We start from the raw sequence: 72,089 nt of genomic DNA on the forward strand, positions 1-72,089 counted from the left end.
TTCAATTAGCTTGTGATATCTTTTTGGGAATTAATAAAATGAAATGTTATCAACACTACAATATTTCAACGAGGGCACTCCTCATTATATTAAAAGTACGGTATGACCTGCACCATGCACCATAGGATGATCCAAACCGTTCATTAGTTGGGCTACAACCTAAATAAGTTGTGCCCCAAAAATTATTTCCATAGGTTGATCCTAACTCTCTGATCTGAATATTAGAGGGTTGATCTGACCCTCTATAGATTGGAGGGTTAGTATCAACCTATGGAAATTGGTTTTGGGGCACAACCTATTTAGGCTGTGGCCCATCTAATGGACGGTTTGGATCATTCTATGGCGCAAGCTATACCGTACTTTCAATAAAGTGAGAGTGCCCTCATCAAAATACAGTAGTGCTAATAACATTTCCCTTAATAAACTTTGACATTTGGTTAATAGAAAAGCTAGGGCTGCAACTCGAGCCGGGTTTTACCCGACCCGAAAATAACCTGGGTCGGGTTCAGGTTTCATGGGTTTCGGGTCGAGCCAGGTTGAGCACTCAAAAGCCCGCATGAATCTCGGGTCGAGCCGGGTTTGAAGGGGCCCGACCCGACCAGACCCGAGTTACATGAGTTATAGTATGTACATTTTTTTCTATTGTTAGTTACAAGTTAAAAGTGAAAACCCACGCACCCATTGTTATTGTATGTGAGTGTAATTGCTGCTTCTATAAGTTGAGTTGATTCAAGCGTTTGATTCAGCATTGTTTGATTGTAATTACAACATTGTTTGATTACGGCATTGTTTGATTCAAGTGTAACGTGAGTGTAATTACATCATTGTTTGATTCAAGTGTAATGTGAGTGTAATTTCTACTTCTATGAGTTGAGTTGCCTTGCCAAACAAGAATTTTTCTTAAAAAATTGCGTCAACGTGAAAAAACCCGACCCGACCCGACCCGACCCGACCCGAGATATTTCTCGGGTAAGGTTGGGTTCTCCAAAACCCGACCCGCCCTACCCGAGTTGCAGCCCTAAGAAAAGCCAAGATGAATTAGTGAAATTATAAAATCATGGTAGTGCCAATATCAGTCTCCTGTCAGAAATGCAGAGAGAGAGAGAGAGAGAGAGAGGGGGGGGGGGAATGTGTAACGCGGTAACGCCAACCCCGTGACAGAGAGAAGCTCATGACGTGAACACTGCGTAAGAAGTGTGAATATTTAGAATTACGAGCCAACGTACTGTAGCTACCTAGATGGTTGACACTTGTACGGTTGAAAATTGATATCATTCCCGCGGCGGGGTGTAATAATTAGGCGTGTGTGACGTGGGTCCCACCCGTACCTAAAAAAGATTCCCTCCGCGATTTTTTTTTACAGCGAGAAAGCGGTGGGGTCAGAGAGACAAAACACCGCCGTTAATGAGCTGAAGTCATCATCAGTTTTTTTTTACTTTTCCTTTTTTTAGTTTTCTCCCCAAAACTCTCTCTCAACTCGGCTCGGCTCGGCTCGGCTTCACGAACTCCTTGCTTTATTCTGTTTTAATTTTTACCTTTTTACCTTTCTAGATTTTATAGGATCTGTGCGCATGAAGTCCAGTATTTTCCAAAAAGTACGGTCGTTGTCGGTGTCTGAGGATGATCCAGATCGTTAATTTGATGGAGCACAACCTTGCTGTATTGAGTCCTGTAATTTTTCAAAAAGTACTGTACGGACCACACTATAGGATGATCCAAACCGTTCATGTGATGGGCCACAATGTAAATAGGTTGTGCCCCAAAAAATTAATTCTCTATAATGATCCCAACCCTCTGATCTATAGAAGAACGGCATATTATGGAAACCTCTATAGATCAGAGATCTCTTATCATCCTGTGGAAATGATTTTTGGGGCACAACCTATTTATGTTGTGGTCCATCACATGGACGGTTTCGATCATCCTATGATGGGTTCCGTACAGTACTTTTTGAAAAATACGGTACTATAAGGGCTTACACAGTATAAAATCTCGGTTGTACACTAAAAAATCGTCTCCATAGGATGATCCTAACCCTCCGATCTGCCGGGAGGTTGATATTGTACATTCCCCTACAAATTTGAGGGTTAAGATCATCCAATAGAGATATTTCATGGGTCCAGAACATTTAGGTTGTGAATGATCAAATGAACGGTTTGGATCAACTTAACAAGGAAAAATTATACAATGAATGGGCGTGTAAACACGTACTCAGCAACCAACAGTAGATGGGATGATGAGTACGCGTCTACACGCCCATTCATCGTATAAAACACTTCCTTAGGAAGTGGGTCCACTGTACTTTCTAAAAATACAGATCTTCACGCGCACTCGAAAAATAAGTACTTATGGACCCTTGCTGAAATAAAGAAACATCGTAACCGTACGCTTGGCATTAATCGAACGGCTGCAGAAGATTGTGGGTCCTACTTTTGGTAGAAGATATTTTCCTAACTGACCACAAAAAAACAATATCATATTCCTAGATTTCCCCTTTCTGCACTCTATCTCTTTTTCCATCTCAGTCAGTTGATTGTTGCCAACATAAATAGGCTGTACCCTGTAGATGATCCAAACCGTTCATTTTGTTGGGCCACAGCATAATAGGCTGTACCCTGTAGATCATCTCCATAGGATGATCCTAACCCTCCGATCTGTACTGGCTACTATAATGTACAGTCCACTACAGATTGGAGGGCTAGGATCATACTATGGAAATGATCTATGGAGTACGGCCTACTTTGGTTGCAGCCCAATAAATGAACGGTTTGGATCATCTTATAAAGTAGGCCCAATGTACTTTTCAAATAATACTGGACTTCACGAGCTGTATAAGATCTCATTTAATCAACTTAAGACGAATTCAAGTGGTAGAGAGTATAATGACGCACTCCAATAATACTCACCCTTGCTTGATCTTCATTGATCTGAACCGTACATTGGGTGGGCCTTGCTATGGATCCCATATAGCACAAAAATCATGCCATCATGTACTCTTAAAATTTAAAATGTATACACCGCACAATTGAATTTGAAAACAATATCAAGAATCAAAGGTAAATGTAAAGAGATGACTTATATCGAATCTGAATCCACTGTCTTAAGGCAAATGTCCCAACACATAAGAAGAATCGACGGTGCATATAGGGTTTTCCGAAAGTATGCCTCCGTGATACAACAACTCTGCTGTAAGTGTGTGCACTCACATAGCCTAATTGGATGCCTTGCGCCCTCCGAGTACTGGTGAAAGTATATTCTTAGGGTTTATCGTAAGATTGTTAGTTTGTTGGTCGAAAAATAAGTTCAAACATCATATATCACTGGCAAAAAACAAGATTTTTTGTTTGAAAACTAACCAATTTCAAAGCATATGTAGTATGCAACAATGGAGCAAGGTAAAATAGGAATCAGAAACATGTAGATCTCTACCACAAACAAGTAGATCTAAAGATTATGAATTAGACTCAAAGTTTGTAAAGAATAAGAGTGTAAGAAAAGGGGTTTTCTTAATGCACAAACAAGGAGTGGTCTCCTTCATATGTGGCTTCTTTGGGAAAGCCATAACGGGATTTTCTTAATGCACAGACAAGAAAGCTTGGTCTTTCATATGTGGTTTCTTTGGGAAAGCCATGAAAGATAACTCTCTCTTGTTTTTGTATCAAGAAAAACCCTTTTCCTCACACTACTTTCCTTGCTTAAGACCAAGCTCATTCTTTACATAGTTCCTAAGTTTTATTATTTAAATGAGCTTTCATTCTTAGGGAAACTAATCATTGTCACCCATATTTTGCCAAGTCCATGCCCGTTTGTGCACGCCATCAAAGATGTTGATTGTTAGTGGTGGTTGTATTATGGATTAATAAAAACGCATCATAAAAAAAAAAAACACTAGCAACATGCTTCTACCACATGGATATATTTGCCTCATTTTCTTCCCCGGGCATAGTTGTAAAAAGATTAGTCATAAATTAAGGGTGCAACTCGGGTTTGTTTTTTTAAATTCGGGTTGAGCTTTTACAAATAAAATCGGATGGGGTTTGGGTTGATTCCAATTCTTCTTCTTCTTTTTTTAAAGTTCAACCCGACCCAAGTTGCGCCCCTAAATATTGTTGGGTTCCACGCAGAAGCAAATAGTCCCACATTGGTTGAGTGAGATGGATGGGGATGGGTTAATTATAAGGGAATGGGAATCCTCCCTCTAACGGCTAGCTTTTAGGGGTGAGTGATTAAAATTCCCTAAAAAATGTATCAGAGCTCAGCAGGGGCGATGCCACATGAGAGGAAAGGGGGACAATTGCCCCCCTTAATTTTTTGGAAAAAAAAAATATTCCTTTATTTTTTAATATTTTTTTATACTTACCCCCTTTTTTAAAAATTGCGCCCCCCTTTCCAATAGTCCCTAAGATAGAAAATAAGTTTAAAATTTAAATTTTACCATTTTTATCTCCCTTTTTTGTGCAAAATTTACTATAATTTTTGCCCCCTTATGCAAGATAAAAAAAATTTCTATCTTAATTTTAAGATAGATAAAAAATTACTATAATTTTGCTCCCCTTGTGCAAAATTTCTGGCATCGCCCCTGGAGCTCAGGGTGTGGTAACCCTGGTTTGCATCCTGTTTCGAAAACCCCAGTACAGTATCTCCTGGTTCCCACGTTGCCACCGCGTAAAGAGGCGAGATTGTCCACATTGCTTCTGCGTGGAGGGGGAGACTGTTGGGATTCCACGCAAAAGCAAATAGTACCACATCGGATAAGTGAGATTGATGGGGATGAGTTATAAGGGAATGGGCACTCTCCCTCTAATGGCTAGCTTTTAGGGGTGAATTCCCTACCAATATCACATATGGGGTGGCCTGACAAAGAAATAGGTGAATATATATATGTCACTTCCTCTATTTTGTACCTCATATATTGATAGGGCCGACCCACCGTCCCTGCCCAAACCCATGCATAGGGTGCGTCCACACCACTTGAAGCCTCATGTTTTGATGGATGGCCCACCATAGTGGAGATTATCTTGTGAGTCCAGTATAATTTGGCTGTAGAGTGAAGTTTTTTGTCTGGCACAAGAAACAAAGTAATATTTGAAAGAGGAATGTTGAAAAGGGGTCTCTTTGTTTATTTGAAAGAGTTTTCCTTGGAAGAATGAGTAGAGAAAGTCAAAAAGTTGGTTTAACGAATTCTGGGCCATTCCATGTGAGATTCCCATCGGCATTTGTGCTCTCTCTTCCCTTGGGAATGCTGCCTGCCTTGACTTTCAACACCATATTGATTTGTTTTTTAATCTGAGAAACTCGTGTTTACTGCTTCTCCGTGAAGGACTGAAGCGGATCATAATCAGGCCACTTTTGTTCTGATTTGATAAGAATAGATTCTATATGATGTTGTGCTCGTGAAACATGAGGCCCACTTCATAGGATGAGAATTTATATGGTGTATACTCGTGAATCCGATTTTATTCAAAAAGTGCTGTGAGGCCCACTTCATAGGATGATCCAAACCGTTCATTTATAGGGCCACAATGCTATTCCCAAAAATCATTTCTATAGGATGATCAAAGTCTCTGATCTGTAAAGGGATTGCACATGTTAGGATCATCCTACAGAGATGATTTACGGGGTACATCTTATTTTAGATGACCCAACTCTCTAATCTGTGAGGGTACTGCATCGGAGAGTAAGGGGATATTTGTGAAGAAGAGAATCCAGAACTTGAGAAATCAAATGAATCATGACAGAAAGTTCACAAGAAAAATTAGCCAAGATGCTCACAAAGAGCTTAGCATACCACTACCAAATTAGCTCATTATGTAATTCACTAGTGTTGAACATATAGGCTTAGTGTTTGTCACTCATGTGTGCTAAACCTTCGTTTTCCCTCTCTCGTGTGTTGGTTTTGTGCCTATTATTGTTCCATCTTTCTCTTTATCAAAAAAGCCAGTAGGGGTCCCTGCCAAACCCAACTTACCCAACCAAAAAAAAAAAGTTAGTGCCATTATGATAAAATTGAGAATAAGCAAACAAACCCTCCCCTTTATGGTTTCTTATGATTCCTTCTTCACCTTGATAAGCCAGGATTACCTTTAGAGGCACCATCCATATTCAATTTGAACTCATATTTCTTGGGCTTAATCTATTTCACTTGAGCCACCCTCGAAATTTTCACGTGGTTAGACATCATATCAATAGACCCCAAGGGCACAAACTTCAATCGGCGACCAATTTAAAGAAGGTTTAAAAGATCTAGCAACAGTTTTTACACATACCTTCACCTTCTCAATAATAATATGGGATTTACTAGGGACCATCGCAGAAGGCATTTTGCGGACCAGTTGTTGCATGAGAGAGCAGCCACCTTGGAGAATAAGACAAAATCTGTTGAAAAGTTAGCCTATGTGGCTGCTCTCTTATGCAACGGACGGTCCGTGAAATGCCTTCTGCGATGGTCCCCAGCAAATCCCTAATAATATTTATAGGTTTGGCCTTATCTTTCATGTGCGTAGAGCGTCTTTCATTCCAAAGAAGCCCATCCGTACCTAGTGAAGTGATGAACCAGGTAACATAGTAGTAGATCATGAAAAGTTCTTTGTAATTCCAAGTACCGCCCCATGTTCCAATATAAACTCCGGGTGTTAGAACTTTCTATGTTTAAAATTAATAACCTTGTGAATGGCCTTGCATTACCTTTGGTTTTGGTAACTATTCACACTTGTTTGGAAAGGTTCTTGGGCTCTAAGTTAGCACTAATTAAAAGACTTACTAATATCGAGCCAAAGGTGCCAAACGAATTTGCTATGTTAGGAAAGCTTTATGGGAGCTTTCTTGGCCTATGACTAAAGCTCTTGGTCCCTCTTCCTCTCACCATCTAATTCCAACTCTTCCTAAAGAGAGCTCACGTCTAAGGAAAGCTAGGTTTCCCATAAACCGTGCGGTGAGGAGAAGGAAGAGAAGAACAAGGAGCGTTTCTGAGTCGACTCCGTGGTCAGAAAAGCGAAGAATGTCGTCAGATTACAAGCTTCAAAGGATCAGTTATGGTGCAAGGTATTTCTAACCTATCTTATAAGAAACTGAATTTTTATTTGATTTGAATGCCCAAGATCCAAAGGGATCGTTTTGTTAATCTTATTACAACACCGGATTGAAAAAATGAATAGTTCCTTGCAATGGAATACCCATGCGTCTATCATGTTTGGTAAATGAATATATATATGCTAAATCCGCTCTTATCCTAAATAAAAGAAACACAAAATAGAAAAAAGAGGAATGATAGATGCAAGGGAGCCCTTGCATAAAGAGCTAAAAAAGGGCCCTTGATTGGTTCCACGTCATTGAGTGTAACCATTTAAAATCAGTTGAAAACGTAAATTCGGTTACACTCAATGTCGTGGAACCAATCACGGGCCCTTTTACGGCTCTTTATGCAAGGGCTCCCTTGCATCTATCATTGCTCTAGAAAAAAAATATAATTATACAGCTTAATTACCCATAGATCCGATCTTAAATGTAGACTGCAAAATGGTTTAAATAAATTTCTAGAGAAATTAGTGTAATGGGTTGGTTGAATGAGCCAAAACCAGTTGTGAATTGAGTGAGGTTGGTCATGTGCATGATTGTCTTTCCATTTTAGTACTTATAATAAGATATCATTTTCCTCCACAACTTGTTTTGTAGATAACGTTATTAACAGCCTCTAGAATGTATTTGTCATAGCGACTAAAACCACTCATTCTATAACTCTTATCTCAACATATATTTTACGTAGAAACTTGTCTTCTCACCTCCCTCCCTACAATATTTTTCTTTATCACCATGTCTCCTTCAATCCAACCTAATCCTCTCTCTCTCTCTCTCTCTCTCTCTCTCTCTCTCTCTCTCTCTCAATTACATGTATTTTATATTTAGTATCTACTAGTTGCTTTATGGGTAGATTATTATTTAAAGGTGAATTATTGCCCACCAATACATGGCAGCATGGTAGGAAGGTCATCATGAGAAGATAAGGCCAAAAATACATCAATAATATTTTTTAAAATCAATGAGCCACTCAAAAGCAATTATGATATAATGGGTTGCACTGGTATTGCATAGGCGGGGCCCATCTTCTGATGAATTAAAACTATTTACATAGTGGGGCCTCAGTACCCTAAACAGCCAAAGAAACATGCATGAAGGTCAGAGTGAGGGCTGGAGGAGCCTTGGATAAGATTAGTGTGGAGGGTGACTCCCTTAGTGTAATCAGGTGGCTAGATAGGACGCACACACCCTCGTGGAGATTCGATCTTAGAGATGTTAGTGTGGAGGGTCCCTCGGTTCGGTTTCAGCATACTAGAATGGCGGCAAATATAGTAGATGTCCTTAACATGCGGCTAATTCAACATAGTTGATGTCTCCCTAACATATGATTCAACAGCCAGAAATGCGTTTAATCGAATTGATAGGATAGGGCCCACTAAATGGATGGTCCTGATTCATCATGATGCAGATAGTTCAACATGGTTGCATGATTCAATGGCCAAATATGAATTTGAAAGAATTGATACGATAGCCTAAAGTCTAGAAGATTTTGATAGGGCCCACTAAATGGATGGTCCTAATTCATCAAGATGTACCATAATTATGCAATAAACCCTCATATTTCATCATATTTTTTTGCTTTTTTCATGAACCCAGTCGAGATTATCCCAAGAACATTCTACGGCCTATTTTTCTAAGATGAAGATGATTCCATGCTTCTTCAGTGGGTCATACTCTCTTTCTTTTATGTTGTTTACTAAAAGTAAGCCTCGTTTTAAGTAAGTCCATCCCCTTCAATTCAACGACCCCCATGATCTTATCAACAAAAGTTCTTCTATCAACATCATTTGAATAGATCGTGAATGCCTTTTACCTTAAAAAAATCTGAGAGGAACAGAAAAAATGTGACTGAAAGTTTAAGTAGATATGACTAATGACACCCACCTTGTCAAATAGGAGTCAATACAGTAGCATCAGTGCATCACTATAGTTAAGAAATCCCTTTGAAAAGAGAAAAGTACGGAATGTGGGCCGATGTTTAGAGGAATTACGGATTGGGGGCACCTTTTAAAACAATAACAAAATACGCAGGCCAATCTTCAAAATCGGGTGGTCAAAAGACCCTGATACCCTTCTGACATGGACAGAGTCAACCTTTTTCATTACTGCTATTAAATTGGCGTGCTTCACGAGGCTTCTTTTGATTCGTTTGAATGCGTATTTGAACCGAAAAAACCTTTGGTTCATTTCTATTTTGGCCGTCGGAAATAACTAGAGAAGGATGGATGCTTGACATGTGTTGAAATTTTTTTTGGAACGTTGACAACCCAAAGTCAATCATAATCTTTTCTCACTTCTCTTTTGGCTTAAAATGGTAACGTTATTGAATACGTCTCTTTTGGCTTTAGGTTCGTTTCTATCTTTTCACTTCTCTTTTGGCTTATAACGGTAACGTTATTGAGTACGCCTCTTTTGGCTTAGAACGACGACTTTATTGAATATTTTATTATTTCTCACATCTCTTTTGGTTGAGTACACCTTCGGAATATTAAGGGGTGCGCCGCCGAAAATAGGGTGTAAGCGGAAATAGAGTGTACGCCAGCGGAATTCGTGGGTACGCAGGCAGAAATAAAGAGATACGTCAACGGAAAGCGTAAATAATAAGGTAAGCCGGCGTAAATAATGATGATCGACCAAAAGAGTAGGGAAAATATTCTAAGCCAAAAGATAAATAGGGTGTACGCCAGCGCAAATAATGGGTACGTCGGCGGAAAGCGGAAATAATGAGGACCAAAAGAGAAGGGAAAAGATTCTAAGCCAAAAGAGAAATAGGGTGTACGTCAGCGGAAATAATGGGTACACCGGCGGAAATAATGGGGTATGCCGGAGAAAAGCGTAAATAAGTAAGCCGGCGTAAATAATGAGGACTAAAAGAGAAGAGAAAATATTCTAAGCCAAAAGAGAAATAGGGTGTACGCCGGCGGAAATAATTGGTACGCCAATGAAAATAAAGGGGTACGCTGGCGGAAAGCGTAACTAATGGGGTAAGCATGCATAAATAATGATGATCAAAAGAGAAGGGAAAAGATTATAAGCCAAAAGAGAAATATAGTGTACGCTGGAAGAAATAATGGGGTACACCAGCGGAAAAAGTAAATAATGGGATAAGCCGGCGTAAATAATGATGACCAAAAGAGAAGAGAAAAGATTCTAAGCCATAAGAGAAATAATGGGTACACCGGCAGAAATATGATGTAAGCGGAAATAGGTTGTACGCCGGCGGAAATACGGTGTACGCCGGCAGAAATAATGGGTACACCAGCATAATTAATAGGTAAGCCGGCTTAAATAATGAGGACCAAAAGATAAGGGAAAGATTCTAAGCCAAAAGAGACGTATTCAATAACATTACTGTTCTAAGACAAAAGATAAGTGAGAAAAGACGACACTGCTCACTAAAGTACTTAATTACGTTAGCGTTCCAAAAAGTTTAAGTTTTCCAACACGTTTCAAACATCCATCCGTCTCTAGTTATTTCCGACGATTAAGATAGAAACGAACCAAAAGTTCTTTCGATTCAAATACTCATTCAAACGAACCAAAAGAATCCTCGTGAAGCGTGCCACTTTAATAGGCAGTAATGAAAAAGGAGGACTATGTCGATTTCAGAAGGGTACGAGGGTCTTTTGACCACCCGATTTTGAAGATTTGCCCGTGTTTCGTTCTTGTTTTAAAAGGTGCCTGTATTCCTTAATTTTCCCAAACATCAGCTCTCATTCGGTACTTTACTCCTTTGAAAAAGTGGTTTTGACAAACGACCATGAATATCAATATGGGGATATTTCCATAATGACAGAGGCACTCCCTTCTTTTGAATAATGGCACCCCATCACAGGCTTTTATATGAATGAATCCAATTATGATAAATGAAATGACAAGGCAACATTGGATAGGAAGAAAGGGACGCGCAATAATGAGAGGTCATGGTCTTAAATGTTGGAAAATGATTTCGCTCCTTTTTCTTCCTGGGCCACCCATCCAGGGTCAAAAAAGCATCATAAATACAGTAATGGGTAACCCATAAAAAAAAAATACAGTACTGGGTGATCCCTGAAATCACTTCCATTTACTTTTCCGTTGATGGCTGAGATTAAAAATGTAAGAATATGTGAGATGTCACTGTTGGATCAAATTAGTGGTAGATTGGACTAGTGTGTTGAAATATAAGTTTTTCTATCTATCTTGATTTCTTGGTTGAATTACAAAGAGCCTTAGGTAGACCTGGCAAACGGGTGGGTCGGGCCGGGTCAACCCGCGGGTGATGCGGGTGCAGGTCCACGGGTGGGGTGAGAAAATGACCCGCATTTTGGCGGGTCAAAATTTACGTGACCCGCGCGGCCCGCGGGTGGGCGGGGTCAACCCGCGGGTCACCCGCAAATATGCCGCAAATATGGGATTGTAATAATTATTTTGATTTGACAGACAATTTTTCCAGTAATTGTCATAACTTCCGATATGTGATTTGGTATTTTTTTCGTAATTTTAAAATTTTATAACCCTTTCTAGGTAATTTTTCATTCAAAACTTTATAATTTAGCTAATTTACTTTTTGTGGTGTAATGATTACTTTTTTACATTTTCTAGGAACATTTTAGCAACATTTGGATGCGCGCATCTTTGCATACACAAAGCCACTTGCCGAGAAATTGCCAAAGGAGAAGCTTGATAGCAAATTCTAATAAAATAAACACCACATTTAAATGTTATCAACACTACTAGGCACTCTCACTTTATGTATGGCCCACACCATAGGATGATCCAAACCGTCCATTAGTTGGGCCATAGCCTAAATAGGTTATGCTCCAAAAATCATTTCCATAGGATGATCATATCCCTCCAATCTGAATGTTAGAGGGTTGATCCTAACCCTCTATAGATCGGAGGGTTAGAATCAACCGATGGAAATAATTTTGGGGCATAACCTATTTAGGGTATGGCCCATCTAATGGACGGTTTGGAACTTTGGATAATCCTACGGTGCAGGACATACCGTACTTTTTATAAAGTGAGGAGTTACTCATAAAAAACAAACAGCAGTGATGATAACATTCTCAAAAAGATAAAAAAATACTGTAAAAATGCGGGTGCCCGCGGGTTGACCCGACCCGACCCATGTTTTTGCGGGTTGGGTCACCCGCGGGTTGGTTTTTGACGGGTCACGGAAACTTAGACCCGTGCCAGCAAATTTGCGGGTGGGCCGGGTCGACCCGCGGGCACGGGTCACTTTTGCCAGGTCTAGCCTTAGGGGCCGTTTGGATATGCGGATTTTGGAATTTTGGATTTCCTCAAAGTTGCAGATGCTAGGCGAGAGAAGAAAGAGACCAGACGCTGTTTTCTGATTTCTCGCCCTTCTTTCCTACAGCAAGAGAGGCGATCGTCCCATGTTTCTAGGTTTTAGAAATCTCAGGATGCATGAGAGATTTCTAAAACCTGGATTTCTTACTTAAAATTCAAGAAACATCGTCAGGACAGCATACCAGCAGCTTGATCATGACTCTTTTTTACACTATTTTCAAACTAAAACCTGAATTCTAAAATCCGCGTATCCAAACAGACCCTTAATGTGTGTTTATATAAAAATCGTTACTCAGAGAGTTAATATAGAAAGATGTTATGAAAAACATGGAAAAATATACGAATATAATACTCTAATATAATATAATTAGTAGCTACCTAATCTAAGCTAGGTTATCTCATTTAACCCATTTGCCATATACGACAAAGATCATCTAACGGTTTATTTCAACTCAATCCAACGGTGAGATCTCACATACTCAAACAAACAAAAAACCTCATTCCTTCCCCAAAGGCAGCATTTTTCAGCCTTTCTTGTCTGCTGTCTGTTAGTAAAAAATGGTTTCATTTTCACATCCTTTTTGTTAATCTTTTTCTTTATTTTTAGGAAAAAAGACAAATGAAAACGATGGAAATTATCATAAAGGGGTGGAAATATCGTTTTCTTCTAATTAAGGCAGGAAATGGGGGGAAATTGCACTAGTGTTTTCATGTAGTGGTTGAAATAAGACCCAAATAGATAAAGCACAAATCCAAAACAAAAGGTGTCTAGTAAAAACTGTAAAACCCACATCACAAAAGTGAGAGCACAGAACCACTCACCTTTCATTATAATGGGAATTGATATATCCACCCATTTTCCCGCTTGGACAGCCCCTTGTCTTACGAAAGAGTAGTTAGGGATGCAACTGGGGTTGGGTTGAGGCCAACCTGACCCAACCCGAGGAACCCTTTTTCCCAACCTGAACTCGACCAGACCCGATATCCAACCCAACTCACCCGAGTTTTTAAGCTTACAAAAAAAAATTATAAAAAATGTCCGGTTTCATTAGGGTTGGGTTACCCAGACCCTCAGCCCGAGTTGGGAAAACTCAACCCAAAGCCGAACCTGACCAGACCCGACTTTTTACCCGACCCGAGTTGCACCCCTAGTTATAAGGGACTGTCCAAAGTAAGAAAAGGGGGCGAATATTCCCTTCAATAATTTATCATGTAGGTGTTGATTTTTAGAAGGGCACTGAGGTGAGTGACAAGTCATGGTGGACCTTGGTATGTAGAACTTAGAAGGTACACGATGGTTTGGTCAATATGGTGGGACCTTTGATGCTTGAGTGGAGGGGGTGTGGAAATCAAAAAGGGGGGTTAGTTTTATTTCTTTTTCCTCAAATATAACGCCCCTTGCTCCTTATGGCGTTGATAATTAAAGCGGAGACACTTGGTGAGACCGTCCACATGCAGTTTCTGATGAGAATACCATAACAGAGATAGGTGGGGCCCACCTTGTCGTTATTGTGTCTTGGATCCTTGTGTGGATTGTTCATTACCAAATATGCCCTTGCCTTTTGTTCAAATTCTAAGACTAAGTAATAAGTATAATGTGAAAGATCAATGGGCCCGCCTGTTTAGATGGTCTAAACCATTCATTTGGTGGTCCCCGAATTAGATGGGTCTTACCCCAAAAATCTTCACCATAGGATGATCCTAACCCTTCGATTCGTAGAGGTTTTTAAATCATCAATCTTTTTCATCTTTCTAATCCATCCATTTTACACCAAATATTGAGGATTATGATCATCCTATGACGGAGAGGATCGATAAATGAACGGCTTAGATCACCTAGATAGGAGGTACCCATTTTACTTTTTTGGTGGTGGGTGTATTTTAACTGACCTACATGCCATGTATCATATAAAATCTCAAGAAAGGAGATTAAAATGGATTTGTGTACATTGTACATGTAAGTATTTTAAATAAAATACAGTGGGGCCCATATTATTTCACGATCCAAACCATTCATTTGTTGTGCTCCAACTTAAGTAGGCTGTGCCCCGATATCATATTTATAGTTTTCTTGAGAAAGGAAAAGAAAAGGTTTCTCGGGAATCTGACGTGGCATTAGGAAAAGAAATCCAGGAAAACTGTGTACGAAAAGGTTTCCCGTGCCTGTTCAAGTGTGCAGGAATAGGCTTGCCGAGAAACTAATTGCCCCCCTTTTTTCACTAGTTTTTCCGGGAAAGCAAATCCGACCAAAATAGTGGGATTTAGTTTCCCACACTTGTGAGAAAAGAGACATTTCCACATCATTTTTGGCAATTTTCATATCATTATTTGACATTTTCCACCTAGGCTTGTTACTTTCTCAAGAAAGCAAGTGAACACCAGAATTCTGTTTTGTCAAGGAAAAACAGAGGCTGTTTTCGGAATTTGCTTTCCTGGGAACACAAGTGAACAGAGCCTAAGAAGATAATTTTTTGGGCACGGCCTATTTAACTAATGGTTTGGGTTTAGATTATTGAGTAATATGGGCCCCACTATATTTGTTTTAAAAATACTTGCGTAAACAAGAGGATACCTTTTTGAGGACAAGATGGGGGTGGAAATATCATTTGTCCTGGTATGATGGAGTGAATGACACACTTCTTAGTTAGTCCATTGAAGGTGAATTGATGGGTATTTTTGTTTTAATGATTAGTTTGAAAGTCATGGATCACAGGATCAGACATTTCATTGTAGACCATCCATGTGGGACCCAGTAGATGAACGGTTCCTATTCAATAAAGACAAGCCACATGTAGCACAGGCATTTGGTGAACCATCAAATCAACCAAATAGGCCTTCAACTAAATTAAGAAAAGTGAAAGCATGTAAAAGATACATATTACATAGATGGGCAGAAGGGTATTCTTATAAATGAATAAAATTTCAGATGGCTGAGTAAAAAAGGGATGGATTTACCAAGTATGTTTAAGGGAAGAGGTATATTTGAACCCTTTTCTTACTTGGGACAGCTCCCTCTAGTGTATTTATGACTACTCTTTTACAGTAGAGGGGATTGTCCCAAGAAGAAAAAGACTCGAATATATCATTTCCCTATGTTTTAACATGAGTTAAATCCGGCCAAATAAGTGAGGAAAAGAGAATGAAAAAGTGAGGAGGTTGCATAGCTCATTGCCATGATTTCAAGCCACCTCTCTCTCTCTTCCATTCTAAATTAAAGAGCACTTTTTCTGCAATTCCCAGGATTTCCTCCTCAATATCAGCTTTGAATTATACAAAAGCATTCTCTTTTTGTAGCAAAAGAATAATGAAGTGAGAGCACTTATGTGGGTTTGAGCCCAAGACCCCAAAAAAACAAAGAGAGAGAGAGAGAGAGAGAGATCATTTCCAAGCAAAGCCCATGTGATTCCTCACCTGCTCGAGAAGGTCACACGTGGGGTCGCCTGAAATAGACACGTGTGGATGTGCATGTGCTTTTGTTTGGTTCTCATACGAGTTTTCAACTTTCGGAAATAGTGAAGTAACCAGTAGTCCAGTACAAATGGGAATTATAGATGTGAGAGAGCCTGCTACGTATAATAATAGGTATGCCTTAGGCTTAACACGTATATCAAACATGTGTGCGAATATCAATTGCCTAAATGGTGATATGCAGCAAATGGGAGTGCCCCTTAAGCTCATTTTTGAAAGGGTGCCCTTGAGCTTAGCATACCTCAATATGTAAAAGTGAAAGAACAAGGGAAGTGATATATTCTTCCCCTTTTCTTACTTGAGACAGCCCCATCTAGTGTATTTATATCTAGTGTATTTATGAGTTATGACTTATGACTACTGTCATACAACAAGGGGGCAGTTAAGAGAAATGCGAAAAGACAAGTTGTCTTAATAACAGAACATGGTGTCACAATATCAGTACCCTTTAGCAAAATCCATCTGAGATAGAAATGGCAATCTACTCTTTAGTTTATACTTACTTAATTCCTTATTTTTTTATAAAGAGGGTTAGATATACTTTTCCCATTAACGAGAGAGAGAGAGAGAAGGTTCCCATGTTTTGATAATTGCACTAAGTCAATTCGTCTTTTGATATTTAAACAGTTGTAAATGGTTATTACAGTTCCTAAAAAGCTCTGAGAAGCAAATTAAAAAGAAATGACGAGCTCAGTTTGTGCAAATATTAAAACATGGTTGTACCAATATCAGTACCCTTTAGAAAGGGTAATTAATAATCTACACAAATTTCTTTACATTTTCCAACCCAAAATTTTTTTTTAGAGCAAACATTTGTTCCCTTTCTCAAGTAAGGATATTTAAAAATTATGTAAAAAAGCAATGGCTTAAATTCAATTTCTACATTGAAGAGAATCCCATTACAATAATCAGGCCCACAAGAACTTCTAAAACAGTTTTTATTTATTCACTAACAGTTTGATTAAGGTCCCACCAAAGAAAGCTTACCCACCAAAAGAAAATTGAACTGAAATCATCCCTTGTCTTGATGTTGCCAACTGTTACTCATTTAATCATTTTGGATGCTTTAATTAGATGTTGACAGCTTGTCTGGAATTGTTAGAGCCAACAGTTTAAATATTAACAATGGAGTGTGAATATCAATTTATCATGTACTAACCATCTACTTTCCATGTTACTTTAGGCTTTGTTCACTTGTTTTCCCGGGAAAGGAAAAGAAATCCAGGGAAACTGCGTAGGAAAAGGTTTCCCGCGCCTGTTCATGTGCGCAGGAACTGTATAGGAAAAGGTTTCCCGAGAAACTGCTTGCCCCACCTTTTTTCACTAGTTTTCCCGGGAAAGCAAATCCGACCAAAATAGTGGGATTTGATTTTCCACACTTATGAGAAAAGAGAAATTTTCACATCATTTTTGGCAATTTCCATGTCATTATTTGACATTTTCTACCTAGGCTTGTTACTTTCTCAGAATTCTATCTTGTCAAGGTACCAAGAAAAAATAGACTGTTTTCCAGGGATTTACTTTCCCGGGAACGCAAGTGAACAGAGCCTTAGAGAACTAGTTTTTCAACAAACAGAGCCCCTTTAAATCTCAAAGCCCCATGGCTGTATCAACACATGTTATCATCCCAACAAAAGAGCTTAGCCTCATTTAAAATCCTCATTGCAAACACGATACAATGGAAAAGCCAAAAATTCCTTAGTTACTTCCCAAAACAAGATATTAATCAAATGTACCAAATAAAGGCAACAATGAAGAACAGAGCACTTGCAGTTGAAGTAGGCTTGCTGCCATTTCATTATTTTCCAACTTATAAACACATATTGACACATCTCATAACAGAACTAGAGAAAGCATCTAGCCTCATTACATTTTTCACTTCTTATAAAGAGTCACCATAACCCACCCTAATCTTTAACATCATATAATATTAAATATAATATCTATACTATATATTATGGCCTAAATATATAAATATGCCTAACTTCAACTTAGGGAAAATTAAAAAGTAGAAGCTAAATAACTCCTTTTTTTTCCATGTATAGACTGCCCTTTTTCCTTGAATTTCAACATTAGAACCAAACAAGAAGGGGATCTGACCCACACACCCAAACCCAACAAACCAAAACAAAACCACCGGAATCTGACCCACTCGCCGGAATATTCTCAATTCCCAATTATCAGATCACATCACTGAGCAGCTGTTAGTGTTCTCATCACTGAAGTAAGTGTACTGCTCCGGCACGTACTGCGGGGGCGGGTAGTACGCCACAGCCGGAGGCGGCCGGGCGTACACCATCGGCTGAAACCCGGCAGGCGGAATATTCCCATTTTGCCCATTTTGCCTTTGTTGCATCATCATAGCAGCTAGATACTGCTGTTGGTAAGGATTTCCGGCCATAATTTCCGGCCCGGCACCTTGGAAGTATCCACCGCCATTCATCGCCGGCAACCCTTGTACCGCCGGTATATTCCCCATCTGACCCGCCGTAATATTCCGCATCTGACCCGCCGGAATATTCCCCATCTGACCCGCATTCACAACACCACGGCTAAGATCCATCTCATGGAACCCAGGGCCCACATCATTCTTGCCTCCCCCACCTCCTTTCTTACCCACTGGAACATTATTGTTATTTCCACCCCCACCACTATTACCAACATTATTGCCTGCCATTTTGTTATTCCCACCCCCACCCCCATTGGCCCCATTCTTGTTATCTTGAAACCCACCATTTTTAGCTCCATTCTTAGCACCCCCAGCACCACCACCTTGATTTTGATTCCCCCCATTTTGGTTTCCTCCACCCTTCTTTCCACCATTGCCATTTTTACCATCATTATTTCCACCCATACCCTTATTATTTTGCATATTCACATCTCCACCACCTTTCTTACCACCATTTCCATTACCCTTTTTGTCATTCATGATTTGGGCATTCATGAGTGGATGATGACCATTACCCATGGGCATGCCTTGAACATTCATGGGTTTCATCTTAAGATCCTTGAAAGAATGACCCTTCAAGGCCGCCTCATGTTCATCATCATATTCATCATCAAACTCATCAAAATCATCATCATCATCATCAAACTCATCATCAAACCCATCATCACTAAAATCATCATCATCTTCAGGCAAGTTAAACTTGACTGATTTTTGGTCTTTGAAGGGTAACTTTAGGTCCTTGAATTGGGGTAGCTTTAGATCCTTGAACCCTTTCATTTGCTGCAGTTGTTTGAGTTGCTCTTGTTGTAATTGTTGTTGCTGTTGTTGTTGTTGTTGTTGACCCCCTCCTTTTTGGTCTTTTCCACCCTTTTGAGATTTCCCATCTTTCTGACCTTTACCATTCTCAATTTGCATTTTTTGAAACTGGTTGTTGAGCTGATTGTTACCACCCTTTGAACCCCATAACTCTGCATGTTTGCCTGATTTTGCCAACTTTTTTATAAGGGTGGATGGATCAACATCCCCTGAAACAGTCACCTTCCCCTGTTCTGCATCTACAGTGGTGGTATACACTCCTAAAAACACCCATAAAAAATGCATCAAAAACTAGTGAAAAGTAGACAGATAGGCCCCAAAAAATCCCAACTCAGAGAAATAACATGTAGACTATAGAATACACAAAATACTCATCTATTAAAAAAACCATTTTTAAAAAAATGAGTACATTGAAACTGAATGAGGAAAAAGAAATACCATCTATCTTTTGAAGCAGCTTCTTCACCTTTTGCTTGCATCCATCACAGTGTATGTTCACTTTAAGAACACAAGTCTGCAAATGCAAGCAAACCCAAGAAAAGAAAACAAAAGAAACAAAAGAAAACCAAAGGGGAAAAAAAGAATCAAACTTGTCATGGGAGGGTTCATACAAATAAAACTACAAACAAAATAAACAATGTAATGAGAAAGATCTTGAGGTTTGAAAAAAAAAAAAAAAAGAGACCCAAAAAAACACAAAAGAGTACCTGGATCTTCAAGAACTTGATCTCTCCTTCTTTACTCATTCTTAACACCAAAGAGCAGAAACAAAGATAAATGAGAGGAAACCCAGAAAGAAAAATAGATAAAACAAGTGGGGTTTGGTTTATCTTTGAGAAGAACAAGTGGGTTTGGTTTTTCTTTGAGAAAAACAAGTGGGTTTGGTTTATTGGGCTGAGAATTAGGAAGAAAAGTAGCTATAGAGGTGGTAGCTACACATGAAAATGTTCTTATCACTGTTTCTCTGCCATTTTTAGGTTGGGTTTTGGTGAAGAAAGAGAGAGTGAGGAGGAGAGTTCACAAAACAGAATCCACAGACAGACACAGCTCTAAAACTCCTATCTTTTGCCCTTTATTTATTCACTCTCTGTCTTGTTTTTAGCTTTGTTACTGTTCTTATTTTTAGGGTTTTAGCTTTTTCACTGTTGTAAATAATTTTGTTTTGTTGATGGCTTGGCTTGGGTATGGCTTAGCTCGGGTTGGAGCTGAAGCTCAGGTAAAAAAGATGAATCTGCTCAGGTAAGAAAGTGAGGTATGTTTAAATGAGATGACGAGGTGAAACTGAGACTTACTGACAAAAACCCCACCAAAAGAGACCCTAATAATAATTAATAAATGCCATTAATGTCCCTTTTGTGGTACATGGTTTTAAATTTCAACCGAAATCCGAAATTTCAGATACAGGTGAGGACCGAAACCGAAATTCCTAAAATTTACCATATTCTGAAAATGACGTCAAAATTTGTAATAAAATAATAATTTTTTATCCCATTAAAGAATTTCGTCCCAAAAAACCAACGTTTCGTCTGCTCGTAACAAATTTCGTCTGAAATTTCGGTTCCGGATTAGTCCGAAATTTTATCCGAAACTGAAATTTAAAACCATGGTGGGTAGACTGTATGAATGCCCCTCTCTTTCGGCCTATTTAGGAATCAGGCTTCTTCAATTTCTTCTCTCTTGAATGCGCCCTATTTATGAATCAGGCTTCCTCAATTACCTCTCTCTAGAACACTAGAACAGTGTTTCTAAACGAAGATGTATGTCAAAATGCGGCATCCTAGTTGACTCGGCATGACTCGGTTGAGTACTCGGCTGACACGGCTGAGTACTAGGTTGATGCAGTCATAACTTGGAAGAGTCAAACAAGCACAAGAACACAGCACAAGATAAAGAGGGAGTCAATGTGAGGGAGTCGACGATGACACAAGGGAGTTTTGAAACTATGCTCTAGAACTAAACCTCCACAAGGCCCGTTTTAGCTTTCCGGTCCAGGAAAAATCGGCAAGAGTTTCAACTATGCGGTTTGGTCCAAGCCAAGGATTGAAATTTCAATTTTGGTTTCGGTTTAGGCCTCACCGAAAATGAAATTTCGGTGGAAATTCCAGTGGCGATTTCAGTTTCGGCCGAAATTTTTAAATTTCAGTTTTGTTTTTAAATTTCGGTCCTGGTCAAAATTTTAGTACTTCGGCCGAAATTTAAAACCACAGTCCAGACTAGGCAAAAACAAAAAAAAACGAGTTTCGTACGTTAGCCGTTTAATACCAGGTTTAAAACTTTTACAGCAGAATAAGTTGCATTTTAAACCTATTAAATGCATGTTTTGACCAACTTTCTAACTTTACCCTTCTATATTTTGTACATGACAAAATTTAAAACTTAGTAAATGTGTTTTTGTTTTGTGTTTCCGTGTATTTGGCTATTTTTTACTATATAATAAGCCTAAATCTTGTTTTTTATTTTTGACTGAATCACGTTTTGCTAACTATGGTTTGAGTCGCTCGGGCGATTCTCTAATAAACCTACCTGTTTAACTCGTGTAGTGAGGTTTTTTTTTTGTTTCCATTTTATGAGATTATATGGACATAGTTTTTAGTCATCCAAAGAGGGCCAAAGTCTAGATTCATTATGATAGAGAGAAGGGATGGATTGGTAGTCAGTAGCATAGTTACCAGGGTGGGAAACAAATTCGAAAAACGAAACGTGAAACAGAAACGGGAAACATATAAAAAAAATATAGGGGAAACGAGAAACATACGAGAAACATCTTAGGAAATGAGGAGTTTTTTCCAAAATGATTTTCGTAAGTTCCACACATGTTTCCTAAACGTTTCAAATGCGTTTTCGACGAGTGTTGCATGCGTTTACACATTATTACATAAGTTTTCCATATGTTTTCCATGTGTTTTAAAAATATTTCTCCAATTTTGTATCATATTTTGGAAACGTTTCCGAAACGTGTTTCCCTCATTTTAGGGGAAACGAGTTTCCCAACCGCGAGAAACGTATTTTAGGGGAAACAGATTTCCCACCCGCCCAAGGAGTTTTCGGCAACTAGACTCAGTAGTGAGTGCTATTATCAATATACGGTAGTGTGCCCAAATAAACATCCAACTAGAAAAGTGTAAAACAAAGTGAGTTGTGCCATTATCAAAACGTGATAGTGCATATATCAGTACTGAATTGAGAGAGAGTATTTTTAAACAAAATTGAGGGGGAGTATTTTTATTATTCTATAGTATACAGGGATGGTTTACATAATCAGATAAACAGGAATGAAACTAAAGATGATCATAGCTTAATTTATTTACAATGGCATTGCAGAGAAACAGGAATGAAACGAGAGATGATCATAGCTTAATTTATTTACAATGGCATTGCAGAGAAAAGCATGAATCTTTCTTGACAAGAAAAGCCAACCCTGAGCCCGTTCTTTGCCAACTCAACTCAACAAAGCCTTTGTCCCAAACTAGTTGGGGTCAGCTAAATGAACCCGTTCTTTGCCATTTTTAGAAAATGGGTTATAGTGCTACTTTCTGGATCTCCCGAGAACCAGATTTCTTGTTCTTTATCTTCTTCAACTTCGATGACTTTGCCCCATTTTCCCTTGTAAGGGTTACAGAGAGCAGGTCATAGAACTGTAAAGAGACATTCATCAAAAGGGTTGGACAGGCAAGGAGTTATAAATGTACAGTTTTGTGGCTCCCAGGGTGATGAAAACATTCCAAAGTCTCTCCAAGTCTGTTTGGTTGCACGGCATAGACTCAGAGTAGTGGAATAAGTAATCAACAAGTAATCGACAGGGAGGAGACAAGCGTTGGATTTGCGTGGAACTTGCCACAGAGAATAGTGGCAAGTAGTGTTTGTCAACCTCCTAGAGTAGTAGTAGGGGTAGAAAGAGAGGAGAAAGGGGTAAGAAAGAGGAGGAGAAAAACAAGCATCATTCCCAAGAAATTCAATCAAAATTCCACCTTTTTGTGGATTCTGGCTTGGATATCATAGAGAGGGGACAAGGTAGAGAGGGGACGAGGGAGAGGGGACATGCAATTTTTAGCTAGGAGACATCCCTGAAGTCTCCTGGGATGTCAATGCCCATAATGGCAACCAAACAAGGGGTTTTGCTGGTGTGGCACCCAAATGCCAATCAAAACCCCTAGCAATCCCATCTTTTGTGCAAGGTTTTGGAAGAAAGTTTACCTCACAGACACCATGCAGCAATAACCAATGAAACAAGTCTTTGAACATGCAGGCACAAGGACGGCGCCATCTTCACTATCCTTGATGAACGCACATATAAATTCCTAAGATGATAAGGCCTTAATCAGATCATATTTGTATTCCAAAGTTTATAATCACTTCCCTTTCATGTATTATATGAAAGGGAAGTGATATCTTTGCCCCCTTTTCTTACTTGGGACAGCCCCTTCTAGTGTAATTTATGACTATACTTTTACACTAGAGGGCCGTCCCAAGTAAGAAAAAGGGGTGAATATATCATTTCCCTGTGTGAAATGATTACAAAAAGTGAAAGTTGCCTACCTGCAAATGTTTGCAACAGCTGATTTTTACCATGAAGCTAGGGTAGTAGAGCTAGTCTGAGCTATCATCTTCCTTTTTTGGCATTTTATGACCAAGTTATATCCTTCACACATCTATGAAGCTTTTACATGGTCCGCCAATTTTCTGCTAAAGTTTTGAGCTTGGAGTGCCTAATATCAACTCCGGCTGAAAAGATTAAAAACAAAACAAAAAAACAAGTCACCAAGCATTACAAAATGAGGAAACTCTACAATGTGGCATAAAATGAAGAAGGCAGAATAACCCTTCAAATATTTGCTAAAACGCTGAGAAGGAAACCACTTCAGGAATCTTTTTTTTTTTTTTAAATTGACAAATATATTCATACCAGCAAAATTTACAATGGGGACCAGTAGTCCCACCAGATTTACATAGTATGAATTGCCCAAGAGCATTCTCCTTGGCTTAAAAGAAAAACCCATTACCCTTTACATTACCCAATAGCCTCAATTGTATCGAATCCAGCAAAAAGTGTCATATTGTGGGGCCCACCAAGTCAAGATCGTGACCTGCCACGTCACACATACTTCTCCTCCACATTCCGAATTCAATTTTCAAAAATCTCGCTCGAAGGCCCAGAGCTATCGTGCGCCCCTGACCGTGCACGATAATCAACCACCAAACAACATTGTCGGATCTCCGGCAGCCTCCATCTCGTACCACCACCAAAACCGGCGGGTCATCCTCCCCGCCGTCGACCACCTCCTTCTTCACGGTCACCACCTCCAATCCCTCCTACATCTCCTTCACAAAAGTCATCTCCGCCAGGGTAGTCTCAGCCACCACCACCGTCATCAAGAATCCAGCAACCTCCATTGCCACTGGCCACCACGCCCGTCCTCAGGCCACCACCACGATCTTGATTTCGAAGACCACACCTCCTACGGCCAAACCCATAAACCTTATTGCTAAATCAGGCAATCCACAGCTTCCCAAGTCCTCCACGGCCTTCAGATCCGATAATCCACGGCCTCGCTCCACCTATAGCCAGCCTTCCACGGCTACAGGTCTAGCAACCCACGGCCTTTCACGGCCTCCGGCAACCTCCACAGATTTCCTCGGCTCCAGATCCAGCTTCATGGCCTCCATGACTCCAGATCCGGCCTCCACGGCTCCAGATACCACATCCACGGCCCCAGATCTAGCCACTACGGAAGAGCCACACTCCAGATCTAGCCTCCACGGTTCCAGATCCGGCCTCCATGGCTCATCTTTTGCCAACAATGGGGAGAGACGAGAAAGAGAGGGCGTGACTCAAAAAATACATAGGAAGGGAGGGAGACGAGAGAGAGCCAGCAATGGGGAGAGACGAGAAAGAGAGGGAGAAACTCAAAAACTACAAAGGAAGAGAGAGAGAGAGAGAGAGAGAGAGAGAGAGAGAGAGAGAGAGTGCCTCCCTCCCTAGGGCTTCCGTTGACCTAGGGAGGGAGCGCTTCAAATTGCCTTTTTTTGCCTTTTTTTCACCCCTCAGCAAAATCCATGAAGATAGGAGCCGTGATTTAATCAGTGACTTCAGGAATCTTTATTAAAAATTATAATAGAACGTGACACAAATATTCCAAACCTTGAAACCCCGAAAGTCGTATCAGATTAAATGAGTACAAGAGTCCAAGTCAATCCAAGATTTACTAATGTATCAACCAGGCTTAAGCAAGTTTTTAACTATTTGCACTAAGTTCCAAATCTAAAAACAAGAATATCAAAAAATTGTTATCTAGAGCAACAACAAGAATGTTAATCACAAAAATAATATCACGAGTTGAACAAGTAGAGCTGATATTGATGGTTATGCTTGCTAGAACCACGATCATAACTTAATAAATCATTTTGTAACTCACGATCCAAAATTCCAAAAGAATGATGTTTTTCACTTTCATTACAAGTTAGAGACAGAGTACTGCAAAATTACAAATCAAATTTACAAAAAGCAAACATGAAAAGAACAAATGGCTACAGTGACAAACTTAAAGGACAAATGTCATATATTATTAAACCAAATGTCACAGATAAAACGAAGCTACGGGTAGCTACCAACATGTTGGGCAATGCCAAGATTATGAAAGTAATATAGCTTAATGTACAGCAAATGAAACTCAAGTGCTGATACCATAGTAATAGACTTCCATGACTTGAAAAACAATGCATCTTTCAACTTTCCTCTACGCATCATCTAAATTTCTCATGTACTACCTTCGATAGTTGTAGACAAGAAATTAAACTTTCCATTAATTTGATAGTTTTACGCATTCTATTGCAATCCATGTTGCTAGTCCTGCCATTACAAAAGAATTCATGGTCGGTCTTTTTTTTTAATGGTGATGATTTATTAGGAAAATGACAGAGCCTTCCAAATGGCTTAGATGGCCGGAAACAAGCCAAACGCAAAGAGAAAAAAGGCATCAAGCTAAAAATACATCAAGGCGGGAAAAAATCAAAGGCCTCTAATGCTGATCTAGTCACCCCCAAACGAGCCAAGGGGTCAGCATCACTAATTGCCGATCTTGAACATGCTAAAACATCATGGAGTGCTCCCTATCCAACATCTCCACAATGGCATTGTCAAATCTCCACGGGTAACTTGCCCCTCATACATCCAACGAATGATGTTGAGAGAGTCGCCCTCTACTACATAAAAAATCTACGACATCCTCGAAAAAATCTGCTCATCAAGGCATTAAGTATAATCCAAGTGAAATTTTGAGCTCGCTCATTGTGGAAGGTGACTCAATGAATGTAATTAGATGGCTACGAGGTGCGCGAGTCCCGCCTTGGAGGTTTGCATCCTTGTTTGATGAAATAGAGGATCAGACAGGTGATTTTGCCATAGTATTCAATCACATTAGAAGATCGGCAAACCAGGAGGCAGATAGTTTAGCTCGAGGAGGGGTGAATAGGCTTAGTTTGGAGTTGTTTGATTTCCTCCCCCCGTAATTGTATTTTTCCCTTGTATTTTCTTTTCTCTTTTTCGCTCTTGTACTTTGGGGTTGACTGTCTCGGTCTTCCCTTCTTTTAATGAATTGCTAGCCTTCAAAAAAAAAAAAAAGTGAAGCTAGCATTTACTTTTTCAAAAAAAAAAAAAAAAACATAGGAAATTCTTTTCCAAAATATTGTAACGATTGTTTTCAAAAAAGTTTATGGCTGTTCTTTTCTTCTTCTTCTTCTTCTTCTTCTTTGGAAGGCAACATTTTATATATCGGATGAAACCACAGTACAGAACGGGGACGAGACGTCCCACTAAAATTACGGCAATTATAATGACCCTATAGCACAAATCCCCTGCCCACCGGTCAACTCTAACTAGATGGGCAAATAGCAATTTCTATCCACACTCGCCTTTAGAAAATATAGATAGGCCGATTCAGTTCCTGCCTCCTACTCCCCTTAGGGTTATAGCAATGTCCCCTGGGATAATCGCCATCTCTTATTTTTCAGCACCCTCTTTTGCTAATTTATAGGCCTCTTCATTGGCTGAACATGGCTTGGGCTGAAAGTTTGGGGAGATGGAAACAAGATGCCCGATTTCCACAATCATATCGGCTATCGTCCAAGGACCCACCGACTTGTTGGTAGCTCAAGAAATAGCATTCGTCGAACCTCCTTCCATAATCAATTGACCACTTCTGTGATTAGCAAACCATCTCGAGCCCCACAATAATGCCCGCGCTTCCGCTTTATTTGAATCGCACCAATCGACCGGCTCGGAATAAGATAGGAGGAGACACCCACTTGAGTCCCTGAATAAGCCACCAATTCCTACCCGTCTTGGATTCCCTTTTGATCTCCCATCAAAGTTCATTTTGATCCCTCCGCTAGGAGGAGGACTCCATCTTGGTGTTACGGATTGCTTCTTCTTCTTCTCCTGAATTATCACCTTCTAGTTTCTTAATGTCTCCCCTAGGTTATAACTTGATGCATCCTTCCCATTGTCATTCGATGCTATGATATATGATTTAATGTCGAATGCTATTCTTCCCCACCTACGCTTTTGGTTTTTGAATACACGGCTGTTTCATTCCTTCCACGTATGCCAAATCATCACATAGGGCACCAATTTCCACATGGCTTTTCTAACCTCACCGAAGGGGCTGGCACTCCATTCTAGAATTATCGTCTTGATTGACTTTTGAAGAGACCACTGAAAGCCAAAACTGCTGATAATTTTCATCCATAATCCAAATGAGAAGGGGCAGTGACCTAGAAGGTGATCCAATGATTCTTCATTGCACCTACAGAAGATACATTGACTAGCCATATGAATGTCCCTCTTTCTCAGCTGATCACAGGTGTTTATTCTCTTATTGGCTACCGTCAAAGAGAAAGCCGCCACCCTTGGTGGAACCGCCACTTACCATATCCTTGTGTAGAGGGACATTTCCTTGTTCGATGATGCCAACCTGTAGAATAAAGAGTGCACTGAGAAAGAGCCAAAAGGATTCGGAGTCCAAACCCTTAGGTCAACATAATGGGGTGAGCAATAACAAGAGTTAAGACGGGATATGAGCAATGACAGGCTAAGAATTTTGCGGTCTTTTAGGTTTCACCTAAGCCTAAGGGGCAAGACACTACGCTTCCATCCCTCCACCTCTCAATATAGTCGCTAAATTTGGCCTCCCTATTGGTTGCTAGAAGGTATAGGCTCAGGAAGGCATGACACAACAATGACTCCCCTAACCATGGATCTACCCAGAACCTCGTCCCATCTCCTCTCCCCACAACAAAACCTAACTAAAGGTTGATACACTGATCTGGACTCACAAATAGACTTCCATGCCCCCGAGCCTTTTCCTATCGACGAGTCTCTATTCCCCCAATTCCCCCAACACCTTCCATACTTGTCCCCAACGATTTGGTGCCACAAAGAATCCTTTTCCGCTCTAAATCTCCATAACCCTTTTCCAAGGCGGGCCTTGGCATGGCAAAGGAAAAAGGTTTTATAAAAGGGTTGGAGGCCTGCAGAAGAAGGCGAGCTGTTCTTTGTTAGTGTTGTTCTTAAATTTTCATTCTTTTTCTCTATTCGCGGAATGATGGATCTTCAAAAAAATTATTACCCTTCAATACAACACCAGAAGCCAATGACAATGGTCTACCAGCAGCGACTTTAGCTTAAATATGGACCCTTCTAGTAGCCTCATGAATTCAACCAAATGAGCTTATCTTCTACAAGATTTTGCCATTAGGAATAAATTTTATATGATGATTATACACAAGCTCTAATACCCAGAATCAAAGCATCGACAGAGTACTTGATGTAGCTTTGAATCATCTTGCAATATGACGTATGTATAGATAATTATTGTGAAAGTTTAATTCAACAAAAACATCCTACTAGACACGGGTCTGTTCTTCCAACTCTTCCTTCAATGCATCCAACTCCATGCATGGCTTCTTCTTTTTTTTAACAGGGTAGCCAAATTTTATTGAAGAACAAAAAAACGACCGAGATGATCGAACAAGAGGAAGGAAGAGATCAAGAGAAAAAATACAAGAGAAAAAATACAAGCATAGCGAAGCTCAAGGAGGGAGCTCATCATAAAGAGCTAAAGCCTCAAGCGAAACACCCAATCTAGCCAAGCCATCTGCCACCTCATTTGCCGTACGCCGAACATGTTGATATTCAATCCACCTAGACTTAGCTATGTCGAACATTTCATCAAAAAAATTGTCAAATCTCCATGGAGGCTTTTGAGGTCCGTTTAGCCACGGAATAACATTGGACGAATCTCCCTCCACTACAACTTTATCACGGTGATCTCGATCTACAAGAATCAAGCCTTGATATACCGCCCGAACCTCGGCTTCCGTGGCATCGGCTATGCCAAGCGGGCCGCCAAAAACCCACAAAACCTTTCCCTCATCGTCTCTAAGAACACCCCCAATACCGGCAAGGCCCGAATTCCCAAAACATCAAAGTTTAACTTTACGAAACCCGGTAATGGAGGAATCCATTTTGGTCTTTTGTTTAGGATTAGAGACAAGATTTAGGGTTTTATATATGGACTAGAAGCAAAGAAGAAATGAAAAAAAAAAAAAAAAAATCTAACGAGTCACTTTCAGTACAAATAAGAATGAATATATTTTTTTATTTCCGCATCCGAGGTAAGGATTAACCATAGAAGCAGGAATCTTCCCTCGGGGTGCCGCTCCCAACTCCGAACCTCAATTCGGCGCTCATTAGGAAGGAGCTTCCAAGGAGCGCGATCCCAAAGAGATGGAAACCACTCCCATGGTGCTCCAAGCCCGCTCCTATTACTCCCTCACCAACTTATTTGCATCAAACTCCTCCAACTGTTCAAAGCACTTCATTGGAGCAAGCACGGCGGCCAATCTTCAGAAGGCATGAGGAAAGAGAGCATGGAAATGAAGACGGTTAGAAATTACTACTTTTGTTGTACTTAAATTTTGAAAGATTTATACGAAGATAGTTAAAAATTACTATTTTTAAAGTACTTGAATTTTGAAAATCATATGATGAAAATATTTCATTAACGCTCCACGTCGCTCACAGCCTTAGACTCTTCTAGACCCCCACGCTTCCCCGTCCCCCGCACCCGCTTCGTGCTTCTATGGGACTAACTATAGAGCCCCAAGTTGGCTCTGATATCGCATAAAGTTTTACAAAAAGAGTTGGGTAAGAATAAACTTTGGGTTCAACTAAGGAGAAACATATATACATAGCCCCCTTGTTTTGGTAATGAACTCCTCTCTTCATTTTTAAAACAAGCAATAGCCAATTAAAAAAGAATGTCACTATAAAAAAGGGGAGTCTGGGTATTATTTCCTTATATGTGCATAAATATTTATAAATGTATAGATGTATTTATATAATGTGTATATGAAAGAAAGAGACTACTTATATAACAAAATCTGGCATAAATATCTCTAGACGGCTTAACAAATTACCAGAACTAAAATATGTTCACCAGATGGGTAACGTACAATTACAAAACATACCACAAAGATCCAAAGTAAAAGTGAAAAATGAAAAATGAAATCCCTAATTCTGGCAAAAGCATATAATTGAAGTTGCCCTATAAACACAACAAAGGTTATAACTGAGCATAAATTCAAGCAAAATCCATACAACAGTTCATCCATAAAGAAACCATTGCAAGTCATTTTTGCTCAACATTTTGGCGTACCTCATAGCCTTGAGCAAGTTCCGAAAGGAAATGGCATCTTAGTGCTTCTCTTGCTCAGCAATCTACTCTATGTCATGCATTCAACGCAACCATCTTATCAGTATCAACATGATATTTCCTTTTTGTTTTTTCGTTGAAGAATTTTGTAGGGCTTCTATCATGCTCACCTAGTACACAAAAGCACAAGTTATAGAAAAAATGTTGCATGGAATATAAATGCAAAAAAATTAATTCAAAAGTTAGATGAGATTCATATCTTGCATCAAAAAGTGTAAGTTCCAAAGTCGAAGCACATAGACATTCATAAAATGAGAAAGGACAAAATTATTGAAAGATTCCACAAGGTACATAAGCATGGTTAGTAACATAACCACGTGAGTGCTCCAATTGTCTATCCTTCAGTTCAGATAAGATCTAAGATCACCTTTGTATTTTCATCACAAATAACTATACGCGAAAAAGTCCGCCAAACCCCAGCTTGCCCATAAAAAACAAAAAACAAAAACTATACGCGAAAAGGGTAAATACCTCCAAGTCCTTAGAGGTCAGACTCCTTGTTCTAAATATAATTACTATAGTATGCATTGTCTTGGACATTTTCTCTTCTCTGATAACCACTCGAATGTGATGGGAAGAACAAAGAAATAATATAGCGGGCAAGCTCCGCATTTCCGTCGCTGATTAAATTGCTTTGAATGGAACTCCAGGTACAATTCTCTGTAATGTATACAGGGATAGAGATATGGACTTTTGTTTCGTTTAAACAATGATATCATGATGATCTAGTCACATGGTTTGAGTTATTAACTACTATAAAATGGTTGGTCATAATCATACGCAAGCAGACAATATTTATAATTTATTTCTTGCTAAACATAACATTTTTCTTAAGTTAGAATCATAAATTCCCACCGCATTGAGTACTGTCTCCTGCAGTTGGTGCATATCATTCAAGTAACGAAAATATCAAATGCTTTGGGGGAAATGAATTCAGATGGAACCAGCACCGAAAAATGACCAAAGACAACCAACTTTAAGAAACCATTATCAGAGTTTATTACAGATTGCTGAGAGAGAAAGAGAGATCATAAAAAAAATGAAGTTATGTTGAAGATAGCAAATTTTAGACTTAAGTTTGAGTTCCCCACAAGCATATGAACATGGATAGACTGCATCTCTATGAAGCCACCAACTTAAAGTGTGTACTTCCACCTGATCATGTTATTGATACAATTTTAAAAAAAGGGCGGCCCAGTGCACGAGGCTCCCGCCATTGCGGGGTCTGGGGAGAGTAAATAAGAATATTTATTACTATCACAAAATATGTTATGAATTTGATATAGATTAAGAATTTACAGAGCTTTGTAATTAATACCAAGTACTTCCATGCAGGTAGGATTAGAAATTAGTGGCACAGTGTTTTTTTTTTTTTTTGAATGGTATTTGGCATACCAAAGAACATTAATAGCATATGCAACTTCTGAACCTTTAAAAGGTTTAAGAATGTTTGATGCAGAATCTTTTTTCATTATTGCTGAGAAAAAATAGTGAATTAGCAACATTCAGATTTTTAAAATCTAATGACGAGCGCGGTACATATTTCTTGCATTGTAAAGCAAATACACCAAAGGGGATTGGTATCTGTGGCACTTCACTCATTACTTAACATGTTTCTTTTATCTTAAAGGTTCAAAGCCTTTAGGTGGCTTCCTAAAGTCAAGGGTTGATACCTTTGATTTTCTTTGAATCTTCTATAAGTGGATTACTTGCAACCTCTCTTTTATTCTTCCTCTTTAACAATGTTCTTCGCTTCTTTCTTCATATGTGTTAGATAATCAACAAGGTACTGTTCTCTACAATTCATGTTTTTTTCTTAGCCCCTATATATGTTGATCTTCTTTTCTTCTTGGATTCAAATCCTAGTTTCCTTCTTCCGTTCCGTCTTCCCTCTTTATCTTTCTTTCTTCTAGTTTTACGATTACGTCACGGACATATTTGTTGTTATCTAATTAGGCATTTTCATCAATGTGCTAAACTCAGAAATTTGTCTTATTCTTTCTTTATATTCACAACTTTGTTCTCAGTCTATTACTTTCCTACGTATGAGATAAAATCTCTGTTATTGCTTTCTTTTATCTCCTCTCTAGTGGTGGTTCAAAGTATTGTTTCTAGTCTTCTCTTCGTGCTGGCTTTACACACATATTCCTGTTTGACCAGCAAATTAGTCATGTCTTATTTGTTGAGTAAATAGATTAATCTAGTTGCCTTGGGTGTTAATTTCTAGTCTGAAATAATCTGATCATGATATAATCAGTTTTTGATTGATCATTGGATTAAATATCCGAGATTAAGAAATTCCTTCAGTTCCTTGAAACGTAAATTCTAGTTCATCCTTTGTCCAGGATCCATACTTGTAAAAGATCAGATAATTGTTAGCTGCAGAGTTGTAGAAATTCTTTTGCCTAATTTCAGCTGATTCTTAAATACATTACTGCAAGATCTGTAATTTCCATTACATCCTTACAAAAAAAAAAATTTAATTTATTACCCTTTTCCATAGCATGTCCTACATCAGTTGCAAAAGAAACTATGAGTTATTGCTTGTTTCATCAAGACACAATTAAAGAGCTACTAAGATGTCACAGAACCCAGTTCCATGCCAAGACTAAGCACATTGAGATTGACTACAATTTTATTCATGAGAAAGTAGAGAATGGTGAGACAACCCAATTGCATGTTTCTAGTAGAAATTAAGTAGCAGATGTGTTTACTTAAGGCTTGACTCCAAAGCACCATATTTACTTGATTGACAAGCTGAAGATGTTGCAAGGAACATATAAGCTTCAGAGGGAGTGTTAGAGAATCTGTGAATCATACGTATATTTTTGTAATTATGTGTCTCATTAGAGAATTTTTTGTTTCAGTAAGGAATTTTTGTAACTATGTTTCTCATTAATATTATTAGAAATAAGTAACGAAATCCAATCCTATCTCATGAAAATAAATTTGGGTCATCAGAGTTATACTAAGAACATCAGAAAAGCAACCAGAACAAAATCAAAGAATCCCAAATCCGAACATGGGCAAGATTTCCCTCCCAAATCAAATAAACAGGGTTTTCTAGTATTTAGCCGAAATCTAACGCAAATGGAGGACAAGAGATTAAAAAATATATATACCATTTTGTGGGCTAAAGATTGATAAACCAATGAAGTCTTCCTAGCCTTTCAAAACCTCCGAATTGTCCATGAGATTTACCCAAACATTGCAACACATGTTTTGGGTGAGAAATAGGAGATTTTATATGGTGTAAGCACTTATAGCCCCTTGCTTTTCCGAAAGTACTGCACAGACCATACTATAGAATGATCCAAACCGTCCATGTGATGGGTTGTGCCCAAACAATCATTTCCATAAGATGATCCTATCCCTCGGATCTATGGAAGAACTGCATGTGATTTGATGCGCCCCACTATTCATGTGATTTGATGTCAAAAAGCGTTAAAGTCTGCCGCTATCCACGTGACAAGGGGAGCGCATAATCCTACAGTGGGGCGAAAAATTAACTCCCTTAAAATCTCTGAGAAATAGATTCCTCCACACAAGTATGTTGTTGTTCCCCCACACCATTCTCACTTAGACCCCTTGTGGTTTCTGACACATTCAACTTAACCCCTGATCTAATATAATCTAACTACTATATATAAAGGCGGAATCGTGGGTTCTTCCACCCTTGTCATTTGTCGTTTTTTCCACATTTGTCCCACCTTTTGATCCTCACGTCAGTGCAGAATCGTGGGTTAAGTTCCTCCACCCTTTGCTATTATTTCCTCTTGTGTCCCACTGCCATAATTCTAATTGTATCCCACATGTAAGGGCATTTGTGTCATTTGTCGTTATTTCAGCATTTGTCTCACCTTTTGATCCACACGTCAGCATTACTCTTTTACCATTAACCCCTTTGTTGATATCTAACATCTATCTCTATGAGAAATTATTTCATGGTAAAATCATAATTTATATACGAAAAGTACGGACACAGGGTACGGGCCATACCGTACATTTTAATAGAGTGAGGAGTGCGATCATCAAAATACGGTGAGTAGTGCCATTATAAAATATGGTAGTGAGAACATTAGCACTATATATAATTTCAAACCGTCGTTGTTACTTGGATGTTCCTACGCAGGTCGGGTTCAACCCGAATTTGAGTTGGGTCGGGTTAGGCTTTTTCGCAAATCGGGTTGGGTTGGGTTGGGAAAAATCAACCCTAATTGGAAATCGAGTTGGGCTGTCGGGCAACCCGACCCGACCTGAAACCTGAATTTGGGTTCCATTTGAAGAAGTTCTGTATATGTGTGTTTTTCTTTTTCAACATTTAAATAGTCTCCACAGTCCACAATGGACAGTTTGGATAACCGTATGGTGCGGGCCATACCGTACTTGAATAAAGTGAGGAGTGTGATCATCAAAATATAGTAGTGCGGATAATATTTCCCTTTGTTAATTGTTAGTCCCTGTTTGGTATGGATTTTTAGAACCGATTGTGAGTTAAAAACTGATTATTGGTGACTCACTATTGGTTCTCAAAATCCAAAACAACCCTGCTTGAGTTGAGGTGGTCAACAATTGGTACCATATCAAATCGGGTCAGCCTGACCCAACCCAACCCGAATTGGGATGGGTTGACACCCAAGTTGCACCCCTAACGATGACGAAAAAACTATTTTTCCTTATTCACTATGTGCGGGTCAAATTATAGAAATGTTGATATTACGAATGCAAGACACCTGTAAAAATATTGACGAATTTTGGACACCTTAATAGGAACAACAATCATGGAAACCTCTATAGATTGGAGGGCTAGAATCAGCCTATGAAAATGATTTTACGGGCACAACCTATTGATGTTGTGTTCCATCACATGGACGGTTTAGATCAACCTATGATGTGGTATGTACAATTTTAAATGGATAGCATGTGCATCGTACATGCATTTTTACTAGTATTTAAAAAGTTACAAGTAGACCCCGCTGGTTTCAATTTGTGTAAGGTAGACCCCCTCAGTTAACGGTTCGTCCATAGATTGAAGGGTTAGGATGATCCGAAGGAGCTGATTTTATAGGCACATCCTAATTATGTCAGGGCCTATCAAATGAACGCTTTGGATCATCCAAACAATGTGGGCCCACTGTATTTTTGGTAGTGTTTGGATTCGGGTATGGGCCCACATTGTTTGGATGATCCAAAGCATTCATTTGATGGGCCATAGGGTGTACCCAAAAAATCAGCTCCATCAGATCATCTAAACCCTTCAATTTGTGGACAAACCGTCAACTGAGGTGGTCCTACCACCTTATACAAATTAAAACCGGGGGGGTCTACCTTGTAACTTTGATGATTCACACCACTGTTACGCGTTACAGTCTGCCGGCCCAAAATTCACAATGTGCGAATCATCCTAAAGGGGGTGCGAATTTATCATCGCCCTAGAGAATAATGACCAGTCCTTTCAAATGACTGCTATTTGACACTATTAATGTACACATATCTACAGTCAATTTTTAAAGGGAAATGTTATCAGCACAACTGTATTCTGACGAGGGCACTCTTTACTTTATTAAAAGTACCGTATTGCCTGCACCACAGGATGATCCAAATCGTCCATTAGATGTGCCACAGCGTAAATAGTTTGCCCAAAAATCATTTCTAATAGGTTGATCCTAAAGAGGGGCACAACCTATTTAGACTGTGGCCCATCTAATGGACAGTTTGGATCATCTTATGGTGCGGGCCATACCGTACTTTGAATAAAATGAGAGTGCCCCCATCAAAATACAGTAGTGCTGATAACATTTCTCTTTTTAAATCAGAAGGGGTATTTTAGTAACAATACCTCCTCCTCATTACATTACATCGTGCCCTCTGTAGAGCGTCTTTCACCCTGACGGCCTGACACGTACGGAACTAGACACAGCTATTAGAAAGACCATGATAAATTCGCACCCCTATAGGATAATTCGCTCAAAGCGTTGAAGTCTGCCACACATAATTAGTTAACTACATAATTCGAGTTACAAGGGTGCGAATTATCCTATAGGGACTGCGAATTTATCACCGCCCCTTATATAAGAATCAGTTAAAAATAACACCCAATTTCATTTCTCATTTTCTTTTGTTTCTCACACAAACCCTAAAAATCCGAACCTTCTTCTTCTTCTTCTCCATTAATTTGTAAGACCATTTCATTTTCCTTCCTCTTTCTCAGTAATTTTTTCCCGTCAAAATTTACAGAGTCTTAATCCCGATTCTGATTAATAGGTTTTTTTTCTTAATGAAGAAAATCGAATCATGATTTATACTTATTTATTTATTTTTTGTTTGTATGTGAACAGAATTACTTCATTTAAATGCATTTCTCTGTTCTCGCGTTTTCCTCTTGATCGGCACTGCTAGGGTTTTTTTTTTTTGGTTTGATATCAACACAACCATGCTTTTATAATTGCACAAATGCAGCTTGTCTTTTCCTTTTTTTAATTGGTCTATAAGGGCTTTTTTAGAACTGTTTCAACCCTGGATAGTTCTTTATATAATAAAAGACAAGTTGGGTTAGTGCAATTATCAGAACATGGTTGTGCTGATATCATTTCCCTTTCTTTTATTATTACTGGAAAGGTAGAATAATGCTAGTGATGATCAATTGTAGGGCTTAGGAAGATTGTAGAATCACATTTAATAGGTAATAGTCTATTGATTCAATGGTTCTGAGCTTGTGATCATCTGGTTAGTGTGATTTCTGGCTTATCGCTTTCAAAGAGTCAAAGGGGTTCTAGTAACTGTACACGGCCACAATGTGGATGAAATTGAGGTGAAAACCCAATTCGGGCTGTGCAATGGCCACCAATCTTAATCATATTTTGAACAAATTTGATATGTTTTGAGTTGGTTATTAAGGTTGTAATGGATGAAGGTGATATGTCAATTGTGGTTGTTTAGTTTAGTATTACCGGAGTACTATCGCCCTATCGACCCGTGATCTGGATCAAACATGTTCGTTTGCGACCCAGATAACTAAAATTGGCGATCCGGGTTGCACAACCCCAGACATAGTTCGTCTGCGACCCGAATCGCTAAGAATGACAACCCAAAAGATAGAAAGAGAATGCATGGTAACATATGCTGAGAGAGAGCATACCCAAAATAGGAGAGTTGTTTTCAGACTTTGAAGGAGAGATATCAACATGGGCTTTTTCCTCCAACTGATCGGTGTACAATTTACACACTGATATCATGCTTTCTCTATTGTCTCGTGCTCTTGAAATTTTGTCATTTTCCTTGTTGTTCAAGCTCACCAAACTTGTCGGTTGATATGATTTCGTATTCTTTCCTCATAAAGTTCACTTCATTCGACATTTTCCAATCCCCTTATACTCTATTCGTTTTGGATTTTGAGAATTGATTTTGAGTCCAAATCACAGAGAGAGTACTACAGTGATGTGAATTAGCGCTCCAAATCGACTTGTAATCCCAAATTGTGAACCAACAAAACTTACCCTCATCGTACCGTGTACCCATTCCCATACCTCATACCGGAACGAACAACATTCTAGATAATATTGGTTTAGTTCACCATGCTTTGGGGGTTTTATTGTTAGATGTTGTGTAGCTTTATATAGCTTAGTGTTTACACTATTTCTGAAAAAAGTCATGCCAGAGTCATTTGCTGTAGACATTTTTTTTTCTTGGATGGGATTCATTAACATAGTGTAAGACGTTTTTTAGAAAATCATAAAGTGGTTTTCTTGTCCAATAGGCACTGAGGATTACAATGAGGTGGAAGTACGCATCTTTCTTGCCAAAATACGACTTTTCAAGGGAGAATTCTGTGATCCGCTATGGGTTAAGGGGGGCTCCTCTAATGTGATGCTTTGGGCTGCAAAGTTTTGTCTCAGTCCGTGGGGATTAGCTGATATATATTTTGGAAATTTGGGCCTACGTAGAGAATATTACATTATCGCAACCACATCCTGAGAAGTGCCAACGAAGTGGTAGATTTGATAGCCAAGAGAGACAGAGTAGGGGAAATGGGTGGGCGTGGGGGTGTGGACAGGGGAACGGATCTTCTTGTGGGACAAGATAACGCTCTCTTGTAGTTTGTGCTTTTGTAGTTGTCTAGTATGAAGTTGCTCTGTTGGAGTTGTTATGGTCTATTTGCTTGGTGGTGTCAGCTTGACCCTTCTCTTGTATTCTTGCATTTTTGTAAATAAAGTTTCTGCTGTCTTTCAAACAAAAAAAATGCTTACATTGAGGATTTTAATCCATTATTTATGAGAGATGCTATGCTTATAACAATGTCAACACAATTCGAATGCTTTATTCTCAAACTCTGAAGTGAATCAGAATATTTCCTCATGCGTTGGCAGATTGCATGGTTTTGTCAACTTCTGTACTTCTAATTTTATTTCTCTTTGTCAACCCTCTAATTCCTGTCGTGACTTCGGAATTTTTTGAGTCTATCATGACTTTTGTCCGTTTCCTTTGTCTCAAGCATACATTCTGTTGGATCTTGCTATGCTAGGGTTTTTAGGGTTGGCCTACATGTGGTCCTTTTTTTGGGTTAGCCATTGCATGTGCATTTTTAATATCAAGGAGTGTTGAACTCAGGACCTTTGCTCTGATACCATGTGAAACAACCAATTACTCCAAAAGCTTAAGCCGTTGGAGATGGTGTTATTTAATCTTTTATACTTTAACACCTTTCTATGTTTTTCTGGATTTTTGTGCGATCATATTCCTTCCTCAAGGGACTGATATGTTTTATGCCTCTGAATGATGATTTCTTAGATTGATTGATCCCTTTGTTTTGGATTTTTGTGCAGTGGTAGTTTAGTTTTCTTGATTATTTTTGTTTTGCCTCTTTTGTTTTCAGTTTTGCAAGTAGCCTCACTTTCTAATCTTTTTTTCTGGTGACTTGCAATCTGTGCTCATAATTCATGGCTCTTGTATCCCTAATAATACATGCAAAGTTCATTCATTTTTGGTAGTTCCTGGCAATCGAACCTCCGTGCATTGGATGATATGAGAAGAGTAAGTGACGGCCAGATATCACTGCATTTGAACTCATTGGTTTCTGGGGGATTGAGTGTCAATGATGCCATTCATGACCAATCCAGAGATACTTTAATACACCACTACATGGCAGCTGAGAGGAACAAAATCTGTTCTATATCACAACCTCTTTTTTCTCAAATTCACCTGCACCAACTCTTTCACAGTCACGCCGATTTGCTTTATGCATGCCCGAGGCCGCATGGTGCTGTTCCTGCTGGAGACATACCAGAGGGCATTGCTTTACTAGTTGCCAACATCAAAGCTGGGAAAGGCTTATCTGGACCTCAAAGAGATATGGTATATGAAAATTCAATATTACTAAAAAAACATCATTTTTATTAGATATATAATATCTGTTTATATTGTTGTATATTGTATCAAAGAATCTGGAATTTGAAGTATAATGGCTATATGTTCCATAACAGGCAACCCTTTTAAGGCCACTTGCTATAGGAGAATCACATAACAAGTTCAAGAAAGGAGCAATTCAGACCCTTGTTCAAGTATGATTTTTTCTATTCAATTATCTATATACTATGGTTTTTATTTTCCCCCACACACAATAGCAAGTAATCTGCCAACTGGATTCAATCACTATCTCTAAAAATTGTATTTAAGGACCTTTTTAGTAGTTTATCATAGCCACATTATAAATTAATTCTTGCAACAGGATCATGCTTCATGGAAACCCAAGTCGAATGAAGAAGGATCAACTGTTTCTAAACTTCATCCAACGGTGACAGTTGCTGGGCCAGGTTCGACTTCCAGACAATTTTGCAGGTCATTAAAAGACCGGGCCAGTGTACGAAATGCTATATGTAGTCGGGTAAGAGAACTTCTGATTTAGAACCTTAAATGGAATTCTACAATCTACGTAATAATTGAAAGTTGATGTTTGAACATTTCCTTGGCTGAAATATTTCGGTTTCAGTCCAAACCAACACCAAATGTATATTGAATCTGTTTTTTACAGGATTTCGACAAAATTGTGCCTAAATTTTGGGTTATTAACAAGATCTCGACCAAAATTTTGTAAATTTCCACTGAACTTTTTAAAAATACTGAAATTTTTTACTGAATTTTACATGATTTCAGTCAAAATTTCCACCGAAACTGAAATATTTCGATTTCAGTGGTGGCTGAAACCGACACTGAAACCGAATTTTAAATCCTTGCATTTCCTTACTGTTCCCTCGAACCATTCCATTTTATAGAGTTTCCCCTAACCTGTAGTTTCTGATGGCAGGTCCGCAGAGCAAGGATTGCTAAAGCGCTAAAAGCATTCCGAGAACTTATTCCAGATTCTGAGAAGGTGATAATTTTAGATGCATTGAAAGCTTAAATATCCTACTGACTTGTTGACTATAACTCAAGGATCAGTTTCTCTTTCTGCGAAGCATTGTATATTTATTATGGAAAGAACTACCTTTATTCTTTTTTGGGGTGCTCCAATTTAGTTGAGATATATTCTTGCACATGTTTGTAATGTGTTGAGTGAAAAGAAAGAAGAAATCACTTGGAGAAGACTCAGGAGACCACCCAAGTCATGGAGATTTACTTAGAGAAAAGAGAGGGAAAGAAGGAAAATGAGAGAAGATGGAGCTTTTGGCATTTGAAATCTACTATCACGATTCCCATAAAATCCTATAGATATCATGCGTAGAAACAAATTACAAGGATGCCGTTTTTTAATGGAATTATAAGTATGCCATTGGGCCATCCATAATGGTGGGCCCCATCCTAATTTTTCATTAATAACATAAAGAAACATAAAGAGCAATAAAAGAGCTACTTAAACTTCCCTAACTCTTAAAATACCTCCCCAAGCTATTGCACATATCTGATTTTATTTTATCCACCTCCAGCTTGGAATAAAAATGCTAAACTGACTACCACAGAGTGTCTTTATGAGTATATCTGTCAGGTGATCTATAGAGTAGATATTAATTTGCTAATAAACTTTTCATGAGCAAAATGAAGATTTCAATGTGCTTAGTTTTTTTTGAATGTGCTTAGTTCACTCATGGAATACTGGATTATTAACAGTATAAGTAGTTACGTAGTTATCAGAGAACATCTTCACTGGCTCGTCAAGCATCTCTTTCGTAAGAGTCCTCAACCGCACCAACTCATATGCTTTGTGAGCCATCACACTATACTTTGCCTACGCATTAGAGCGAGCAACTAATTAGATTCCTCCGACAAAGGTACAATATATCGTAGTTGAACATTTGTTAGGTCATCCAACTCAATTTGCTTCAGAAAAACTTTCCACTCTCAAACTGTTATTCTTAAATAAAATTCTTCTATCTGATGCACCCTTTATGTCTTTTAGAATACGTCGAACCGCATCCCAATGATCAACAGTAGGAACATGCATAAAATTAATTTCTACACTTACGACAAATGCAATATTAGAATATATATTCATTAAGTAAATAATCCTTTCAACGAGGTGATGACACCTGCCAGGATCCTCAAACATATCTCCCTTACCATTTAATAATTTGATACTAAGATCCATACGAGTATCAATAAGCTTTGCTCCTAACACACCTTTCTCTGACACTAAGTCAATGACACATGCTTTGTGATAGGATGATACTAGACTTTTTTTTTTGTTGGGGTGATAGTAGACTTTGACCTTGCCATTTCAATTCCAAGAAAATATTTCAATTGCCTCGAATCTTTGGTTTGCACATGTTATTGCAAATACCTCTTCAAAGCATCAATGCTTCTCTGATCATTACTTTTGAAAATAATATCATCAACATACACAAGTAGTATCAAAATAGTTTGTATCCTATCTCCATGTAAATATAGAATGATCCCAATGACTCCAACAAAACTTTTTTTTTTTGAATGGTAACAAATTTATAATCAAAAGAGACCGAGATGGTTGATAGAAGAACAGGGAACAGGTCTCACAAAGAAAAGCAATAAAACTATCATAGGAGATTAAACTCAAAGAGGCAAAGAATCGAAACTTTCTAACACTTTACCACTCCCTCCATGGAAAGCCTATCCGCCACACCGTTTGCTGATCTTCTAACATGATGGAAAGCTATAGATGGGGACCCAGTCCGATCATGAATCTCATCAAAGAACCTATCAAAGCACCGTGGATGATCATTGGAGCCAGAGATCCAATGGATGACGTTTAAGGAATCCCCTTCAACCACAACTTTATCGAAGTTTTCCATATCTAAAAGCTTCATACCTTGGTGCACTATACTCACCTCTGCCTCACTAGCATCCACAATGCCAATGGGGCCCGCAAACGCCCAAACTCTGTCACAAATATCATTTTCAGGATTTTCTCGGCAAGGGAAAATCTCGGGATATTATTTATTATTTATTTTTTCAGGTTTATATTGGGAAAAAACGATAAAATAAAATTATTTAAAAAATATATAAATATATAAAATTTAAGAAAAAAATATAAAATAATAAAATCGTAAAAAATTCGGAATAACATCGTGATATTATCGCAGTATTTTATGATAAAAATGAAAATATCTCTATATTTTTAAAATCTCGGGACTATTTCGGGATTTTGTTATTTTATCAAAATGTCATGATAAAAATGCTATATTTAGCACCCAAAGAACCTCCCCTGCCTCGTTTCTTTGGACTCCCCCAAATTTCAGCTGGCCCGGGGTTCCCCAAACTAGACCCATCAAAATTTAACTTCAGATATTTATGTATCAGCACCCCCCCTCCCTCCTATATATCTCTATATATTTATGTATGTATATATACGACAGCAGAAATTCGTACAGAGCAGTTCATGAATTTCATTTTCTAAGTTTTATGCTTCTAGCTCCAATTATCTGAGTTGGGTATCCTTCAAGTCCTTTATCCCTCTCAAGCACTATTATGCAAGTTTCTTGTGTGGGTTTCACTGGTAGAGCTAGTTTTCATCATATTTAGACATCAGAACTAGTGACTACTACTTGTTGATCTAAACTACTACAAGGCAGTGGTCTTATTAAGAACTATTGCATCACCATATTTTTCTTCTTTTTTTTTAGTTACATTCCTAGAAAATATATTCCTTTCCTGCTTCCCTATACTAATTTCAACCCATTTTGGATGTTCAGTGTGGTCAAGATGCTTTGCTGGATGATGTTATTGACCATCTCAACTTCTTGAACCTTCAAATTAAGGTTGGTCTCTTTGCTCACAGGTTCTTTAGCAAAAATGAGTCTGTTTTGTAATGTGGGGCAGCATGAAAATGGAAACCGCATTTTGTTTAGAGAAACAAGGTTTTTGGTTCATTGTTGTTTCATGAAATTACATGCATTTGGGTAAATTTTAAAAGCAACTGTGTTGATTTTGTACGGGTTATTATGATACATTAAGGACTCTAGGTCATTTAGAAATTATACAGCTAGTCCAACTTAAGATGAACGGGAAAAGGTAGCAAGCATTTCCAACATCTCTCATGCGATTTTAGTGATGCAGTGGAGTTGTATCATTTTATTTTGACCCAAAAATAGGAAACTGGGAACAGATTTGACATTAGCATCCCTAAATTTATGTAATGAATTGGGTTTCTTAAGCATATTTTTTAAAGGAGCGAGGTATTTCAAGTTCCCATAAATAATTGAGGCTGGTATTGTCTTGTTCTAATTTTCAGGATATGATGATCTGACAAGTGAATATATAACAAACACCGTGGTTCCCTAACATAAAAGCTATAGATGATAAACAAAATTTATCATCTTTTGAATAATAATTGCATATTTTGTGTTTTGTGGGTGTTAACGCTACAAATGGCAACATGATTATTGCATGTTAATATCAAGACTAACTAGCTCTATACTGAGAGTCGTGTTACTATTAACACCTAAAACATTACTGACTTTTAGCTTGTTTGGATTTAACAAAACCACCCCACCCCTGCCCACCTATCCACCCTCCACACACACAAATGTCCTTCATGATCTCGAATATGCCATCTGATATTCACTTTTTCATTCATTATCCATACTGAGCATAACAATAGTTTAATCATAATTGGGATATTCTAAATAATCTGGAAGTATACTTTTCTCCTCATTTGATGGGTGGAAAAGGAACAATTAGAACAAGTCGTCCAAGGTATAACAAAATGCATATAGCTATCACTTATTATCATAGTGTAAAAAACAGTCTTATGATAATATATTTATTGTGCATGTGTTAAAGAACGAATAGTTGTAGCCCTCATTATCTCGCTCTTATCCCTTTTATAACAAATTTAAGTGTTGACCAATTTTGCAGGTCTTGAGTCAGAATAGATTGCACTGCGAGGCAATGTCTGAGCCTTTTATTCATATCGAGGTATCTTCCTTTTTTTTCTTTTTTGAATAGTTCAGATCGAGGTACCTTACACCCAACTCTATGATGAGGAGAAAAATTCTTCTTCTCCGACCTTAATCTCTTTTGGCAATAGGACAAATAATTTTCCTATACTATGGAAAATGTTTAACATCCATCTCAAGTTACATTTTAGGTAAGTCTTATCAATTCTGTTCCGTTTCAACAGGAATGACTGTAATGTATATTCCTTATTAAAAAGTTTTTACATAAGCACATACAAGTTTATGTTCCCGCAAATTTCGACTTTTCTAGCTGGAGTACCGAGGGAGACAACAACGACTCAACTCCATAGCCCCATTTGGCAGCTATTTAAGTGAACCAAGGGGGCCCACCATATGCTTTCAACATAAGGTAGGGTTCAAATTTTTGTGGGTTAGACTTCTATTGCAATAAGGAGTTCCATTCTTTCATGTTTAGTCAATGAAAGAGTCCAAGTCCTAGACAAATAAGATTTGAATTTTTCGGAGAATATTTTGTTTGAAAAAGTCCAAGCTTAGCCTTGTCTGTGGCAGCTTGAGATTGACTTTTATTGTTTTGAAGTAGAGCAGGATTAGCGTCCTAAGAGCCCACAACAAAACTTTCGTGGGGTTTATTTTGCTTATAAATATGTAAGGCCTATATCCCTTTGAGGGATATAATTTGAAGATATTTTCAGCTGCTGCAGCCATGAGCGCTGGAGTGTAATACTCTACCCCAGGTGCAACTGAAACATTAGAGTGATTTTAGTTGTGTTCTTTCCCTTCTCCTTGCTTAATCTCTTGTGTTTCAATTCTTTAATCCCTGCATGAAATTAAAACCTGTGTTTTCTGCCAATTAACAGTCCCCTTCTCCCTGCTACCCAGTGAACCCTAACCCTTTTTACACATTCTGACCAGTCTATTTCCCATCCTATACACAACCATTACTCCAGTCCCGCACCCTTTTCTTGAAACTGTTCCTGATTTGTTAACAAATCCAAGATACAGTTCTAAATTCTCTCTCCTCAGTCCTGAACACCTACCCTAGTCTTTGAGCTTCCTATCCTAGTCATTAATCAAGCTTTTAGCTTTTTTTAGAGTTTAACTTGTTGAATGTTATAGAGATAGATATTGTATATCTCTAAGTACTCTTCAAAAGTAGTATTTACAGGCCCAAAATGGAAGCCAATGTGCCAAGTTGCACACTTTGGAGGGCGAAAATGAATGTCGTGAGAAGAAATTCCCAAGAGAAAATGGAGATGAGTTTTTTTTGTGGCCTTTCAAGTCTTGTAATAAATGTGTGGCCCAATTACATATTTTGTACGAAGGAATTGGAACAATTTTTGGGATGAATCATGTTATAAAATTCTGCTATCAAGAAATAGGTTCCGGAAGGTTGACTTTGTTTGGAGTTAAAATTGTTGTTTACAAATTATGAGGTAGGTTGTAGATTACTTTAGAAGCTTAAATGTGACTTACAGATGCTAGTGTAATCTCTCAGGTTTAAAATTTGTTGGACCAAATGCAAGTTAGGGGAGAAACATAGTTGAGTTTGTATTCAAAATGTACGGATTATAAGGTTGCACTGGTACCTCTAGCATTCCATGCTAAAATTTGCTGAAATTCATGCACTCCTAAGGTCAAAAACTTGAACAAATTCTTTCCCGGCAAAATTTCTTTCTTCATTCTTCTATTGTTCTTTTTGAGTTCCTCTGTTGCTAACGAAGTGATACGAATTGTAGGCCATTAAGAGGAATATTTGCCCATTATGACTTTTTAGGGATTTATTTTCATATTATTTAGTTTCTAAAATTTTTATTTCCATGGTATTTAGTTTTAGGATTTATTTTCCATGTTATTTAGAGATAGGGAACTTATTTATTTTCTTGAATTTTTTTATCATCTGCAGGGATATGGTCACTACCTGCTCCATGATCTGATGGAGAGTGAGCCTCTTGGAGAATTGATGGGACAGATAATGGAATCCAAAATGCCGGCAGCAATCCAACTTTTGGAGAGTAAGGGTCTCTATCTCATGCCCGTGACCTCAGAGCATGACTTCCTCCAAACCAACTAGAGGTGCTCACTGATAAGCTCATGCCTCTTGGATTGAAGAACAGGTGTCTTTTCTCAGAAATTAAGAACTCCTTCCATGTTTTGAATTTGATCTCTCATATAACCAGGCTACTCTGATACATTTACATATAGTACCCGACAGCTACATGAAGCTGGCAATTTTGGTCAATCTAAACAGATTTTAGATAAATGTTACTGTATAGAGTCAGAGGTCCAATCATGTCCAATATTTGCAGGTAAAATTTTTTAGTGTTTTTTTTATGCTTTCTTGTGCTTGGGTTTTGAAATTGAGCGTTGCCAACTGAACAGATGATTTTTCTGCCTGAATCCAACACCCCTCTCCCTGTCTTCCAGCTTTGAATGGCCCTTGGTGCTTTTCTGTTGGCTTGGGTGCTAGGACCCAGATCGAAGTCTGGTCGCGTGGTCCTAGGGTTGTTTGCCAGCAATGCCCCGTGGGCTTGGGTGCTAGACCCAGATCTGTGGTTGGCCACGTGGTCTTAGGCCTATGTGCTCCCCCCCGGACATTGCGATTGTGCTGCACAATAAAGACGGTTGCACCTTTCACATCACCAATTAGTTTTGGGATAATTCGTAGCGCCATCACCAATTAGTTTTGGGATAATTGGTAGCGCCACACTTTCTTTTTCTTCTCATGGAATGCTACGAGTCCCATCCCTTCCAGCAATGAGGATATGCAGGCTTCATTTTCTTTCTTCGCATGTGATGTTTTGTTTCTCCTATTTTTGATACGTGCCGCCCATCTCTTGTTTTTACTTTCTAGAATCTTTTTAGGGAAATGATTTCAGCGCTCCAATGTTTTGATAAACATGCGCTCCCATGTTTGTCGTGTAGTGCTTAAAGTGCTTTAAGAGCTTTTTGAGAACCGTAATATTCCTCTGACAGATCTTTAAATACTACACGACAAACATGGGAGCCCATGTTTATCAAAACATTGGAGCGCTGAAATCATTTCCTGTTGCTCCTATGAAATATGAACCAACAAATGTATTATACATAAAATAGAGGTGTAGGGTAGCAAAGACCAAAACAAGTGGTAGCCTAGGCAACACCAGCCTCTGTAATAAATGCCGCATGTATAATATACTAGTCTTTCTTTGATCTATACGTTAAAAGAAGAAGTTCCAAGAGGAAAACCCAGGAAGACTCCAGCCACCCCTGAAACTTAACCACTGCTGTGATACATTATTTAGCATGTAATCTATCAGAATTTTTAAAAATTTAGAAGAACAATTGAAATGTTCCTTGTGGTTAAACAGTTTGTGTGATTAATACTTGCATATTAAAATCAAAAGTTGTAGAAAAGGGTAATAAGATAAGAATGCTGCTTGTTTTTCACAAGACTAGCAATCTTAAAATCTAAGCACACCCATAACTTTGACAAATCAAAATACAATCACATCCAAATTTCATTAAACTTCTTGAGAAAAAAACCAAAAAAAAAGAAAAGGAAGAGAAGATGCCAATTTTCTATCAAGCCAGCAACCCAATCAAACTGCATAAAAACAGAGAAAAAACAAAAGTGAATCAAAGTAATAGCATTTCTGAATATATTCAACAGAAATCGGGCCTAGGCTTCTTCTGCACAAGGATACAATCTTTGCTGTAATCCCTATAGATCCTAATCTCTGAGCAATCCCTCAAATCATCAAGACTGATATATTGTTGCTTCACCATCCTGGAGAAATCACTTACACAATAATGTACCCAAACATATGGTTGGCTTGTTCCCTCATTGTAGAAATTGTTATTGCCACCACCCAAACCAGGCATGTAAGCTTTGTAGATGGCCTTGCATTTCAGCCTCTTTGACCTCCCTGGTTTCAAGGTATGAGCCTTCTTCAACAAAGATCCAACCCTTATCTGCAGATCTATGGGCCTCTCTGTGAGATTCCAGACCCTTGTGCTTAATCTCCGACTCTTGGATTGGTCAGGACAAGCATGCAAACACAGATACTCCATGGAAGTGCTTCACATTTCTCCTTTCTGGAGGGAATACACTCTTCTATTCTTTGCCAGTTTCTATTTCTATATATTGCATGAGTTAATGAGATATGCCTTGTGTGAGAAGCAAATGAGAACCAACCACATTCACTGCTTCAAAATATTCTGGTCCTGGTGGGCCATGTTGAATTAAATCTATATTCTTTTTTCTTCTTTTTGTTTTTTTCTAAATTATATTTATGATGAACTGGGGCCCACCGAAACCATAACTTTGCCAACATGAGGAGAACTGAGAATTACTATCCATCATTTTGTCCTGTTTGTTTTGGATTTTAAGAACCGGTTGTGAGCCCAAAACTGATTATTTGAGTTAAAATTTCCCAAGGCCCTGTTTGTTTTGGATTTTGAGAACCGATTGTGACCCCAAATGGGCTCACAATCGGTTACTAAAACTACTGTGTAAACGACGACAATCTACCCCAAATACTTGTTTCATGACTGAGATAGTTGATATGATCGGTTTGGACAATGTAGAAAACAGTGGGTGATGATATCATGCCTGCAAATAATCGATTTTTAAACTTTTCGTGAGAAAACATAGTGGATTTTGAGAGCCAATTGTGAGTCCAAAACCGATTATTGGGCTAAACGTTGCCATTGTTTAGGGCCCGCTTTGGGTTTTGAGCATAAAATTTGAGCCCACAACTGATTATCGGACCTAAAATTGGCTTTAGTTTTGAGTTCAATACTCACTTTTGAACTCAAAATCAATTCTAAAAAACGAAACGAACAGGGCCTTAATTTTGAGCCCAATAGTCAGTTTTGGACTCACAATCGGTTATCAAAATCCCAAACCAACAGGGCCATAGAAAACAAACAGTAAGCTGATAAGAATTTTGCCACCCTCGATCAACAGCTTAGGATCATTGAATCATGGTAGGGCCAGGATATAGACTGCACTCATGGTGGCTCACCAAGCCTATGTTTTGGAGTAATTTAGAAAAAAATGACCAAAACATGCTACGAAAGCGCAAATCATTATCAATAAACACTAAACACTATTGATTATTGATAATTACTGATAGGGAGAGTCTACCCGTTTGTGCACCCTTCAATTTCACGCATTGCTCTGAAATTCTTCGATTCATTAGAATGTTTTTTTATTAAAATGGACAAAGAAGACGGGTGAAAATGATGTGAACGTGGGTGGAAAGTGGTTAATTTGCCAAAGAGAGCCAACCTATATTCCGCAACAAAGCACAACCAAACATCAAACTAGTTGCATGAGAAACCTTTCTTCCCTTCCAAACCTAAACCTCCATTTCTAATCCTCACACTAAAAACATGTACTCATGCACTTCACATGCCCTCTCATCTCTCTCTCTCTCTCTCTCTCTCTCTCTCTGTCTCTATGTACATATATAACCAAGTAGCAAACCCAAGAGGACTTACCTTAAGAAATTAACATAAGAAATGAAGAGTGTGATGAAAACATTTCTATCAATCCTAACACTCTCTCTAATACTCTTACCCAAGCTCACACGTGGGGGGCCTCCGCCGCTCTGCCGCTTTCAGTTTGCCCTGGCAACCCAAGCTTGCAGTATAATTCCGGTAGAGTCTAGCCAAGATAGCCACCATAGACAACATAGACACAGGTATTGTGAAACAACCAATTACTCCAACACCTTAAGCCGTTGGAGTTGGTGTTATTTAATCATTTATACTTCAACACTCCCCCTCACATGTGGCTCCTCTTTTTTTGGATTGGCCTTACACGTGGACTTTTAATATCAAGGAGTTGTAAGTTTTGAACCCAGAAGATATTGCCCTGATACCATGTGAAGCAACAAATTACTCCAAAAGCTTAAGCCCTTGGAGTTGGTGTTATTTAATATTTTAATCATTTATACTTCAATACTCCCCCTCACGTGTGGCCCCTCTTTTTTTGGATTGGCCATACACGTGGACTTTTAATATCAAGGAGTTTTGAGTTTAGAACCCCAGAAATTATAGCTCTGATACCATGTGAAACAACCAATTACTCTAAAAGCTTAAGCTGTTGGAGTTGGAGTTAGTGCTATTTAATCATTTATACTTCAACAGGTATCATGGAGGTGAAACCGAGAATTGTTGCAGGTGGCTGAAAGCCTTGGATAGTTGGTGCATTTGCCGGTTGTTGCGTCGTTTGCCGGTGTTCCTCATTTCGCGGGCGCATGATTTCCAGGTCAAAGTTAGTGACACGTGCCAAGTGAGATTTGAATGTGAAGGAGGGGTTTAGGATTAATTGGGCGCGAGTAATAAGAAATGAAGATTAGTGATTGCCAGTAAGGTGTTGTTGGGCTAATTAATTTGATTTTTCATGTTTTTGTTATTTAACTCTGGACATATTATATTTCATATTGGAAAACCGACAGGAGAACACAGTTGTGTCAGGTTCGTCCTGACATTCCTCTTAGGCCTTGTTCGTTTAAGATTATGACAATCGATTGTGATTCAAAAACCTATTATTGGAATAAAACATGAGTCCAATATTTGGTTTTGGACTCACAATCGATTGTCATAATCTCAAGGCCTTGTTCGTCTTAGATTGTGCTAGCTGATTGTGAGCCTCAAACCGAATGTTTGACTTAAAGTTAAACTTTGAGTATTAAGTTAGGGTATTCTTATTATTAAACTTCGGTTATTTGGGTGTGTTTGAATTGCCCGAATTAGGAATTGGAATCCGTATCCTATTTTGATTCCTAATCTGATTATTTTGGAAATGGAATGGAGAAAATTCGAAAAAAAAAATTGAGGAAAATGATATCAGCACAACCATGTTTTAATAATTGCACAGACTCAGCTTTTTTAAGTACACAAACTTAGAGGTTGAAAGTCATTACGGTTCCCAAAAAGCTATGACAAGCCCATTAAAAAAGAAAAGACAAGCTGAGTTAGTGCAATTATTAAAACATGGTTGTGCTCATATCATTTCCCAAAATTAATTCAAAATTTTTTTAAATAAAACTTTGTCATGAGGGAGAGGCGATGCAACTAATGGGGACAAGATGATAGCAATCTGTTTTGTCATATTTGGAAGGCAATTGGGTGATTTGTCTTCATCCTCGATCACTACAATAATAGACAACATTTTCATCTCCCCTATTTCTTGTGATTGGTTTCTGGTGAAACAAAGCAAAGTACAAAAGTAAATAAACAGTCTCAATTAAGATTTTTTGGGTAAATGTAAAAATGGATTGACTTGTACATGACTGTGACAACAAGATTTTTTTGGGTACAAATACAGATAGCCGGTTGTTAGACAAGAAATTTTTTGTTTTTTAAGGGGAAATGATGCTATGACAAGCACTTGCTGTTGGATATTTTTAAAATATTTTATATTGTAAAATAGAAAAATGAGATTTTTCAAAGAGTCACTTCCATTTTTGTGAAATGATATTTCCATTCAAAAGACAGTTGCTGTGAAAGATGTTTACTCCTATATTTCTCGTTTTTTTCAAGGGTGTACTGGTTGTTTTGAACTTGGGGTGCAGCCCTTGTTCTTGGTGTAGGCATTATATCCTCATGACTTATTTCCTGGTAGCCACCTACATAAGTGGGGAAATTAAAGTCTTTAAGAGAAAGCTTCGGCTAGCCTTGCCTACTCTTTCTTTGCACTAAACAAATTTGTTCATCCACCAAACCACTTTGTCCCAGCACTTGCTATATCTATAGCACTATCTATATCTATATCTATATAGCAATACCATTGTGATGCGGATACTCTCCCTTTCCTTCTCTTAACTGTTACAGTCTTTCCTTCTCTTAACTGTTACAGTCGAGTCCCTCTAAAGTTCGTGAAATTCCCTTCCCAACCAGCCCCTTCCTCCATTCCACATGCCATCACTCACTCTCTCTCTCTCTCTCTCTCTCTCTCCTTTTCATCTCTCGCGAATCCCAATGCTCCGTATATAGGGGAATGATCATATGCGGCTTGGATGCATTGTATTGCTATGCTTCGTAGTTTCCATCAACTCATGCATATGGGGCCCGCTCATAATTGTTTTAAGCCATTCCTATGCTATACCTAATGTTAAAAGGTGCAATGCCAGAAAACTCTGGCTCGTACTATCCTGTTGGGAAAGTTGCCTTGTTTCCTAATCCAAGAGGAAACGGAAAGAGAAGGCAAAACATGAAAATATAAAGTGTCTTTTTTGTGGGTTTTGCAAAAGGGAGATGGCATTTTCACTCCCCCTGCATTAGGCATGCGCTCCCTTTGTAATGTGATTTGACGTGAAAAGTGAGTAACTTTAACGCTTTTTTTTAATGTCAAATCACGTTATAAGGAGGGCGCATGCGTAATGCAGGAGGGTGAAAATATCATCGCCCTTTGTAAAAACCTATAAATAAGAGGGTTTCGGTTGTTCTCTCTTGTGAGAATGGCAAGAGGGTTGTTGCGTGAGACTCTTGTGGTGTGTTGGCTGCCACAAGGGAGGGCTTGGAGTGTGTCGGCTGCTTCATGGTGAGAGAGAGAAAGAAGGAGAAAAGGCGGGTTTTCTTCTTGGGTTTTTCCTTGGGGTTTTTCTCAGGTATCTCTCGGGGTTTTCTCTTGGGTTACTCTCTTGTACGGTCTTGGCTTGAGACTCAAGTAAAGGGTTGCGAGTTTGAGATTAATCCATTCTGATCCTTGTATATTGTTTTTTCATAGTGGAAGATCATGTTTCTTGTCCGTGGAGTAGGCTTGGCCAAACCACGTAAAATATTGGTATTCATCTTGTGGCTTGCTCGTTTATTTTACTTTCCATTTAATTTGTGTACAATTGGATCGGATTTGCCCGGCAGATTTTCTCAACATATCCGACAAAAAATATAAGCATGTTTCAATGCTTTCCAGCTGTATCATGAACAATGGACTAAAGTTGATCGATATGGACTACTGGAATGATTTTTTAGGCTACAGACAATCAAATGAGAACCACATAATGCTATCCCATGTTGTGACACGTGTGCAAGAAGACAAGAAAGTGATCAAACTCCAATCCCCACAAAATGTGAAAATAAAACAAAGAAAGAAAGGAAGAAAAAACTGCTGTAGAAGTGACCAAATCGTTGGTCAATTTCACTTTTGTTTTTATTTTCCAAACATAATCCCATTTTAGAAGTGTTTTCCATACAAAAAAAAAATCAATGTGAGGCCACCATGCATGATATAAGCTAGGAAGCATGATAATGCAATGCCTTTAGAAAGCATTGGATTATATAAATATATAGGCTAATGATATCGGTACTACAATGTTTTGATAATGGGACAAAGGTAATTGAAAAGGACGACAATTGACAGCAATTGATAAGATTTCCGGGCATTATCCGTTGTGGTGGTATTGTAAGGTACTGAAGGAAATAGGTCAAAGTACCTACCTAGTTGCCAAGCTTCTAAAAAAAGCTACCAACACACGCCAATTTTAAGAATAAAAAGACTAAAATATCCTTTCTTCTTAATCTACTTTTCTTTTTGTTGCCATATTTTTAGGATTTTTTAAGGTGAGAAGAGGAAAAAGAAAAAGAAAAAGAAGTAGAGAAAAGACCCTAAAAATTGGACAATAAGAAGTGGAAAAACTCTAAAAAAATAGAGAAGCCAGGACAAGAACAAAAAATAGAAAGAAAAAAAAACTCCTCAAAATCAGGGAAGAAGAAAAATTCAAAAATTCAAAAAAAAAATCCTAAATATTGAGGAGGAGAAAGAAGAAAACAAAAAAAAAAGATAAAAATCCTTAAAAGCAGGGAATAAGAAGAAAAAGAAATTTTTTTAAAAAGAAGAAGAAGAGAAACACCTAAAATTGAAGAGTAGAAGGTGTTTGTTTTTTCTATTTTCTTCTTCTTCCTCCTCAAAAAAATTCCTAATAATTGGGAAAGAAGAAAAAGAAAATGAAAAGAAGAAGAACAATAGAAAATAATGAAAAAACTTGGTGTGTTGAGAGCTTTTTTAAAAGCTTGGCAACTTTGTAGTTTTGCCAACGTATCCTATCAACTTGGTACCATATCTGTTATTATTAAACAAACCACTACCAGCTTGTTTGATATTTTTTTCATGAGTTGTAATAGCCTCTAACATCTAATTAAAAAGTGTAAAATTGTTAGCCCAAGGGTTCAACAAGTACTCCCATTGAAATGTTTTGATGATTAACAAACTCAATTTGACATATAAAGGTTTTATATACTAATAATTTCCATTGGCTAAGTGATTATGTTCATAACTTTAGCACCTTCAGCACTACCATTTCCTTTTCCGATCAACCACCCCTCCATTTCCATTGATTTTAGTGTGTGAATCCAGCAAGGCCTTATTTCAAAGAAGGGACTCCATCGTATTTTAATATACAGGGTGACACCTTAAAATGATAATGATTGAAGCATAATTATGATGATTTTGATTGTTTTCATTGTTCTTTCCCATGGTCTGTTGTGACAATTTTGAACAAGCAGGTTCATGGTAAGAAGGCATAGTGGGGTTTAAATTGTTTTTTAAGGGTGTGCCACTACGCATGTTAGTACCCCTGGGGGTTATCTCATTAGAGCATTGGTACATATGATTTGTATGATAGGGGAATTAAATGTATAGGAACCTATGTTCAGTAGCTTGTGATTGTATTTGTTTTTCTTATCTAATGAGTTGAGTAGCATTCCTCTCTTTCCTCCTTTTCATGTAGGGGACTGGCTTAGTCTCTAGAGTTTTTCTTAGTTATCTGTCATCTTCCTTCATTACTAGGGCGATGAAGGCGTTAGCCCAATCCCATCATTAGGGGACTTGCTCAGTCCAAGTAGCACTCCCATCTTTTATTTAACAGACTTGCCCAATCTTTTAGATGTCAATCCCTTGAACACTAGAATCTCTTCTCTCATTGCAAGGGCAATGAAAGAGTCATCTAGAGCCCATCCTTTTAGGAGACAAGCTATGTCTCATATGATAAAAGTCACACCCTTTAGAGACATGCTTTGTCTCATTAGTGAGTCACCCATAGAAGACTACTCAAGTCTCAAGTAGAACACTCCTCTTAGATAAAGACCGACTTGGTTTTTTAGTTGCCATGACCCTACTTATCATTGCAAGGGCAATGATAAGGATACTTGGAGCCCACCTCTATGTCTAGGAGACTTGCCCAATGTCACTAGCACCCTCCTTTATCTCCTCTTTTTTTTAGGAGACTAGCATAGTCTCATTAGCACTCCCCTCTTAGGGTTGTGCACTAAGAGTCAGTCCTTTCATATACGAGTCAATCTTTAGCTAGATAATCCGTCCTTAGTTAGAGAGTCATTCTTTAGCATATGAGACAGTTCTTTAGTTTTTCAGGAGTCTGTCCTATCATCATAGGGGTTAGGATTCTGTCCAACCTCTCATCAAGTCATGTGATTTTATCCAATCCTTGCAAGGCATATGATTCTGTCCAACCCTTGCAGAGTCATGATTTTGTTTTTTCGCTCGCAAAGTATAGGATTCTGTCCAACCTTTGCGAGATATCAGGAGTCTGTCCTACTCTTATGATGATAGGATTCTCTCATCTTGAGTCAAAAACATAAAAAACATTTGAAAAATCCAAAACATTCTAAATATCTTGAGTCATTAGGAGTAGTTAGGAGAGTCTGTTTCCGAACTACGTTGGCTTGATCCCTTTCCACAGGGTACGTAGGCAACTTGGGATTCTTATCCCAAGTTCAGTCAAACTTTTCAAAATAAACATTTCAAACATTCCAAAAATATAAAAATTCTTCAAAATCTTTTCAAGAAGATCTTCCCCTAGAGTTAAGAGTCTATCCTAGATATTTGGGGTGTCTGTCCTGATTGTGTTGATATGCTGTGTCTTGTCGTGTGAGCGTCCCTAGAGTTAGGAGGCCTCGAGTCGTGGTCGGTTAGACACTTAGTCGAGTCGATGGCTAGACTAGGAAACACTTAGTTAGCCCATGGTTTTCCTTAGGACACACAGCCTAGTTACACATAGGATGTAGGGCCCACCTGCATCAGCTTAAGGCTAACCAACTTGCATTAGTTAGGGCATATAGAGAGTCATAAAAAGTTATAATTCACTTAAACTTTAGCAATCGTGCAAAAAGCTTTAAAAACTAGTCGGGTCTAGTTGATCGAGTCTAGGATAACGGTCTTAGATGATTAAGCATCGTAGTTTATAATAGGTCACCGAACTACGTCCACTCTGATTCTTTCCGAGGCCGGGATACGTAGAGCAGCCGGGATGGATGGCCATCCTGGACCGAGTCAAGTATCACATTAGAGTATAGAGTTTGTCATGTCGAGTCGAGTTGTGTTGTGTTGTGTGTTTTCTTGTATTTTCTTACTTTCATGTACATACCTTATACCTTTAGCTGTATCATGCATGTGTTTGCCCATCAGAACTTAGACACCAATTAGGCATGGCACTCATAACCTAGCTATTCTTAGGTGACATTTCTTTCATTTCTTTTGCGTGTGCTTATTATTCATCTCCGAGACATGCATGATTAGATAGACATTTTCTCAGAGATATATGTTCCCATTTCACATGACTTTCGCCCAAAACTCTTCAAAATTAATAAATAAATGGCATAAGAGACCAGGTGCTTGCACTTGGGCGGGTGAGGTCTTCGGACCTTCCAAATTCGTAACCAGGCACGAACCTTCTTTTATATCTCTGGTTATCCATTGCAATAGAGCATAGTATGGGATTCAGGGCCTACTTCCTTGGATGACGACTCTTCTTTGTTTAAGGTACGTCTCGAATCCGGGCTAGTCCCCGAATCGAGAGGTATCTCACTTTACATCGCCACTCATGCTGTGAGAGGGCATTCTTTTTTAGAGTTCCTTGGTAGAGCTCTCTTTCACGTGGATGATCCAGAGACTTTCTGGGGGCTCGTCCCCCGCCTCTCTCGGATCGGGGTCCACACCAACCCATGTTGTCATGCCCATCGAGGCCCATTCTTGCCCATTCCGGCATCGGTCCATAGTGACCCAATCTTACTCGCCCATCGGGGCTTGAGTCTTGTCTAGCCCATTGAGGTTGTGATCTATTGATCCATTGGTTTTTTTTTTTAAACCTTCTTTGCGATACATCAACAAGTGGCGTCTTCTTCAGCAACCATCGTTGGTGATCATTGGCAGCAACATCAGTTTTCACCATCAACTTTGGGAAGTGTGAATCAAATTGGTGGATTTTGATTAAATTTGTAATTTGGAAATTCTATTTTTCATATTTGGCAATTTTATTGTAATCAAACGTATATCGATTTTCAATCCATATATGCTTGAAGGGGCATGTTAGAATATGTGGGATCCAACGGTTGGATTGGATTAAGATCTCACCGTTGGATCATCTTAGAGGTAGATTGGGTAAGTTGGCTAAATGAGGAGACTAGATAAATTAGGCGAGTGGATAAAAAGAGGCAAGCAAGAAAGATTAGGAAAGTAGATTTAATTAGGTAGATTTGATTAGGATTCCTTCCCTTCCATAATTATCTTGATTTCCCTTCTATGCTTATAATGTAAGTGCTTTATATAAGCACCATTTGATTACTATAATTGCATTCAAGAATTAGTGAAATTTCTGAAGTTTATCAGTTGGGACATTTTATTGTACTTGTTGGGGGATATTTGATTAAAATCAAACAGATATAGATTTTCAAACAATATACGTTTGAGGGGGCATGTTAGAAAATATTAGATCTTGTAGTTAGATTTGGTGGATTGAGTAGTTTGGTAAGATTAATCTACCTAGCTAGATTAGGCAGTTAAAATAGATTAGGATAATCTTTTCCAAATCTCATCCTTTATCTTTATCTCTTGTTATGTTTATCTGTAATTGCTTATTTAAGCAGGTTCGCATTAATGAAAGGATCCAGGAATTAGTGAAATCTCTGAAATTTGACACACTCCTATAATGTAAAATTGGGTGTTATCTTCGGTATCAGGATACATTGTATACAAGATAGAGATAAGAAACAACAGGTAGAGATAAAGATAAAATGAAGCTATCCTTTGGAGATAACAATTGTGCCGAGATTCTCTAATATATAATTTTTAAAAGGGTTGAGCCTCTAGCTCAGCTGGTAAAGACTATGTTCTTTCACTTTGAGGGCGGGAGTTCAACCCCAGCTTACCTACCAAAAAAAAGGTAACCCCCGGTTTGGCGGGACCCTTACTGGTTTATTAAATAAAAAGAAAGATATTACATTCAATTATACTAAACACCAGCCCTATCATAGAAAGTAGAAACACAGTGAAGACAAAAGGACTCCAATAATCCTAGGAGAGTACACCAATGAACTATGAGGTTAACGATAACATAGACTATGATCTTATATGCACCAAGATTATCTAACTAGAATCAATTTTGCTCAAATATAGGAATCCCTTCTACCCTTTCTTTAAAATATGCCCTTAATCAGACGATTCTGATCATTTTACTGCTCCTCTTATGTAAGAAAAGACAAAAGAGTAAGGATTGGTACATGTGTTTTTCCTTGCCCTGGCAAAACGAAACACTATTTCGAAAAGGGAAGTGATATTTACGCCCCTTTTCATCACCAGGGACACCCAGCGCCAGTGTACGTGGCAATCAAGGCCACTAGATTCTTCTGACATCAAGTACATTAGGCGCCCTTTCGTCATTGGTATACGGCACCAGGTGTCCCTGGTGATGAAAAGGGGCGTAAATATCACTTCCCTTACGAAAATGGAGTAAGAAAAAATGACAAAGAAAAGAACAAAAAAACAAAAGAGGGAGTGACAGAATATCGAAGAAACAAAAATGAGAATGTCAACCTCTGGCATCACTTCTACTTTTATCTATAGACAAACACCACCGGGTCCCACACGCATCCAACCCCAATGAAGTGGCCACACGCGCGGCCGGGAGTATTAGATAACTCAGTAGGCCCCACAGCACGGACCTAAGTCATTTTCCTAAAGGCCACTGATATTGGCACTACCATGTTTTGATAATGCACTAACTCTTTTTCTGTCCTAATTTTCTTTTGAGAGCATCTTTGGAAATTTTGAATCATTTCACAGCTGATTAAATAGTAAAAGACAAGGTGAGTTAGTGCAATTATCGAAACATGGTAGTACAAATATAAGTTGTATGTCGTATAACTAAGGGTGCAACTCGGGTCGGGTGCACGGGCCGGGTCTTCCAAAACCCCACCCTACGTGAGAATTATATCGGCTCAGGTCTATTTTTTACAGGAAAACCTGGGATTCGTAAACCCGAACCTACCCAAGATAGTTTCTCGGGTTGGGTCGGGTTTTATTTTTTAGCGTAGGATAGTGACTAATTTTAAAGATTGTAAAAAAAAATAAAAAAAAATCTTCACACCAAAAATCATCAAATTTATGTTATCATTTAAGAAGTACACTATATTTTCACATAACAGACATGATCACCTCAATGAAAACAGTAGTATCAATATGTTGGAAAATACTTTATTATGTTATCCAGGAGATATTTAAGAAAGTCATAGTACACTCACATGAGTCGGATTGGGTTTTTGGGTACCTAAGATTGAGTCCCTACCCAAGACCCATTATTTCTAAACCCGATCCATGTTATTTTCAGGTAAAACCCGACCCAAGTTGCAGCCCTACTAATAACAAAACTCCATTTTTTGCCTCCTCAACCACATGGCATCATCTTGCCCACATGGCAACACAGGGAAGACGTCGGTCCCACACTCAACGGGTGGCACCAATGGCAGCCAGAATTGTAGCAGTGGTGGGCGTAACAATTGGGGTGGGCCCCACATCTTCGCGATCGTATAAGAATCGCCGTACAATTTCGAAGCTGGGCCCCACAACGAGCTTATTGTAGGCCTCTAACGCCTCCTTCCCACGCATGTGAAACACATCAGTGGCATCAAGACGATGCACGGCCCACACATGGCAAAGCCTGTTGATCTTTTCCAATTGGCAACACGCGAGCTTGCACGTGTTGGCCTTAATCTCATCAATCGCATCCGCGAGCAATTGGGCTCGTGTGAGCCCATCAACGGTACCCTCTACCCGAAAATACTGATCCAATTCGGGGACCCCAATAGCCCGTCGGATCCCCCGACTATAATCCGCGTCCAGGTCGAACAATTTTCGGACCTCATCAACTAGTCCAGCCCGGATCATCTCATCCACACGATCCGACAGAAAAGAATGTAGGACGGGTAACGAAACATGGACCCATAAGAAGCAACAATCATACTTAGAAGTGAATTGGAGCTTTTCATCATTTATTAATGCCTCAATGTAGGAATTGGATCCTCCAGCGATTATTGGGAGTTTGGCTCTACCGATAATCGACTCGACGGCGAGGGAGGCCGATTGCCGGAAGTCCGAACAGGTGAATTCCGAGTCGGGTTCGGCAATGCCGAGCAAATGGTGGGGGATTGATTGGCTTTCTTCGGGCGTGATCTTGTTGGTGACTATGTTGAGCCCTTTGTAGACTTGGATTTTATCGGAATTTATGATCTCGCCGGGGAAATGAGTTGCCAATTCGATCGAGAGCCTCGATTTTCCGGTCCCAGTCGCGCCCATCACGACGACTACTTTCTCTTTTCTCCAGTGGGTGATGAATGAGTCCATGGCTGGAAAATTCAAGTGAGAGTGCCTGCAATGGATTGAGGAAATTCTCATAGTAATATACTTTGGAAATGAGTGGAAGTGAAAGGAATCCATGTAGTAGAATAGAAGGGAATGGAAAAACACATGCAAACCCAAAACAAAAGGTAAAAGCACAACTGAAGAGAGAAATAGCCAAAAAGGAAAAAAAGGAAAAAAAAAAAAAACCCAATGGGACAAAAGACTATCTATATCATCCAAGCATGCATGTAATATAAGCCATTCAAATACGTATGTGTGATGGGAAGTCTATACAGGAGAAAACCTTCCTCTTCTTGCCACCATTTTATACTCTCTCTGTCTCTGTCTCTGTCTCTGTCTGTCTCTCTCTCTCTCTCTCTCTCTCTGGACCATTCACAGGCCCATCATAGAAAGACAATCAATGGCTGCAAATCACATTGATGAGAAAATCTTAACCATCTAATCAGATGATTTTTTTGTTTTTGAAGTGCTACAAATATGTTTGAAACAGTGGTAACTGACCTTCTACTAACAAAATTCCTCTGCTCAAATATGACCGTTCATTGGTTTCAATATATTGGTCCCGCAACATGAACGGCCCAGATCGTATTCCAGACAAAAATGGGCAACCACTTCTTTCAAATGAGAAAAAAGGGTAATTAAATAGGGGGACCAATAAAAAAAAGTTCTTTTGCTCGGAGAGTACTTGGAAAATGAATGTTCTAAGGCCATGTTTGGCAACCACGAAATTTTTTTCATGGAATATTGGCTTACCAAGTGCTAAGGGAGAGAGAGGGGTCGGGAGAGTGGGAGAGGGAGGGAATCGAGAGGGCATCAGTGAGGAGATATTCCTAAGTGGCAGAAAAATAAAGAAAAAAAGGAAATGATTTCAGTGCTCCAATGTTTTGATAAACATGCACTCACTTGTTTGCCGTGTAGTATTTAAAGGGTTTTAAGAGGTTTTTGAGAACCGTAATATCCTCTGACATCCCTTTAAATAGTACAAAACAAACAAGTGGAGCACATGTTTATCAAACCACTGGAGCGCAGAAATCATTTCCCTAAAAAATACTCTATTTTGAACAGACTTTTCCTTTCGCCCTATTTTTCAACCACTTCTCACCCTTTCCTCACTCGTGCCTTCTCAATTCTCTTCGCCTCCCACCCTCCTTGCCCTCTCTCTCACCACTTGATAAACTAAAATTCCGCTGAAAAAAATTTCATGGCTGCCAAGCATGGCCTAAGGGCTAAGGTTCACCTTTATTAATTAAAAAGTATTTCAGGTAAAACTTTTCCAGCAAAAAACCCTAGTAAAGTTCACCTGAAATAGTGTTTACCTAAAAGTTTGGTAAGACTTTTTTTTGCTATTAAAATGTTACCTGAAATACTTTTTACCTAAAAAATGGATTATCAAACCTCGGACAAAGTCAGTTTTCAAGGAAAATTGTTTGGGGAAAAAGCTTTACAATATGGTAAACATGTTCTAAAGGATAAAACAATGTGCAGGATTGACATACGTACCTAATGTTCTCTGTGTTGCTTTCCTAACTTCAGAAATGAAGATAATAAGAGATGGTGGGGGATAGAGATGTTTGGGATTTATAAGTTAAGTATTTTCTTACTTTAAGAATGAAGATAACAAGAAATCTTTAGTTTTAAATACTCTACATTTTTAGGAGATGAAATTTTGGTAGAAGATTTTTGTCATAATTAAGAAAATCAGCAAAAGATCAGAGTTAAAACGCATGGCAATTAAGGTTGCAACTTGGGTCCGGTTTTACCCGACCTGCATCGACCCGACTCAAAAATAACATGAGTCGGGTTTTAGATTGAAAAACGGACTCAATCTTGGGTAAGGTTAGGTTTTGATTAAAAGAAAAAAAGAACCCGAAACCCAACCTGACTCATATAGGTGTACTCTGACTTTCTTAAATATCTCTTAAATTACATAGCACAGTATATGTTAAATAACATAGAAAATTCATTTATGTCCAATATATATTGAAAAAATTGTTTTCATTTAGGTGACATGTTTGTGATGTGAAAATATAGTTTCCTTTTAAAATTATACACTTGAAGACATAAATTTAGAGATTTTTTGTGTGAGTATTTGTTTTTTCTACAATCTTTGAAATTAGTCACTATCCTATACTAAAAAATAAAAACCCGACCTGACCTAATCCAACAATCGTGTTTAGGAATCTCGGGTTTTCCTATAAAAATTAGACCCGACCCGAGATATTTTTTTTGGTAGGGAAGGGTTTTGGACAACCGAACCCGCCTGACCTGAGTTGCAACCCTAATGGAAATGCTGAGGATGTTGACCATATATGAGAAAAATCTTGGTCAGAAATCACGTTTTTTTCTTATTTGGGAAAATAGTAGTCACTATCCTATACTAAAAAATAAAAACCCAACTTGACCCAATCCAACCGTTGTGTTTAGGAATCTCGGGTTTTCCTATAAAAATTAGACTGGACCGAGATATTTTCTTTGGTAGGGAAGGGTTTTGGACAACCGGACCTGCCTGACCCGAGTTGCAACCCTAATGGAAATGCTAAGGATGTTGACCATATATGAGAAAAATCTTGGTAAGAAATCACGTTTTTTTCTTATTTGGGAAAATAGTAGTCACTATCCTATACTAAAAAATAAAAACCCGACCTGACCCAATCCAACCGTTGTGTTTAGGAATCTCGGGTTTTCCTATAAAAATTAGACCGGACCCGAGATATTTTCTTGGGTAGGGAAGGGTTTTGGACAACCGGACCTGCCTGAACCGAGTTGCAACCCTAATGGAAATGCTAAGGATGTTGACCATATACGAGAAAAATCTTGGTCAGAAATCACGTTTTTTTCTTATTTGGAAAAATAGCCGCTGTTAGTACTTTTTCTTTATTTTTGGCCCATGCAACATTATCTAAATTCTATACCGTTCATATAGTGAAGGCTTCCGTAGATGGAATGATGGATCATAGCTCAAAAATCACACCAAGCTGGTGATCTTGATCGTTCTATTAGGGGACTTTTATCAGTATACTAATTTGCTAGCTAGGGACCACTGAAGAAGGCATTTAGCGGGCCACCTCAAATGAATTAACATGAGAGAGTGTTAGTACTTAGTAGGCGAAAAAATCAAGATTTATGAGTGATTGAAGAGCATTTTCGTTAAAGAAAAATTAGTACTACTTAGGAATTTTTTAAAATATTTTTCAAGATTTTAATTTTTTGTCCATTTCATAATTTTCAATGACTAAGTATAAAATGTTTAATAAATTAGGTATTTAAATGCAAAAAATTCTTTCTTTTTAACTACTTATTTGAAACCCCTAAAGGTCCATCAAGGTTGATGTCTTCTTTTAATTTATTTACCCAAATTGCTTATTTCTTGGTGTGCTTATCCTCAAAAGTACACTTTATCCCCAACAAGCTTTGTGGGCATGTTGGTTTCAAGAAATTAGTGGCCTAAAAGAAGTTCTCCTTTAACGGCTTGTCACTTTGTATATTTTCTGGTGAGAAGACTTGCTAATATATAAGAACATAGTTGTGACCAAGGTTTTAAATTTCGGCGAAATTTTTGATAAAATATTAATTTTTTATTCCTTTACATATTTTTAGTCGAAATTACAGAAATTTCAGCCCAAAAAATGACATTTCGAGTGCCTTTACCGAATTTTGGCGGAAATTTTGGGATTTCTGGTAAAATTTTGGTTTCGGTGAGGACTGAAATTACCCTAAAAACCGAAACTTAAAACCTTGGTTGTGGCTACTGACATTTTCAGATCTTTATGGCAATCATTAACTTTGTTTCCATTAGGTTTATCTAGTTAATTATCATAAGAGAAGATATAATTAACCATATGTTAATTATAAAATGCCCACATCGAATTACGCCATGAGGTGGTCACATTCGCCCTATCAAGGGAAAACCGCCTCCGGGACCTACCCTGAGACCCTCATGCTAGAGTGATGATCCCACATCTTACAATCATCTCATCTCTCCATGTGTATAAAAATATTTAATTTGATCCTGGCCGCTTCAAGAATGGGTCAGGGGTGCAACTTGGGTCGGGTCGGGTTGAGCTTTAGCTAAAAATGAATTGGAATCAACCCAGACTAGACTCGATTTTATGGTAAAAGCTCAACTCAAATTTCCAAAAAACGACCTGAGTTGCACCCCTAATTTGTCTATGTCAAATCTTGACATTCGCCCAAGCATGCTTTCGATTTGTCATAAAGAATTTAACTTTCCATCGTTCTTAGATCAAAGTGGATTGAGCTTTCGGTCCCTTGACAAGAGAGGAAGAACCCGAGAAGAATCAATATTATATCTAGCTGAAATGATTCATATTGAAAAACCAAAGTCGAATCACATTGCCTTTCAATCATGGTAGGCCAGAGTGCTATCGAGTGCGAGGACCATAACAATAGAAAATTGCATTATATAGTTCTAAGCTGGAAAATCTAGTGAAAGAAGATTTTGGGCCTCTTTGGATACCAAATTTGTAAATAAAATTATTGTAATATAATCTTATTTGTAAACAAGACATTAAGGCCTACTTGGAAGCCATTAACTATGTCGCGTCTGATACTATTGTGTTAGGCCTAAAATCAGTAACAGGTTATGGTAGGGCTGGGTGGTCCGAACTAACGAGCCACGACTGAGGGGCTGGTTGAGTCCTGCGCTGCACAAGAGTACAGACAAGAAAGAAAAGGGTCAGAGGACCAACCCGGAGTGATACTCCGGACGGGCGCTTCGACACTCAAGTCAGTATGAGCAGGAGTGCAGAGCAAATGTCAGAGCAAAAAGCTTAGAGTTTTGGTTCTCAGTTTTTCAGGACCCTCACCTTAGCACAAGTGAAGGCTATTTATAGTGATTCTGAGCCACCTGTCTAGGACAGGTGGTAGTTCTGAGCCAGGTGGTGGCCTCTGTATGGACCAGGTTTCATACCTAAGGAGGGCAGGTGGAGGTCCCTGATTGGTCCAGGTGTCACACCTAGTGGAGACAGGTGTTGGCCTTCCAACGGTCCTTGTGAGGGCCACGTGCCAGAAGCTAATTGGATGCTGAGTTCGGACCCCTCAGTGCTGAGTCCGGATTGCTGAGTCCGGATTCCCTCAGTGCTGAGTCCGGACCCTATCATATTGTAACCATTGTTTGCAAATAATAATATTTAAATTCAAAACCATGTGCATACATATAATTTTTGGAGTTAATAAAAAAAAGGACCTTTGATTTTGCGACTATAATATCATGATTAGTGTGTCGTTCTGATTATTGGCAAATTAATGTAGGCGTATGGGTGCAAAAGTCGTCTTTAAAATTGAAAATCATCCTTAGAGGTATAAAACAAGGCGAATTCGTACAATCATATATCTCGTCATTGAAACAATACACACACATAGTGATATATTCGCTCCTTTTTTTACTTGGGAGAGCCCCCTACAAGAGTTTTTATATGGTACCCGAGCGGCAAGTACCGTGAAAGAGGTACCACCCTTGATATTTGATCCAATAGCAGCAAACTTTTTAAGAGACTGCTAGTTGGATCAAATATCAAGGGCGATACCTTTGGCTTACCACCTTCACAGGACTTCACGGTCTGGTACCATATAATTTCTCCTCTCACAAATACCCAGCCGCAGGGATGCCCCATATTCACGTCACCCTCATTCATTTATAATTGCACTAAAAAATAAAAAAAATTAAAGGAATGATAACTGAGGTTGTGTGACATGCTATATATGGAATGCAAAACTAGTGGACACCCATGCAAAAACCCACCTGCAAGGGCGCCCCATTGGATCCACATCATCAAAGCACATTTATTATTCCTTCAATTTTATGTTTTTCAGTGCTATTATAAATCCGCTTTGATAAATTGGCAAACACCCTTCTCTCTCTCTCTCTCTCTCTCTCTCTCTCTCTCTCTCATATGTAGAGCGGGGCGAGGGGCGAGCATAATATGAATTTTTAAAAGACGGTGATAAATTCACCCCCTTCTATGATGAATTCACCCCCTAATTTTCAAAATGGATGGTTCAGGCAACACCATAGGATGGATGATCCAAACCGTCCATTTGATGGGCCACACAACGTATTAAGATTGTGGCCCAAAGATCATTTCCATAGAACGATCACAACCGCCCGATCCGTAGAAGTTTCCATAATGTGAGTCCCTCTTTAAATCACAAGGTTAGAATCATCCTACTGTAATGATTTACTGGGGCACAACCTATTTATGTTGTAGCCCATAAATGAACGGTTTATATCATCCTATGGTGTGGGCTGTACAGTCCATTTTGAAAAATAGAGAGTGAATTCATCATAGCAGGGGGCGAATTTATCACTGCCTTTTTGAAAATGTGAACGCACCTTAGTCGTTGCAAAAAGGCCGCTCTTAAGGATGATCTAAAAAGCATTCTTGTTTTGGTCTCGGCTGAAGATAACCCGTGCCCCTAAAATGGGCCCCATTGTACTTATTCAGTACATCTTCACTCGCGTGCGTCATTTAAAACTCATGTAAGAGAGAATCTCTCAACCTTTCACATCTACAAAAGGCGTGTCTTTTAGATTATATCACTGATTATCAGTCGTTCTAATCTTCAAACGACTCATGATTTCTATCTGCACGCAAAGGCTTTACAATGATGAGAAGTGACAATAATGGGTGATATAGAATGCAAAACCTCAAAAAGCACCCGTGCAAGACCCATAAAATTGGAGTAACAAACTAACAATTACACTTGTTCTTGACCATTGTAAAGCGTCCACACTCATCCATGCATGAATTATGTATGTATAGTTGTATACACGGAAAATTATATTTCCACCCTCTTTTAATTTCATCTTCTCTTTGTAAGATTAAATTATTTTTCAGGAGTCATTTCCTTAAGAGTCTGTTTGGATGCGGTGTAAATGTGGTGATAGGTAGGAGATATGAATTTGTTGGAAATAGTAAATTATATATATATATATATATATATATATATATATATATATATAAAGAGTTCTTATTTTGGTGTTACACTTGTGTTTTTTGGTGAAACTCTACACGTGCCCTTTGGTCGTGTATCTCCAAAGCCCCCTTACCTTATAATCGATCCATGTAATTGGGGCCAACAAACGGTATCAGAGTTAGACGGGGATACCAACAAGTGGTATCAAAGCATAGGGCGTGTTGTGTTGAAAAACCAGTCCAAGATTTTTACACATTTTTATTCAATTTTCAAGAGTAACTTTTTTCAGTCAAAGCGTGGCTTATAATATACCAATTCAAAGATTTTTTAGTCTAGTTGCCAACAAGAAAAAAATGATCATCAATGAGAGTTTTCTAGAAAAAGTTATTGTCAAATAGTGGAGATATGTCAAAGTGGACTGTTCTTCAAGATTCAAATTTTCAAGAGAAGAAATTTCCTCCAAGTTTATGGGTTGGAAAGATTATCTATTTTAAAGGTTTTTAGGATGATTATGGTTCATTTAAAGGTTTAACAGAGAGGATTTGTTTAAGATTTTTTATTAGAATAGAGAACGATTCTCTTCTCTATATCTACTTGTGGTGTTTTCATTTGATTGGATGGTGCAAAATTTTAGTTATGTGAATAAGAGAACGATACTCTTCACTTATTTCTCAAGGTTGAAGGACAAATGTCCTCTTTTGTGTTCCGAAAAAGAGAACAAATTTCTCTTATTGTCCCGTTGGGTGTTGGGAAAAAGAACAATTTTCTTCTTTATCCGTTGGCGTTGCATAAAGGCAATGACAACATTTTTTGCTTATGTAGTTGCACCATGGAAACCATTGTTGTGAAAGCTTTGTTCAAGGAATTTCTAATGGAAGCTTTGGAAAAGTTGAAGCTAAACCTCCCGTTTATGCTGTTTGGAAAGAAGGACAAGACCACGAACCCATTTTCAAAGCCTCGATTGAAGTTGTAAACAATGGAAAGCACAAAGAAAGAAGCTGAAGAAAGTGTGTCGCCGTACATTTCTTGCCGGCATGCTACCCTATCATCTTCGTGGATGCTAATCATCATAACCTAATGGAAGAAAGAGAACGTGTGGTAGATTTAAAGAATCGGACCGAGTTGCTTGAAGGAGAAATTGCTAGTTTGAAGATGAAGATTTCATCATGTTCAAATGATGATCATGTTGATAAAGATTAGAAATTGTTTGGGATTTTTATTTAAGGAGGGGTATTGGAAATAGTAAATCAAAATTAATATGTGCATGGGTTTCTGAAGTCATTGTAGTCTTAAATGTTAGTTATTGTGTGTGGAAAATATAAAGAGTCGTATATGTTTCTGTTGGGATTATAGATGTTGTCCACTAGGGTCTGATCTATGGCTTAATCAAATCCAATTTCTTACTCGGTCCCAAAACAAGTTACTGGAACCCAAATAAGTTACTCGGTCCCAAGTTGTGCACATCGGCCCCAAAACTGATTATTGTTTTTAGAATTTCAGAATTGAGGAAACCGGTCTTAGCCATAAAGGCACATATGCCATGAAATTCCTCAGCCATTCGGCTGCAGCTCCTGCTAGGGCTAAGGCTATAAATTCTGCTTCCATAGTGAAACTTGTACTACATGTTTGTTTAACCGATTTCTAAGGAATCACACCATTTCCAAGGGTGAATACATATCTACTAGTAGACACTGAATCTCTTGAATTAGAGATCATCGATGCACTATAGCATTTTAAGATAGCAGAAAACCCTTTAAAGTGCAGTCCATAACTTATCTTACCTTTTAAGTACCTTAATAACCTAGTCAAAGCCTGCCAATGTTTAAGTCCTGGTCTATGTATGTGTTGACTAAGTTTTCCAACTGCTAGTGCTATGTCAGGTCTTGTGCAGTTCATCAAGTATGAAATTGAACCTATAATCCTTGAATATTCCTTCTGAGATTCCATCCCACCTTTGTTTTTCTTCAAGTGTGCCTAACAGTCTAAAGGTGTTTTCACTTCATATTATCTAAACTTTCTTAGAATGTTCTCTACATAGTGAGATTGTGGCAATATTATTTCATCTTCTTTTCTGATGATTTTCATCCCTAAGATTACATCAGCTTCACCCATATCTTTAGTTTCACAGTCTAAAGGTGTTTTCACTTCATATTGTCCAAACTTTCTTAGAATGTTTTCTACATGTAAGATTGTTACAATATTATTTCATCTTCTTTTCTGATGATTGTCATCCCTGAGATTACATCATCTTCACCCTTATCTTTAGTTTCAAAGTTTGACATTAAGAATCTTTTAGTAGACTTAACAACGCCTAAACTAGTGCTCATTATCAGAATATCATCTACATATACACATGACATTACATCTTTATCACCATTAAACTTACTGTAAACACACTTGTCAAATTCATTAATCTTATAGTCGTTAGTAATTAAGACACTATCAAATTTTTCATTCCATTGCTTAGGTGCTTGTTTCAATCCATACAATGACTTAATTAGTTTACAGACTTTGTTTTCATGTCCAGACACTACAAATCCTTCTGGTTGTTTAAAGTATATTTCTTCTTCTAAATCTCCATTTAAGAATGTCGTTTTTATATCCATTTGATGTATTATGAGTTTATGTATAAAAGCTATAGCTAATAATGTCCTAATGGTGGATAACATAGCAACATGAGAGTAGGTGTCAAAGTAGTCTATCTCATTTTTTGTCTAAAGCCTTTAGCTACTAGTCTTGTTTTAAACTTATCAATTGTCCCATCTGGTCTTAGTTTCTTTTTAAATATGCACTTGTTATCTAGTGCTTTAGTTACAGATGGAAGGTCCATTAGTTCGCAAGTGTGGTTTTCTATTATGGAGTCTAGTTAACTTTCTATAGCTTCTTTCCAGAACATAGCATCTAGAGATGTTACAATTTCATTATAAGTTTCACGATCTTTATGTACTAGATTAGTAAACATCACATCTCCTAAATTTGTTTCTTTCCTTTATCTTTTACTTCTTCTGAGTTCTTGAAACTCATGATCAAATTCCTTATTAGTTTCTGTTTGATTCCTTGAATCATTATTAACTTCTTTAGGAATTACTTTCTTCATAGGGAAGTGATGTTCAAAGGACTCAACACCCCTTGATTCAATTATAGTGTTATATTTTAGGATGTTTTCTACTAATTTCAAAACTAGAAATCTATAAGCTGTATTGTTTTGTGCATATCTTATAAACACATGCTTTAGGTCCTAATTTCCATTTTTTAGG

General features: G+C 38.4%; 2 protein-coding genes, 2 long non-coding RNA genes and 1 pseudogene across 11 annotated transcripts; 2 read left to right on the forward strand and 3 right to left on the reverse strand.

Annotated features, from left to right (window-relative positions):
• Window positions 1–17,604: 17,604 nt before the first annotated feature.
• On the reverse strand, window positions 17,605–20,188 carry LOC143863651 (heavy metal-associated isoprenylated plant protein 32-like). Its single transcript, XM_077374415.1, has 3 exons — window positions 19,810–20,188; window positions 19,541–19,616; window positions 17,605–19,362 (listed from the first exon to the last, which is right to left on the reverse strand). Exons 1-3 carry the CDS (start codon window positions 19,846–19,848, stop codon window positions 18,023–18,025), a joined length of 1,455 nt encoding a protein of 484 aa, XP_077230530.1. The 5' UTR covers window positions 19,849–20,188; the 3' UTR covers window positions 17,605–18,022.
• Window positions 20,189–22,246: 2,058 nt separating this feature from the next.
• Window positions 22,247–34,142, reverse strand: LOC143863728 (uncharacterized). 2 transcript variants are annotated; one of them, XR_013240982.1, is made up of 5 exons: window positions 33,996–34,142; window positions 30,817–30,983; window positions 23,639–23,824; window positions 23,297–23,400; window positions 22,247–22,737 (listed from the first exon to the last, which is right to left on the reverse strand). It is a non-coding gene; the product is annotated as an uncharacterized LOC143863728 (long non-coding RNA). The 2 variants fall into 2 exon arrangements; XR_013240968.1 differs by having other exon boundaries at window positions 22,247–22,973.
• Window positions 34,143–36,897: 2,755 nt separating this feature from the next.
• LOC143863815 (transcription factor bHLH7-like) lies at window positions 36,898–47,590 on the forward strand. 7 transcript variants are annotated; one of them, XM_077374683.1, is made up of 9 exons: window positions 36,898–37,050; window positions 39,861–40,224; window positions 40,353–40,430; window positions 40,598–40,753; window positions 41,174–41,239; window positions 44,031–44,096; window positions 45,196–45,255; window positions 45,547–45,645; window positions 47,161–47,590. In XM_077374683.1, exons 2-9 carry the CDS (start codon window positions 39,895–39,897, stop codon window positions 47,326–47,328), a joined length of 1,023 nt encoding a protein of 340 aa, XP_077230798.1. In that variant the 5' UTR covers window positions 36,898–37,050; window positions 39,861–39,894; the 3' UTR covers window positions 47,329–47,590. The 7 variants fall into 7 exon arrangements, with proteins under 7 accessions (XP_077230798.1, XP_077230872.1, XP_077230938.1 ...); XM_077374757.1 differs by having other exon boundaries at window positions 36,945–37,050; window positions 39,843–40,224; XM_077374621.1 differs by lacking the exon at window positions 36,898–37,050 and adding an exon at window positions 37,217–37,684.
• A 3,160-nt stretch (window positions 47,591–50,750) lies between these two features.
• LOC143884008 (uncharacterized) lies at window positions 50,751–51,708 on the forward strand. Its single transcript, XR_013252631.1, has 2 exons — window positions 50,751–50,944; window positions 51,393–51,708. It is a non-coding gene; the product is annotated as an uncharacterized LOC143884008 (long non-coding RNA).
• An 8,990-nt stretch (window positions 51,709–60,698) lies between these two features.
• Window positions 60,699–62,211, reverse strand: LOC143884012 (adenylate isopentenyltransferase 5, chloroplastic pseudogene; annotated as a pseudogene).
• Between the last annotated feature and the right edge of the window lie 9,878 nt (window positions 62,212–72,089).

The sequence above is a fragment of the Tasmannia lanceolata genome, unplaced genomic scaffold (genome assembly GCF_043159265.1).
Source record: "Tasmannia lanceolata isolate RefF3 unplaced genomic scaffold, GAP_Taslan_0.1 ptg000002l, whole genome shotgun sequence".
NCBI lineage: Eukaryota > Viridiplantae > Streptophyta > Magnoliopsida > Canellales > Winteraceae > Tasmannia > Tasmannia lanceolata.

What these genes read in the sequence shown, in the direction of transcription:
- LOC143863651 (XM_077374415.1), bottom strand. Translation starts at nt 19,848, where the DNA reads ATGAGTAAAGAAGGAGAGATCAAGTTCTTGAAGATCCAG. An exon ending in TCAAGTTCTTGAAGATCCAG is followed by an intron (nt 19,617 to 19,809) that starts GTACTCTTTTGT and finishes TTGCATTTGCAG; the next exon opens with ACTTGTGTTCTTAAAGTGAA. An exon ending in GCTGCTTCAAAAGATAGATG is followed by an intron (nt 19,363 to 19,540) that starts GTATTTCTTTTT and finishes GGGTGTTTTTAG; the next exon opens with GAGTGTATACCACCACTGTA.
- LOC143863815 (XM_077374621.1), top strand. An exon ending in CAATTCAGACCCTTGTTCAA is followed by an intron (nt 40,431 to 40,597) that starts GTATGATTTTTT and finishes TTCTTGCAACAG; the next exon opens with GATCATGCTTCATGGAAACC. An exon ending in TTATTCCAGATTCTGAGAAG is followed by an intron (nt 41,240 to 44,030) that starts GTGATAATTTTA and finishes TTGGATGTTCAG; the next exon opens with TGTGGTCAAGATGCTTTGCT.